The following is a 72,089-nucleotide window of genomic DNA, read 5'->3' on the forward strand; positions in this document are numbered from 1 at the left end:
AGCTCTTCCGGAGTTCCAATAAGATTTATGTCACCAACATAAACAGCAAGTGTAACAAATTTTGATGACATTTTCTTTATAAAAATACATGGACAAATAACATAATTTATGTAACTTTCTTTCAGCAAATATTTACTGAGGCGATTATACCACACGCGCACAGATTGCTTTAAACCGTACAAAGATCTTTATAATTTGATCGAGTACATTTCTCAAGACTTTGAATTATATGCTTCGGGCATTTTCAATCCTTCAAGGATCTTCATATAGATTTAGCCAAATAAGTCATATAGGTTAAGACTTGTATCTAAATGGTATGACATCTTCAAGTGTCTGGACTGCTAGTCCGATCCTCACAATCTTTTACAATATTGTGCACTATATTGTATTAAATATATCGTCGACGATCATTTTGTGTCAGTTCCGAAGCGACATAACTTGTGGAGATCTCATCACTTTCTTTATTTTCAGGTACCTGAACTTTTTCGGGAGTTTCATGAAATGTTATGTCGTGGGCTCTTCTAGAGCTTATTTCCTCCTCATTTTGATCATTAGCTCCTACTATTTTTCAAGGATTGTTACCTTTGGAACCGATTGGTCTACCACGCTTCATGCGTACAGTAAACTCTATCCTTCAGGGACTTTAATTTTAATAGGAGCATTTGCAGCTGAAATATGATATTTAATTTTGGATCAGCAAATGCTTCTGGCATTCGACTTGAATTATCTTCTAAGTGAGGATCATGATAATTCGATTCATATAGCATATTTTTCAACTGTTTATTCCATCCCCCAAATGTTAGAAAAACTAACATATATCCCCAATCATCTTTGGGAAACATATCTTTGTGTATTATGGTAGAGAAATTAATCATATACCACACAACAAAAGATAGTAAAAATATTTGGTTTCTGATCCTAAACCAATTGTGAAGGGAGGACTTATCATATATTGTTGATCTGATGCATACAAGTGCTGTTATATGCAATTTAGAAAATCTTAGACCAACACATGAAGCTTTGTTCTCATAAGCAATGGTTTAGCCATTAATAGGAGGTATTCAATGCTAAACCAGCTTGGATATAAACCAGCATTATCAAGATGAACTGTCTTGATTTCATAATCTGAAAATTATGCTCTTAATCGAGAAAAGCAATTCCAAATGCCAAACTGCAGGTTGACAATAATTACACATGTAACCATCTCATATATGCACCTATAAGTGGTTCACATGATAGGTGAACGAGCCCATATTCACCTTTTATATTTCAGAATCAGGGGTCTTAGTCCCAACTTTAGCTGGTATAATCAATTCATTATGAGAACAAGCAACACATGAGAATTCCTGAAAAATCTTCTAGTTCTTTAGTATATGCTTATCTGAATTCTCAAATAGCTCATTTAAAAAGGGCAAATGAAAACTTCAAGTTTATCATGTCATGTGCTATCCCTTAATAAACTTCTGGTTTACTATGGCGTAAACCTTTGCATTAGTAAACTTCTGAGTTACTATGACTGCTTTTGCATTAGTAAACTTCTGGTTTACTCTGATACATGATATAGTACAAAATTGAAGAATAAGGCGGGTAACTTCGCACATACATATTATTTTACCCCCTATGATTGTGGAAACATGAAGATTTTTAATCTTCCAATCATTTGTAGTCTCAATATGATAGTCATTTGTATTAATAAACTTCAGGTTTACTACAACATATGTTTTGACCATAATCATATAATATGAATGACATATTTGTATATAAACTCTTTGATAGCCTTCATTTATTATCCAAAATTTAATATTTATCAGACACTACTGGTGTCATATGTCTTCTAGACAAACAGTTAGCTCTTCAGGAGTCGTTGATATATTTTGTACCATCAAATATTGCTCAGACACTTCTGGTATCATGAGAGAAATTCTTAATAAAATGAACATTATAAAGACATTATAAATTTATAAATGTAAGAAATTAAAAATTTCAGTATTTTTACCACCAACTTTGTGACAAATATCTCCTTTAGGGAGAAACGCTATTAACATCTGAATATTTTATATCAAAGCGGCAACCACATAATCAGTACATCCTTCAGGGAAAGATACATGAGTTGTTATTTCCTTCGGGGAACTCGATAACTAACCATAAAATATTAATGTAGTTGTAGTACAAAGCATTCTACAAGAATGCTTTTTTCCTTAGAATGATATTTAATAAAATTATTCAAGATATTTTACATACAACGGGTACGTGCGGTAATGATCTTTATGCCACAAAAACAAAATTTATATCCTTTGTTATTCTACCTCTTCAGGAGGTGAGTTGTGGTATTTCTTCATTCACTCCATGTAATGAAAATGTGCTTCAAAAATAACTTTGAATAGCTTATTATTTTTTAAGCACAGAAAGACACAGTTTCATAATATTTTCCTGCTTCAGGAGAAAATTTCAATTGTGTTACTTCTTCAGGAGCAAATTTAAAATACGAAATATTGAGTATATATTCCTTCAATCATATTACCTCTTCTGGAGGTGAATTGTAATATATCCACATCAAAAACGTGTTCCTATTTACGCCCTTTATTAATATTGTCACATTTACTTCAGGAATGGGCTAATATTTATCAAAAGTTCTCATCCTTCAGGGAACGGAACATAATTATTTGAACGTGCATTAATCACACCAAATTGTGTGATGTCTTAGAAGTTATTTTACGATAATGCTACTTCAGGAGCAAATCGAGGCATGCATGTACTATAGAGAATATTTCTCTAGTTTATCTTCAATTGTAACCACAGAAAGCCTAAATTATCACTTCTAGTGGCCATAGGCATATACCACTTCTGCTGGTTAACAAAAATTTAGTTACAACGAGATATGTGAAACATAACCACTTCTGGTGGTTGTATATTTCTTGCAAACTCTGCTGGAGTATAAGTGGATCTAACAATGTCATCCACTTTATAGTTTCCTATGAAATATTAAACTTCTGGAGTAAAATTAAAATCTTAATTCGAAACGAGTAAGTGAAAAACGAAACATAAGGATATACAAATTATAGTGTTTTAAAATTCATAAAATGCTCCAGAATCTCGTCCAATGATTATGGCTCACTTACTAGGTTCCTAAGTACCTTTTTATTTTATTTTAATGGCAATAGCACACATAGCAAGTAAAACGCATAACTTATATTTGATGGTGTCTGCTAGACCCATCATATCAAGATGACTTTCAGCATCAAGCACCCAAGACACGTAACTTTTGCCCGATATATCCAATACTACAAATTCACGTTTAGAAATATTTGGCATTATTTACAAAAAGAAAGTTCGTACCTTTGATACTTTCAAAGTATTTGCTCGAGATGGCAGAGTCTCGTGCTGATAACGTGTTATAAAATAAAGACTGTAAAGTAAAGACAAGTATAGAGAGAAACTGATATATTATTCGAATTCAAACTGATGTACATAATGAACTGAAATCTCTTCTATTTATAGAAGAAAGGAAGCTGCTGTGTAAGCTACTACGCAAGCTGCTGTGTAAGCTGCTACTGCAAGCTGCGGTGGAAGTTGCTACTGCAAGCTGCTGTGTAAGCTGCTACTGCAAACTGATGTGTAAGCTACTACTATACCAGATATGGATAATCTTCTACTGAGAGCAATGTTTATCCATAACGGAGTACTGAATGGATAAGCTTATTATACTCGGTATGAATAATCTTCTACCTAGGGTAATGTTTATCCATAACCGGTACCGAAGTGATAAGCTTCTTCAGGAAGCTTATTTCCAATAGAGTACTAAATAGATAAACATATTTACGGTGGAGTCCCATATGGATAAGCTTCTTCAGGAAGATAATTTACAACGGAGTACTAAATGAACATCCATAATATAATATATTTATAACACTTTCGATTTAGACAAAAACATAGTTGTTGATTTCTCTTATGTCAGCATTGTCGACTTTTAAAGACAATAAAATAATTATTAAATAGTCCTTGCTTTTTTGGGCTAATGTACCACATCGACAAGCAACTAAGCGAAGGAAGTATTTATATATCAGTGAAGCAACTTAGATGGATACGACCTTACTTGAACAGGATCTGTTCTGTAGGCTGTATTTTTGCTATATTTTTGTTTGTTATGGGACGAGACTTGGCATAACTGATATAGTTGATGCCATGTAATAGCAAGTCACGGGTTCGAAAAATACATGGGACCAGAGCGTGATTAACAGCCCCTAAGGCCCTCGGGTCATGGTGCCGTAGATGATCATTCTCGGCTCCATCATTGGTGCTGGGATGGTCTAATGGCTGTCTGACAGAGTCTTAATTTTTTTTTTGCTATAGTTTTGTTTGTTATGGGACGAGACTTGGCATAACTGGTAAAGTTGCTTCCATGTAATTAGAAAGTCATGGGTTCGAAATATACATGGGACCAGAGCATGATAACAGCCCCCAAGGCCTTCGGATCATGGTGCCGTAAATGATAGTTCTCAGCTCCATCATTGATGCTGAATGGTCTAATGACTATCTGACAGACTCTTAAATTTGTTTTTGCTATACTTTTGTTTGTAATAGGAACAGACTTGACGTAACTGGTAAAGTTGCTGCCATGTAATTAGGAAGTCATGGGTTCGAAATATACATGGGACCAGAGCATGATAACAGCCCCCAAGGCCTTCGGATCATGGTGTCGTAGATGGTTCCATATATATATATATATATATATATGCATATGAGTGGGTTATAAGTCGATAAATCAATTTACAAGTGTATCAATACCTAAAAGAACCCGTCCCTGTGTTCCGAGTGCTTCATGTTCTTATATATATATATATATATATATATATAGAGAGAGAGAGAGAGAGAGAGAGAGAGAGAGAGAGAGAGCTTATATACTATATACTATATTATACTATATATATCGAATATACCTTGATGTATAATAAACTATACTATATATATAGTATAGTGTATTATATAATACACTTAGCATATATATACTATACTATACTATGCACTAAGTATTAGTGCATTAGCTAATATTATATCGAATATTGCTTATATATATATATAGTATATAGTATATAAGCTATATGTATATATATATATATATATATATATATATATATATATATATATATATATATATACATATATTAATTGATATAAGTTGAGACGTTTTAATTCATTGTTAATATATATATATATATATATATATATATATATATATATATGTATGTATGTATGTATATGAGTGAGTTATAAGTCGATAAATCAATTTACAAGTGTATCAATACCTAAAAGAACCCATCACTGTGTTCCGAGCACTTCATGTTCTTATATATATATATATAGAGAGAGAGAGAGAGAGAGAGAGCTTATATACTATATATTATATTATACTATATATATCGAATATACCTTGATGTATATTAAACTATACTATATATATAGTATAGTGTATTATATAATACACTTAGTATATATAATGCACTTAGTATATATATACTATACAATACTATGCACTAATTATTAGTGCATTAGCTAATATTATATCGAATATAGCTTATATATATATATATATATATATATATATATATATATATATATATATATATATATATATATATATATATATATATATATATATATATATTAATTGATATAAGTCGAGACGTTTTAATTTATTGTTAATATGTATATATGCATATGAGTAGGTTATAAGTCGATGAATCAATTTACAAGTGTATCAATACCTAAAAGAACCCATCCCTGTGTTCGGAGCGCTTCATGTTCTTATATATATATATATATATATATATATATACACACGCTTCGTAGTACTGCATAACTGCATATATAGCATGTTAGAGTATATTTTAGTCTATTCATCCTTTGTATTACAAAAGTATTAACGGGTTACATTTATATTATTTAGATAGTAAATACAAAAGTGATTTTTAATTTTGACCATTGTTGACCTAAAAAGAGACCAACTTTGGTCGCCAAATATACATAAATTTAAATTAGCGACCAAAGTTGGTCGCTAAATTTAAATCAGATTTATTTATATTTTATATAATATTTAAAATAATAATATAATTGTTAAACAGTAGAACTGGGTCCCAGATTAGAGACCAAAGTTGGTCTCTATTTTTGTAAGCGACCAACTTTGGTCGCTAATTTTAAATTATATGTTTTTATATTTTATATATTTTTTAAAAATAATATTATAATTATTATAATTTTATAAGTGGGTTCCTCTGTATCGACCAACGTTGGTCGCTAATCTCAGTATACCTTTGACCAAACAAGACTGACAAGTTCGGTCAATATTTTGACGAAATTAGCGACCAAGTAGCGACCAACCTTGGTCGCTAATGTATATCAAATAATTATTTTATTATTTTCACCAATTTAGCGACAAACTTTGATCGCTTTTCTTGACAGACCAACGTTGGTCGCTAAAGTTTGGTCGCTTTTTTCCGGAATTCTAGTAGTGGAAATTATTGCTATGTTTTTGGAATGCATCAGAAATTCCATAAATATGTGAAGCAGCAGGAATAGGTATGCTATGTATCTAAAGGATGTTATCTCAGGATATAGTATAATACATGGTTTTAAAGAAAACCCTACGTTTATACATGCCTAATCATTTATTTAACAATTTATATAGTAATCTTCAAAATAAAGTTATATGTAGAAACCTGTAATATGTATATATTCCATGAATATATATTCACAAGGAAGCTGCATAGTCTGGACAAGTGTTTGTGAAAGGTTGAATTACCTATCAGATGTGATAACTGTTCTGTTGGAAGTCTCTGAAACATTGAAATCCAATATTGATACGCAAATCGAAGAATGATCACTCAGTCCCACATCGTTAAGTGGAGAAGATAGAAGAGTGGTAAGGAGACACGATAAAATAAGGCCAAGGACAACTGAGAAACATACTTACCTGGAAGGAGTTAATGAGTGATCAAGAAGATCCATGGCCTAGGTTGGTGACCTCCATTGCACTTCGGAGGGGCGCCCGCCTAAGATCGGCCCAAGTGGTCGAGCCTACGTCATAATTTGTGGCAGCTGGGGCTTGCGTTCGCGCGGCCTCTACCCAATTCAGAGTATAATTCTTTTTTTGAGATTCATTTATAAGCTTCTGATTTATGAATTGCTTGAGCATACATTCTCAATAGTTTATGTTTTCAGCATTTCCAGTCACCTTGTACTTCTCAATGAATCTTTAAAGAAAAAACTTTCGAATTCAAATCCTTGAATTTTTCAGATATCACAGGAGTTAAATTGTGAATGATTACTCGCAATATGCGGTTAGCCACAAACGTAAGGGAGGGGGGGGGGGGAGGGAATAGAAAAGAAGCATTGTTCAAAATACGAAGTTGTGGAGACGATAGAAGAAGCATTATGTTTTCTCCTTATGTACCACATTGACAAGCTACCCAAGCAGGGAAGTATTTATATTTCATTGCTGCAATTTGGGTGGATACGGCCTTACTTGAACATGATTTGTGCAGGATTTACTTCAATACCCCTCTTAGAAATAAGAAAACCGAAAAACTTACCTGAAGTCACGCCAAAATCACATTTTTCTTGATTTAGCTTCATATTATACTTGCGGAAAATTTTAAAGGTGTCCGACAAGTGTTGAAAATGATCTCCCGCTTGTGTTGACTTGACTAACATATCGTTTATGTAGATTTCCATCGTTTATGTAGATTTCCATGGTTTCCCCCAGATGTTCTTGAAACATTTTAGTCACCAATCTTTGATATGTGGCTCCAGCATTTTTCAGGCCAAATGGCATGACTTTATAACAATAAATCCCCTAGTCTGTGATAAAAGGAAGTTTTTTCTTCATCTAGAGGGTCCATTTTCATTTGGTTATATCCCAAGTACGCATCTAAAAAGCTTAAAAGTTCATGACCTGCGGTAGAATCAATTAGTTGATCTATATGTGGTAAAGGAAATAAATCTTTAGGACAAGCCTTGTTTACATCAGTATAGTCTACACAAACTCACCATTTTCCGTTCTTTTTTGGAACCACAACGGTATTAGCTAACCGGTCAGGGTATTTTACCTCTCGTATTAAACCAATTTTAAAAATCTTTTGTACCTCATCTTGGATCACTTGATTTTTTAAGGATCATTGCTTCCTTTTCTTTTGCTTGACAAGCAGGTATAATGGATCCTCATTTAGTTTATGAGTCATCACCTCCGGTGATATACTGTCATATTTGAGTGCGACCAAGAAAAGCAATCAGTGTTAGCACGTCAAAATTCAATTAATTTACCTTTCATTTTGGGGCTCATATTTGCTCCGACGTAAACTTTCTTGTCTGGCCAGTGGTTAAATAACATTACGGCTTCGAGCTCCTTGGTGGTTGTTTTAATGCTCTCATTTTCCTCAGGATCTTGAATCACATCAGGTCTCGAGTCGACATCGGTTTTCCCTAGCGTGTCTTCAGTTGAGACTTTAACAGCACCATCCTTTACTGAATTCTGTAATTGCCATTTCGCTTTTGAATCGTTGGCTCCTGTACTTGCAAATACCACCAAGTTGATATTTTGTGAAGCTTGCTGGTCTCCACGGATTTGACGGATTCTCCATTGTGAAGGAAATTTAATGACTTGATGCAAAGTGGATGGGACAACATCCATATCATGAATATATGGCCTTCCCATAATCGTATTACAGGCCATATCCGCATCTATTACCTGGAATTTCGTATCCTTGATAACCCCTTCTGCAAATGTGGTAAGTACAACTTCCCCTTTCGTAACTACGCTTGAATTATCAAACCCAAACAAGGTTCGTATTTTTGGTATGACCTTATCATTAGCTTGCATTTCATTCACCACCCTTAGTAAAATGATGTTTACTGAGCTATCTGGAACAATCAGAACTCATTTTACATTAGTATCATATACAAACAAAGATATTACCAGTGCATCGTTGTGAGGAATCATCAAGTCATGCGCATCTTCATCGTCGAATGTTATACTGTCACCATCCAAGACTTGGCAAACTCGCTTCCCGTGGGTAAAAGTGACCGTTGAAGTCTTTTTTGCGGTTGTATATGTCACTCTGTTAACCTCATCTCATCCAGTTATGACATTGATTGTTCTTTTTGGTCATGGAGGTTTTGGGGTTTCCTCTCTGTTCTTCATGTATGATTGTCTTCCTTTCTCACTAAATAGATTAGTAAGATAACCTTGCTTTAATAAATGTTCAACCTCCCCTTGCAAAAGCCTATAATCTGCTGTTCTATGGCCATGATCATTATGAAATTCGCATCAGAAATCTGGGTTTCTTTTGTTCGGATTCGACCTCATCTCTTTTGGCTATCACACCTTACCTCCCACACCTCTTAAAACAACCACTAATTCAGAGGTACTAACGTTAAATCTGCAATCCCCTATCCTTGCTTGTGTATCGGAATCATTATTTCAAGCATCCTGCTTCTTTTTGAATATAGATGAAGATCCCACATCTTTTTGCCTTAACCTTGGATCAAATCTTGGATTCTCCCCTTTTGGCCGAGAATCTCATCCCGTAGGTCCCATGTATGGCTCGTACCTATTCTTACTGTACCACCTTTCTGATTCTGAGCATCTCGAACTTGATCTTTCTTCGGCCCTTGAAGGTACGACTGTATCCTCTTCTATCCACAGCTTCGTACTGTATCTATTGTATACATCATTCCAAGTTGTTACAAGAAATTCTCATAAACTTTCCTTCAATCTCCTCGTGGCTTCTGAACTTTTCTCGTTCAAGTTGCTCGCGAATGCCATAGCCATCTAATTATCAGGTACTCGAGGTAATATATCCTTTCCCACTGGAATCTATTTACAAACTCCCTGAGCAATTCAGTACTCCCTTATTTAACCTTAATGATGTCTTCCATCCTCTTTTCAACTTTTTGAGCTCCCGAATGTGCTTTTATAAATGAATATGCAAGATCAGCAAAAGAGTCAATAGAATTTTCAGCTTAAAGAGAATACCACATTAATGCTCCCTTTGTGAGTGTTTCACCAAATATTTTAACCAAAACTGATTCCATTTCTTGTTTGGTTAAATCGTTGCCTTTCACGCCAGTAGTGAACGCAGTCACGTGATCTCGAGGGTCAGTTGTTTCATCATATTTGGGAATATAAGGCATTTTAAACTTTTTAAGAATTGGTAAAGGTGTTGCACTTGGCTTCCAAGGTGGTTGTGAATACTTGTCAATATCTACACCTTTGATCATGGGTGGTACGCCAGGTATTTGCTCTATACAATCATTTTGTTCCTCTAACTGTTTCTGTAAAGTTAGCACTAAACTTTGTAAATTAGAATTATTTGGTATACCTGACCCTCTACCACGAGATTCATTAGGAATTTCTCCACTTCCAGAGTTATCATGCTCTGAACGCGAGTTCTCAAAGTTGTCATGTTAACTGGCAGAGGAGTTTGCGCCGCATTGGGTAATCCTCCAACAAAAGCTTGCAGTACATTGTTTACGTGTTCTGTAATCAACTGCTTTAGAGCATCCTGCTCTATGGTTTGGTCGTCTCCCTGTTGATCATCAGCACGCGAAGTAGACCTTTCTGGTGAATTCTCACGGGATTGCCGAGGGGATCTTGTAGGTGTGTGGTGTGGTGGAGTTCCACCTTGTTGGTTAAGCTGATCGTTCTCGTTAACGATTGACATATTTAGTTGTTAAAAAAAAGTTTAGAAAGTGAATACGTTGTCAGATTTCCGGTAACAGAATTAATTTGTTTAACCAAAAATAGAATTCTCAGTCAAAGTCAATATCTAGAAGAAATTGGGTTACTGATAACCACGATTTACTTCACATTCCCAATGATTTTTGAAGAAATGGGCCGAAGAATGAAAATAATTAACTGAGAAAATAAAATGTGGATTAATCACTCCCAAAATTTAAGGCTTAAAGCTTGGAGAAGAAAGCAAAGAATAACAGTATGGATTTCAATAATAATCGTTGTCCTTTTAAATATGAAATGTCAGCCCTTATATAGGAGCGTACAATTGTAACAGTTCCCTTACTTAATTTGGGCTCATTAATGTGATTAATTGTATTGATTGCCCGTTACCTTATGTAACCTAACAAAAATATTTATGACTACAGATTCCTTGTAACTGTATCGATTTCCTTTCCTTGTTTACTCCAGGTTCGTGTATCTTCCCATCTTTGCAGCCTTTATTCATTTCGCTCTTATTTCCCTTTTCACAACTGTCAGGTCCGGTTCTCTCCTCAATATAACCACGTGGGTATTTCTCCCGTGCCTTTTTCTGCACTCTTTAATTCATCTAATTAAGAATGCCACTCGTCCTAACATCAACGTTCTACGTATCATGCCCCGTCAGCTTGCTGACAGCCCACGCAGAGGCGGATCCAGGATTTGGAGGTTGCGGGTGCCACATTATTTTGAATGGTAATGTATAGGATTTTGCATAAGCGGCATCAATATTTACAGAAGAAATGCAATAAATAAGTTTATCATCAGTTATGTATTGAGTCTTAAGTTAGAAGAAGTCTACGGTTTAGTCTACCTAATATTTTTTTTTTTTTTTAACAATAGAAGCTCGCTTAATTTTTTTTTTAAACAATAGAAGGTCGTTTTTTTTTTTAACAATAGAAGCTCGCTTAAATATTTGTCAAAAAGATCATCTAAGTGGTCGTTTGAACCTTTGACCAATAGAAGAGAAATTAATATTGGAATCAGCCTTTAATAGGATGGATTGGTGCAGCATGCTAAAAGGGTGTAAAAAAGAGTATAAGATTGGAATCAAACCCACGCCCCTTGGGAGCTAAAACTGAGTCTTCACCACTGGCACCTTCTGCTATTTAGTTACTCCGGGTGGCACAACTAGTATTTAACCTATTTCTTGTACATATATACATAAATATACAAAGTTTAATGGAGGCGTCCGGGTGGCGTGACACCCCAATCCACCTACATAAATCCGCCCCTGAGCCCACGTGTTATATCTTTTTTTCCACCAATACATTGAGGTAAATATCTTCAAAATAAAGTTACATCTTGAAACCTATAATATGTATATATTCATTGAATATATTAAAAAGAAACTTCGGGTTATTGATAAATCCCTTAAATTTGCAACTAAGAATTCACATGAGTTAATTGGAAACTGAATACCCGGAAGTTGTAGAATTCTGCAGCCACAAACGTCAGTATTAAAACTTCTTTCGATGTAGACAAAAACATAGGTGTTGATTTTTCTTATGACAGCATTGTCGACTTGTAAAGACAATAAAATAATTATTAAATAGTCCTTGCTTTTTTGGGCTAATGTACCACATCGACAAGCAACTAAGCGAAGGAAGTATTTATATATCAGTGAAGCAACTTAGATGGATACGACCTTACTTGAACAGGATCTGTTCTGTAGGCTGTCTGACAGACACTTTTTTTTGCTATATTTTTGTTTGTTATGGGACGAGACTTGGCATAACTGATAAAGTTGATGCCATGTAATTAGCAAGTCACGGGTTCGAAAAATATATGGGACCAGAGCGTGATTAACAGCCCCCAAGGCCCTCGGGTCATGGTGTCGTAGATGATCGTTCTCGGCTCCATCATTGGTGCTGGGATGGTCTAATGGCTGTCTGACAGACTCTTAAATTTTTTTTTGCTATAATTTTGTTTGTAATAGAAACAGACTTGACATAACTGGTAAAGTTGCTGCCATGTAATTAGGAGGCCACGAGTTCGAAAAATATATGGTAAGGTTGCGTACAATAGGCTCTTGTGGTCCGGTCTTACCCCAAATCTCACGCATAATGAGAATTTAGTGCATCAGGCTGGGTTTTTTTTTAATTATTATGGAGAATCAAAATGTAGGTACACACTGATAGGACCAAACCTATTGTTGTATGTGAAAGTAGACAAAACAAAAGAAAGAAAAATAAAAAAGAGATGAAAATATGATGTAAGTGCTTACATCGACATTCTTGTGATGTAAGCGCTTACCTCAACGTTCTTATGATGTAAGCGCTTAGATCGACATTCTTATGATTTAAGCGCTTACCTCGGCAGGACATTCAAATGCCTATAAATAGAGGTCTATATTTTCATTTGTAGAACATCCCAAAACTTCTTCTTTCTCTCTTCAATTAATAAAGAGTTATTCTTTGTGTGGCTGTGGAGTAGGCAAAAATTGCCGAACCACGTAAATTTTGTCTTGTCTTGTCTTGTGCAATTTATTGTTTCTCTCCTAAATATCCTTTTCCTTCTATTATCTTGACACGCTTCCTCAACAACTAGTATCAGAGCACAGACACTGTAATTCTGGTATAAAAGTACAGTATTGGTGCAGGTACTATTCACAAGAATAGTGCGACACTATTGATCATCGTTACTATTCACAAGCACTATTCACATAAATTGTTTTTGTGAAAAATGGCATCGGAAGAAGGAAAGGTTAAGATTGACAAGTTCAATGGCAAAGATTTTGGATTCTGGAAAATGCAAATAGAGGACTATTTGTACCAGAAAAAATTACACTTACCTCTGACCGAGGTGAAACCGGAGACTATGTCCAAAGCGGATTGGGATCTATTAGATCGCCAAGCTCTTGGTGTGATTCGTTTGACGCTAACACGAAATGTGGCGTTTAACATCATTAACGAGAAGACCACTGCAGGCCTGATGAAGGCGTTATCAAATATGTATGAGAAGCCATCTGCTTCAAATAAAGTCTATTTGATGCGTCGATTGTTCAACTTAAAAATGACAGAAGGTGGATCAGCCACAGAACATATCAATGAGTTTAATACAATATTAACTCAGTTGAGTTCTATTAATATAACAATTGATGACGAAATCAGGGCGTGGAATCTACTATCATCTCTACCGAAGAGTTGGTCTGCAACAGTAACTGCAGTTAGCAGTTCATCATGAAGTACCAAACTCAAATTGAGTGATATCAGAGACTTGGTTCTAAGCAAAGATATTCGCCGAAGAGAATCAAGTGATTCCCCAGGATCTGCTTTTAATACCGAAAGCAGGGGAGAATCAACCAAAGAGGACAGATTTATGGTCGTGGCAGATCAAAGTCAAGGAGAAGAGGACAATCCAAAAATCGCAAGGACATTACTTGTTGGAATTGCGATAAAAAGGGTCACTACAGTAGTCAATGTAGAGAACCAAAGAAGAAGAAGGAAGAAAATTCAGCAAATGTAATTGCTGAACAAGTCGGTGATGCACTAATTTGTTGTGCAGACAGTCCAGTCGAATCTTGGATTCTGGACTCAGGTGCATCCTTTCACTCTACATCATGCAAAGAATTATTGCATAATTATATTGCTGGAAAATTTGGGAAAGTTTATCTAGCAGACGGCGAACCTCTCGACATTGCCGGAAAAGGTGAAGTTCATATAAAGACTTCACAAGGCACGCTATGGAAATTGTAAAATGTACGACATGTTCCTGGCCTCAAGAAAAATATGATATTGATGGGTCAGATTAACGATGAAGGATATACAACAACATTCGGCAACGGATCGTGGAAAATAACCAAAGGGAATTTGGTTGTGGCACGAGGCTTCAAAAGGGGAACACTGTATGCAACTGCAATAGAAAGAGATACTATAGCAACAGTTGATCATGGTCGTGATACAACATTGTGGCACCGGAGGCTCGGGCATATGAGTGAGAAGGGAATGAAGCTTTTGGCATCCAAAAAGAAGTTGTCAAACCTAAAACATGTTGAATTAGGTTTGTGCGAAGATTGCATTTACGGGAAACAAAAGAGAGTTAGTTTCTCAAAGGTGGGAAGGACGCCAAAGAAAGAGAAGCTGGAACTAGTGCATACAGATGTGTGAGGACCAACTCCTGTAACTTCTCTAGGAGGCTCACGCTATTATGTCACCTTCATTGATGATTCCACAAGAAAGGTATGGGTTTATTTTCTGAAAAATAAATCTGATGTGTTTGTTACCTTTAAAAGATGGAAAGCTGAAGTTGAAAATCAGACAAGTCTAAAGTTAAAATGTCTGAAGTCTGACAATGGAGGAGAGTATGATAGCCAAGAGTTCAAAGCATTTTGCTCGGAGAATGGGATCAGAATGATCAAGACAGTTCCTGGAACACCGGAACAAAATGGTGTTGCTGAGAGGATGAACAGAACCCTAAATGAACGAGCCAGAAGTATGAGAATACATTCTGGATTGCCGAAGTATTTTTGGGCTGAGGCTGTTAACACGACAGCTTACCTCATAAATAGGGGACCCTCTGTACCACTGAATTTTGAAATTCCTGAGAAGGTATGGACAGGAAAGGAGGTAACTCTCTCACATCTGAAAATTTTTGGTTGTGTTGCTTATGTGCATGTAAGCTCTAATGATAGAGATAAGCTTGATCCTAAAGTAAAGAAATGTTTCTTTATTGGCTATGGTGATGATAATTTTGGTTATTGGTTTTGGGATGATCAGAATAGAAAGATCCTAAGACGCAGGAATGCCACATTTAATGAAAATGTGATGTACAAGGACAAGTTTGAAGTAGAACCAACCAACACTAGCAAACAGACAATGTCTGAAACAGTTGAGTTAGAAGAAATCTCAGAAAATGAAGTGGATAGAGGGATTACAACTGATTCTGAAATTAAAGATGAAGAATCAGAAGCCGAATTTGAAGAAGAACTAGAAGCCGAACCTGAATCAGAACCAGAACCGGAACCAGAGATAGAATCAAATGCAGAACCAAATCTGGAATCAGGACCTGAATCAAATTCGGATTCTGTTACTCATGAACCTACATTGAGGAGATCTAAAAGAGTCACGAATGCTCCAGATAGATTAGCTCTCTCTCTTCACTATTTACTTCTTACTGATGCTGGAGAACCAAAGCATTTTGTTGAAGAAATGCAGGTGATAGACTCTGATAAGTGGAAGCTATCCATGAAAGAAGAGATGAATTCTCTTCAAAAGAATAAAACATGGGTACTTACGGAGTTACCAAAAAAAAAGAAGGCATTGCAGAACAAGTGGGTGTACAGAGTCAAGGAAGAGCATGATGGTAATAAGAGATACAAAGCACTATTAGTAGTAAAAGGCTTTCAGCAGAAGGAAGGAATTGACTACACCGAGATCTTCTCTCCTGTAGTCAAATTAACTACTATCAGGTTGGTGCTAAGTATCGTAGCTGCAGAAAATTTGCATTTGGAGCAGCTAGATGTTAAAACTGCTTTCTTGCATGGTGATCTTGAAGAAGACATCTACATGAAGCAACCTGAAGGTTTTCAAGTTTCTGGTAAAGAAAACCTTGTGTGTAAGTTGAAGAAGAGTTTGTATGGTTTGAAACAAGCTCCCGACAATGGTACAAGAATTTTGATGGATTCATGCATAAAAATGGTTTCACACGATGTGAGATGGACCATTGCTGTTATATCAAAAATCTTGATGAATCCTATATCATTTTATTGTTGTACGTTGATGATATGCTAATTGCAGGATCTAGCATAAATGAGATCAACTTGGTTAAGCAACAACTGGCGGAGGAGTTTGAAATGAAAGACTTAGGACCAGCTAAGCAAATGCTTGGGATGAGGATTAGCAAAAACAGGTCGGAAGGAACCTTAAAGTTGTCTCAAGAAAAGTACATACAGAAGGTACTAAGCAGGTTCAGTATTCATGATGCAAAGACCAGAAGCACTCCACTTGGAAGCCTTCTAAATCTGTCAAAGGACCAATCACCTAAGACAGATGAAGAAAGAAGGTGCATGTCCAAAGTTCCATATGCTTCAGCAGTAGGAAGTTTGATGTATGCTATGGTTTGCACTAGACCTGGCATAGCCCATGCAGTTGGAGTTGTCAGTAGATACATGTTAGATCCAGGAAAGGAGCATTGGGAAAGTGTAAAATGGATATTGCGGTATCTCAAAGGCACCTCAGGTATGACATTTTGTTTTAAAAAGAGCAATATTATCTTACAAGGTTTTGCTGATGCAAATTTAGGCGGCGATCTGGATAGTCGAAAAAGTACCACGGGCTACGTGTTCACCTTGGGTGGTACTGCTGTTAGTTGGATGTCCAGACTTCAGAAAAGTGTTTCTCTATCTGCCACTGAAGCAGAGTACATGGCAATCTCAGAAGCTGGAAAAGAGATGATTTGGCTCAAGAATTTTCTTAAAGAGCTAGGTAAAGAGCAGGACAATTGTGAGCTTTTAAGCGATAGCCAGAGTGCAATTCATCTTGCCAAGAATCCAGTGTTTCATGCAAGATCGAAGCATATCTAGTTGAGGTATCATCATATCCGAGAGTTGATAAATGAAGGAACTCTTTCCCTACAGAAGATACCAGGTTCAAAGAACCCGTCAGACATGTTGACCAAAGTTGTCGGTGTTGACAAACTGAGGCTGTGCACTGCCTCAGTTAGCCTTCAAAACTGATAGAGTGAAGGTGCCACCAGAGAATAGGACCAAACCTATTGTTGTATGTGAAAGTAGACAAAACAAAAGAAAGAAAAATAAAAAAGAGATGAAAATATGATGTAAGAGCTTACATCGACATTCTTGTGATGTAAGCGCTTACCTCAGCATTCTTATGATGTAAGCGCTTACATCGGCATTCTTATGATGTAAGCGCTTACCTCGGCAGGACATTCAAATGCCTATAAATAGGGGTCTACATTTTCATTTGTAGAACATCCCAAAACTTCTTCTTTCTCTCTTCAATTAATAAAGAGTTATTCTTTGTGTGACCGTGGAGTAGGCAAAAACTGTCGAACCATGTAAATCTTGTCTTGTCTTGTCTTGTGCAATTTATTATTTCTCTCCTAAATATCCTTTTCCTTCTATTATCTTGACACGCTTCCTCAACACACACTTCACTCAGAATCAGTGTTGACAAATGTTTCTTCTTGGAATAAAGATGAGCTCTTGGTATATTTGTTGTTCAGAAACCGGATTAAGGATAACTTGAAAATGACTGTGGAAAGATTCAATATTTTAGAGATATATTATCCTTCATGATTTTGTTATTAATTTATTCATTTAATACAACTAAAAGATTCACAAGGGAGATGCATAGTCTGTAGTCTGGCATAATATTTGTGAAAAGGTCGAATAACGCAGTAATTACAGAAAGTCTCGGAACAAACTGAAGAAGATTAAAGTACTTTGTCACACATCATTTAGTGAAGAAGATAAAATAATAGTGAGGATATACTATAACAGAGGACCAAGGACCACAGAAAAACGAACTTACCTGAGCGGGATCAATGGGTGATTAGGAAGGCCCATGGCCTAGGCTGGTGACCTCCGTTGCACTTGGGAAGGGTGTGGTCGAGCCTACTTCATAATTTGTGACAGTGCGGACCTGTGTTCGCGCAACTCCTAACCAAATCCAAAGCCCAATTAGTTTTTAAGTGTGTCATTAACTAGCCTATCAATTGGCTCGAGCACACATTCTCAACACCACTCTTACGGCGATGTACTGTTTTTTGAGTTTTGGAAGGGCTTTAGGGACTTCTTCTTCCCTTACCCCCTAATCCATCGGATACCCCTGATGTTAATGAACAACTCCCACAGCTTTCTTGTCAAATCTACAATGTAGAAACAGATGTCTAATTATCTCTGCATCTTGGCCACACAAATAACATTTAGAACAGATTGGTAACCCTCTTTTCATGAGGTTTTCTTGAGTGAGTACTGCTTGGTTAGCCACCAACCAAGTAAAGCATGCTACTTTATATGGTATTTTGACTTTCCAGATATGCTTCGATGGCCATAGGCTGAGTTGAGATCCTACCTGATTCAGATCTTTATAAGTTGATCCTAGTGTAAACCTCTTGATGCTATGTTTCTGCCATACGAGAGTGTCTTTTCCCTCTTGTAATCATCTGTATTGTTCCAAAATATTGTAAAATTTTGTTATTGTAGTTAGTTCCCAATCTTGTAACAGTCTTTCGAATGTCAAGTTCCATCCTTCAGTACCCTATAACTCCTTAACTGTTGCCCCTATTGCTGATTCAGAACAAAAATACCAGGGAACAAGTTCTTCAAACTTCCAATTCCTAGCTATTTGTCCTCTCAAAATAATGTTTTCCTTCCATCTTTCACATTAAGATTTAAGTTATGAAAAATGTTTTGCCTCAAGTTCTTGATTGATCTCCATAGACTAATTTCATAAGGGTTCTTCACCTTGTTGGTCATCCAAAACCCTTCTTTTGCGTATTTTGCCTTTATCACCCTGACCCATAGTGTTTATTCTTCCTTAGGAAACATCCATAACCACGTTATTAATATACTTTTGTTCTGCTTTCTAAGGTTTCTGATTCCCAATCCCCCTCTCGTTTACTAATAGTCAGCTTCTTCCGTTTAACTAGGTGAAATCCTTTTTTTTTCTTTGTTTCCATGGCATAAAAAGTTCCTTCTCATAGCCTCTAATCTATTTTTTACCCTTTCGGGTAAAGGAAATAAAGACATCATGTAGGTATGAATAGAATCTAGCACAATATTAATAAGTACTAGTCTACCTCGCAAAGAGATATATTGTGTTTTCCATCTAGCTAGCTTTTTCTCATATCTTTCTAAAATTCCATTCCAAATTTTTTTGGATTTACTTTTTGCTCCTAAAGGAATTCCCAGATAGATAGTTGGAATTGTGCCGATTTCTCCTCCCAGTATATTTGTTAGCATCTTAATATTAGGCACCTCATTAATCGAGAAAATTTGACATTTTCTCCGGTTAATGTGAAAATTATAGATAGCTTAAAAGTGAATGAAGATAATCTTGAGGTACTTTACTTGACTCTCCTCTGTTTCACAAAAAATAAGGGCATCCGCATATTATAAGTGAGTTATTTCTAACCTCTCATCTTGATTATTTGCAACATTGAATCCTTAATCAACCCATTACTCCTAGAACTTTTCTAAAAAAGAATAAGGCCTCATTTATTTTTATTAAGATTAAGACGTCTGAATTTGAATACAGAGCTGAATATGAAAATATGTATTAAGATTAAGGCATCTGAATCTGAATATACAACTAATTAATATGATGTCTCTAGATCTAAGCACTGAATGATTAAGATGTTTGTGTTCAGTATCTGGATGTGTATAATTTATCTTTATTTAAACATAATAAATATAGAATTCAAATAAAATAGTAATTAAACATTAGGTCACTAAATTATTTAAGAACCTCTCATTTAAAAAATATATTTTTTTCATTTCCAGGACTCACACTTGAGAGTTCTGGTTAATGGTGGATGAATTCTATCCATCTCACCACAATCCTTAGTGGTAAATATGTTACACTAAACCATTCAGCATTTTATTAGGAGTTTGGGCCAGTACCAGTTTTTGACCAGAAAATTTTTGCTAAGTTTTTAAAATGAATCAGAAATTCCATAAATCTGTGAAGAAGCAGGCATAGGTAGACATTGTATCTAAAAGGTGTTATCTCAAAATATAGTATAATACATGTTTTTAAAGAAAAAGCTACGTTTATTACATGCCTAATCATTTATTTAACGATTTAAATAGTTGATGGAAGGTACATTGTAGTTTTTTGGAGTAAAAAGATTTATTGAGGGAAATATCTTCACAATAAAGTTATATCTTGCAACCTGTAATATGTATATATTACCATGAATACATTAAAAAGAAACTTCGGATTATTAATAAATACCTCAAATTTTCAACTAAGAATTGACATGAACTATTTGGAAACTGAATACCCAAAGTTGCGGTTTCCTTTTTATTCAGCATATTCGACTTGTAAAGACAATTAAATGATAATTAAATAGTCTTTACTTTTTTGGGCTGTTGTACCCCATCGACAAGCAACATAGCTAAGGAAGTATTCATATATCAGTGAAGCAACATGGATGGATACTACCTTACTTGAACAGGACCTGTTCTATAGGCTCGTACCATTGTATCCTTGAGTCCTAAGGAGATAGGAAACCAGGTCTGGTGGTTGAATCCCCAACATCGGTGTGCTGGGATGGTCTAATAGTTGTCTATCAACTCTTCAATCTTTTTTCGCTATGGTTTTATTTGCTAGAGAGAATCAAAATGTAGGTAGACTTCACTTAGAATCAGTGTTAGACGTATATTCTTTTGTAGGTAGACTTCGAATTAGGACAACCCGAAAATGACTATGGAAAGATTCAATATAAAAAAATATTACCCTTCATGATTTTGTTATTAATTTCTTCATTTAATACAACTAAAAGATTCACAAAGAAGATGCATAGTATGCAGTCTGGAATAATGTTTGTGAAAAGGTCGAATAACGTAGTAATTGCAGAAAGTATCGGAACAACTGAAGTGATAATGTTATGAAGATTAAATTGTCTTCGGATTGTGGTTGAATCGTGGCCACTGGATAAGAGCCTGATTAATAGCCTCCATTGCCTTCGGGTTGTGGAGCCATAGATGATTATTCTCAGCCCCAACATCGGTGTGCTGAGATGGTCTAATAGTTGTCTAACAACTCTTCAATCTTTTTTCGCTATGGTTTTATTTGCTAGAGAGAATCAAAATGTAGGTAGACTTCACTTAGAATCAGTGTTAGACGTATATTCTTTTCTTGGAATAAAGATGAGCTCTTGGTACATTTGTTGTTCAGAAACAGAATAAGGACAACCCGAAAATGACTATGGAAAGATTCAATATAAAGAAATATTACCCTTCATGATTTTGTTATTAATTTCTTCGTTTAATACAACTAAAAGATTCACAAGGAAGATGCATAATATGCAGTCTGGAATAATGTTTGTGAAAAGGTCAAATAACGTAGTAATTGCAGAAAGTCTCGGAACAACTGAAGTGACAATGTTATGAAGATTAAATTACTTTGTCACACATCGTTTAGTGGAGGAGATAAAAGCACATAACCTAGGCTGGTGACCTTCATTGCACTTGAGAGGGTTATCTGCCTAAGATCGACCCAAGTGGTCGAGCTTAAATCATAATTGCGCTAGTTCATTCCCTACCCAACTGGGGTTTTAAGTGTGTCATATAACAATTCTATCAATTGGCTTGAGCACACATTCTCAACTCCACTCTTATAGTGATGTCATGTTTTCTGAGTTTTGGAAGGGCTTTAGGGATTTCTTCTCTATTTGCTTTTAGGAAAAATTGTGTCTTTCTTTTCTATAAAAACAAAAATTCTCTATAACCTCGTTAAAGGTTTCATTCTCCACCTTGTAATTCCATCCCTGTTTCCCCTTCCTTTACCCCTATATAAAAACAACAACAACAATAACAACAACAACAACTACTACTACTACAATAAATACAATGAAATCCCACAAGTGGGGTCCGGGGAGGGTAGTGTGTATGTAGACCTTAACCCTACCTTATGAAGGTAGAGAGGTTGTTTCTGAAAGACCCCCGGCTCAAGAATAGTAAAAATGAAGCAATAGAGAAACAATAACAACAATAAGGTAATAAGACAATGGAAGCAAATAATACAACGAGTAATAACAAAGATCCAGGGATACGATAATAACACACTGTATAAAAATAAGGGACTAGAAATAGGAAAATACTCAACTAGTACTACTACTACTACTGGTAAGACAAGGCGAAACTCTAGACTATCTATCAACCGACCATCCTAATTCTCGACCTCCACACCTTTCTATCGAGGGTTTTATGTCCTCTGTAAGCTGGAGCAGAGCCATATCCTATCTAATCACCTCACCCAGTTCTTCTTAGGCATCTATCTACCGCTCATCTGACTCGCCATGGACAACCTCTCACACCTCCTAACCAGGGCATCAGAGTCTCTCCTCTTCACATGATCGAATCATATCAACCTCGATTCCCATAACTCATCTTCCACAGGAGCCACACCCCCTTTGCCCCTAATAAATTCTTTTCTAATCTTGTCTTTTCTGGTATTCCCACATATCCATCTCAACATCCTCATTTCTGCTACTTTCATCTTCTAGGCATGAGATTTCTTGACTGTCCAACACTCGGCTAAATACAACATGGATGATCTAACTACCGAATTTTAGAACTTGCCCTTAAGTCTAGGTGGCATATTCCTGTCACACAAAATAGCAGAAGCGAGCCTCAATTTCAACCACCCGGCTCCTATATGATGTGCGACATACTCGTCAATCTCCCCTTTTGTAATGATCTGGCTGGTCATTTTGAGAGTTGTAGCCTTGTTCCCTCATTTCCTGCTTTTTTGTGTTCCACAGCTATATTATGACTTACTGAGTTAGTAGGTTCGGGTCCAGAGTGGTTTCAGAGTGAATTGAGACACTTAGTCTCTTAATTAGAAGTTTAAGTTGGAAAAGTTGACCGGCTATTGACTTATGTGTAAATGACCTCATATTGAATTTTGATAATTCTGTTAGCTCCATTAGGTAATTGTAGACTTAGGAGCGCGTTCGAAATATGATTTGGAGGTTCATAGTAGAATCAGGCTTGAATTGGTGAAAGTTGGAATTTTGGCAAATTTGAGCGGTAGCAGAAATTTTGATATAGGGGTCGGATTTGATTTTGTAAAGTTGTAGTAGGTTTGTGGTGTCATTTATGACTTGTGTACAAAATTTGAGGTCAATCGGGCGTGATTTGATAGGTTTCGGCGTCGTTTGTAGAATTTGGAAATTTCAAAGTTCATTAGGCTTGAATCCGGGTCTAATTCGTATTTTTTATATTTTTTGAGGTGATTTGATGATTCGACTAAGTTCGTATGATGTTATAGGATGTGTTGGTAGGTTTGGTTGAGGTCACGTGGTCGTCGAGTGAGTTTCGGGTTGTTAGCGGATGATATTTGGCCTTGGTGAGATAGTTGATAGCTGCTCCTGCATTTTTCTGGTTTCCTCTTACGCGTTCGCGAGAGGAGCCTCGCGTTTGCGAAGAGTGTTTCTGAGCTGGTGAGATTTTGTTCTACGCATTCACGATGGAGAAGACGCGTACGCGAATGGTGGGGCAGTGTGTTCATCGCAAACACGTGAGTGGTATCGCGTTCGTGAAGAGGAGTGGGGCAACTGGAGACCCCAGACCTTTGGTCTACGCGTTCGCGAGTTGTTGGCCACGTTCATAATGGCTTGAGCTGGTAAAGCTTCGTGTTGTACTTAGTCATGACTTTAATTGCTTATGATACCTCTATCTCTTCTTGTTACTTATTGATACATGTTATTATCTATGTTTGGGCTGATTTATATGATTTCTGAGAGCTCGATAAACTAGGGAGGTTGATGACAAAGTGAGGCCGAGTGCCTGGAAGTGAGGTAGTGATATTGTAGCACGCGAGTTGTTTGTGCAAATCTTGATTTGATACTGTAGCATATGAGTGTCCGTGTAGATTATAACGCTTGGGTTGTAGGAGCCCCTCCGGAGTTTGTACATTTCTAGTGAGTGCAGGTACCTATTGAGAGTGAGTATTGAGGGTTGAGAGCCGAGGGATTGAGCTGTTGAGATGAGTTGAATGACTGTTGCCCTGAGAGGCTATACTTGTTTTCACTTGTTGTTGCACTTAGTTGAGATATGTCATTGTTGTGAGATTTCTGGATAATTTATATCTGGTTTGCTTGAACTTGAAATTGTATAAAAACTAATTTGACTTAAACTACCGTATTTGTTAGCATGTCTATTTTTTGCTGAAATTACTGAAATGAATTGTACTTGTATAGCTCGTGACTGCATTCTCAGTTCCTTATTTGTTTATGTTACTTACTGTGTTGGAAGTACTAACGTTACTCCCTGCACCATGTGTGTAGATCCAGGTTTGACCGGTTTCGGAGGTTAGTGAGCTCGTGCGTGGTCGATTACCCGAAGATTTACGAGGTAGCTGTCGGTGTTCGTAGACCTAGTTCTCCGTCCTGGCTATTTTCTTTTCTGTATTAACATTTAGACTCAGACTATTGTAAACTTTTCTTGGACTGGAGGTCTAGTTGCTTATGACTTGGTGACACCCTGATGTTTGGGGCTATCTTTTCGCATTGTATTTGAGTTTAACTCATGTTTTTATGAAAACTCTGTTATGCACGAGTTTTGATTTATCTTTTATCAAATATCGAAGTGTTTTAAAACTATCGACTTGCCTAGTACCACGATAGGCACCATCACGATAGGTTAGGATTTTGGGTTCTGACAAGTTGGTATCAGAGCCTATGTTACATACGTCTCACGAGTCATTAGCAGGTTTAGTAGAATCTTGTGGATTGGTACAAAGACGTTTGTACTTATCTTCAAGAGGCTGGAGAACCCTTAGGAAACTTCACATTCTTGAATTCTTATCATGCGAACCTGTTGATTTTGGTAACTAAACTTTTGTTATTCTATTCTCTCACCGATGGTGAGGACACGTTCTACTGGGCAGGACGGACAGCCACCAGTGCCACTAGTCGGGGCCACAAGAGGCCGAGATTGCGGTAGAGGTCGTGGTAGGGGCAGGGGTACAGCTCGCACAGCAGCTAGGGCAACACTTACAGATCTACCCGTTGCCCAGTTCAGGATCAGTTCCTAGTTGTGGATGCGCCAATAGAACCAGCCTAGGCATCAGTTGTGCCCATTGTTATTCCAGGCTTTCAGGAGGCCTTCACTCAGATCTTGACCGTGTGCACTAGACTTGCTCAGACGATCTCTATTTCAGCCACAACAGCCACTTCTCAGGCTGGGGGAGGTGCTCAGACTCCCGTCGCCCGCACACTAGAACGGGTGATGCAGGGACTTCAGAAACCGGGGGTACCACCAACCCAGCCGGTTGCAGTTGCTCTAGACTATGTAGTTCCTGTCATGCCTAATGATGAGCAGCATAGATTAAAGAGGTTTGGAGGCTCCAGCCTCCATCTTTCAGCGGTGTACAGGGAGAGGATGCCCAGGTTTTCTTGATAGATGTCAGAGGATCCCCGTACAACAGATATTTTGGAGACCAGTGGGGTCTCGTTCACTACTTTTCAGTTCACTGGAGCTGCCTCCACTTGGTGGGAGGCTTATGAGAGGCGTAGGCCAGTTGGTGCAGTGCCACTTACATGGCAGCCGTTCTCCGTTCTTTTCTTGGAGAAGTATGTGCCGTAGTCTAGTAGAGAGGAGCAGTCTCACAGAGAAGAGTTGTGCAGATAGTTCGAGCAGTTGTGCCAGATAGGGAGAGGATCAGGAGATTTGTTAATGGCTTTACATTTCAGTTGCGGGTGCTTATGACTAGAGAGAGGGTGACTGGTTCTACTTTTGAGGAGGTGGTTGACATTGCTCGGTAGATCGAGTCTGTTCGCCACCAAGAGCGGGTTGAGATGGAGGCCAAGAGGCCTCAGGGATCAGGTAGTTTTGGTGGTGTTCCTTCTGGAGGTCAGTTCCAACACGGCAAAGGTTGTCCCTATAGACATGCTCAGATGACCCGACCAGTTAATCGTGGAGCATTAGTCATCCATATTTCTCACAATGTTCGCTCGGGCCAGCCTTCATTCAGTGCACTAGCGCAAAGTTCCCATGCCTCGTCCTCTCAGGTTTCTACGGGTTGTTCCTCGGGGTATTAAGAGCAATAGGTTCGTCAGAGGAGGGGTTGTTTTGAGTGTGGGAATCTTGGTCATATCAAGAGTGATTGCCCTAGGTTATTGGGCGGTACTCCACAATAGAGTTCTCGATCGATGATACCAGCACCAAAAGCTACACCACCCGCTCAGGCAGCTCAGGGTAGGTCCTAGTCAGCTAGAGGTTGCCCTAGGGGAAGGTCGAGCAGGTGGTGGTTAGGCCTATTTTTATGCACTCCCTGCCAGACCATATGCCATTGCTTCAAACACAATGATTACAAGTATTATCTCAGTATGTCATTGAGATGCTTCTGTATTATTTGACCCTGGTTCCACCTATTCGTATATGTCGTCATATTTTGCTCATTATCTGGACATGCCTTGTGAGTCTCTAGTTTCATCTATTTGTGTATCTATGCCGGTGGGCGATACTATTATTGTGGAGCACGTATACCGATTGTGTGTAGTGACTATTAGGGGATTAGAGACTAGGTTGATCTGTTACTACTTAGTATGGTTGATTTTGATGTGATATTGGGTATAGATTGGCTATCTCTATGTCATGCTATTCTGGACTGTCACACTAAGACCGTGATGTTAGCAATGCCGGGGCTGCCAAGGATTGAGTGGTGAGGTTCTTTAGACTATGTTCCCAGTAGAGTGATTTCATACTTGAAGGCCCAGCGGATGGTTGGGAAGCATTTTCTTTCTTATTTGGCCTTTGTGAGGGATGTCAGTGCAGAGACCCCTACTATTGATTCTATTCTAGTGGTGTGAGATTTTCGGGATGTGTTTCTTGCAGGCCTACCGGGCATGCCGTCGGACAGGGATTTTGACTTCGGTATTGATTTGGTGCGGGGCACTCAGCCCATTTCTATTTCACCGTATCGTATGGAATTGGTAGAGTTGAAGGTATTGAAGGAGAAGCTTCAGGAACTCCTTGATAAGAGGTTTATTCGGCCTAGTGTGTTACCTTAGGGTGCGCCAGTTCTATTTGTTAAGAAGAAGGATGGCACCATGAGAATGTGCATTGATTACATGCAATTGAACAAAGTCACAATCAAAAACAAGTATCATTTGCCTCGTATTGATGATCTATTTAACTAGCTTCAGGGAGCGAAGGTGTTATCCAAGATTGATTTGAGATTAGGATATCACAGTTGAAGATTCGAGACTCGAACATACTTAAGATAGCTTTCAGGACCCGTTAAGGTCATTATGAGTTCCTCATGATGTATTTTGGGCTGACCAACGCCCCAGCAACATTCATGCATTTGATGAACAGTGTGTTCCGGCCTTATCTCAACTCATTTGTTATTGTTCATGATGATATCCTAGTGTACTCTTAGTCAGGAGGAGCACGCCCAGCATTTGAGGGTTGTATTGCGCCGATTGAGGGAGGAGAAGCTTGATACTAACTTCTCCAAGTGTGAGTTTTGGTCCATTTCATTGGCGTTCTTGGGGCACATGGTGTCCAGTGAGGGTATTCAGGTTGACCCAAAGAAGATAGAGGCAGTTCAGAGTTGGCCTAGACCATCCTCAGCTATAGAGATTCAGAGCTTTCTTGGTTTGGATGGTTATTACCGTTGGTTCGTGCAGGGCTTCTTGTCTATTGCATTGCCCTTGACCAAATTGACCCAAAAGAGTGCTCCCTTCAGTTAGTCGGATGAGTGTGAGGTGAACTTTCAGAAGTGCAAGACTGCCTTGACCACAACTCCAGTTCTAGTTCTACCATCAGCTTCTGGTTCTTATACAATATATTGTGATGCTTCTCAGATCAGTTGAAGCCCCATGAGAAGAACTACCCCTTCCATGATTTGGAGTTGTCTACCATTGTTCACCATTGAAGATTTGGAGGCACTATCTCTATAGTGTGTCTTGTGAGGTATTTAATGATCATCGTAGCCTCCATCACTTGTTCAAATAGAATGATCTCAATTGAGGCAGCAGAGATGGTTGGAGCTACTAAAGGACTATGATATTACTATTCTGTATCACTCGGAAAAGGCCAACGTGGTGGCCGATGCCTTGAGTAGGAAGACAGTAAGTATGGGCAGTCTTGCATTCATTCCTGTTAGGGAGAGACCTCTTGTAGTTGATGTTCAAGCTCTGGCCAACCTGTTCGTGAGATTGGATATTTTGGAGCCTAGTTGGGTTCTAGCTTGTGTGGTTTCTCGGTATTCCTTATTTGAGCGCATCAGAGAGCGCCAGTATGATGATTCTCATTTGCTCGTCCTTAAGGACATAGTTTAGTAGGGTGATGCCATTGATGTGACTATTGGAGATAATGGGGTGTTGAGGATGTGGAGCCGGATATGTGTGCCCAATGTAGATGGGCTATAGGAGTTGATTCTTGAGGAGGCCCACAACTCGTGGTATTCCATCTATCTGGGTGCCGCAAAGATGTATCATGATTTGAAACAACACTACTGGTGGAGAAGGATGAAGAAAGATATAGTTTGATTGTAGCTCGGTGTATCAACTGTCTGCAGGTCAAGTATGAGCATAAGAGATCGGGTGGCTTGCTTCAGAGGTTAGAGATCACAGAGTGGAAGTGGGAACGAATCACCATGGATTTCGTAGTTGGGCTCCCACGAACTTTGAGGAAGTTCGATGCTATTTGGGTGACTGTAGATCGGCTGACCAAGTCCGCGTACTTCATTGCAGTTGGTACTACTTATTCTTTAGAGCGGTTGGCTGATATTTACATCCGAGAGATTGTTCGCCTTCATGGGATTCTAGTTTCCATCATTTTGGATAGAGGCACGCAGTTTACATCGCAGTTTTGGAGAGCCGTGCAGCAAGAGTTGGGCACTTAAGTTGAGTTGAGCACAACATTTCACCCACAGAAGGACAAGCAGTCTGAGCGCACTATTCAGATATTGATGGACATGCTACGTGCTTGTGTCATTGATTTTGGTGGTTCATGGGACCAATTTCTGCCGCTCGCAGAGTTTGCTTACAACAACAGTTATCAGTCGAGTATTCAGATGGCTCCGTATGAGGTCTTATATGGGAGGCAATGTAGATCTCCGGTGGTTGGTTTGAGCTGGGAGAGAATAGGCTATTGGGTACTGACTTGGTTCAGGATGCATTGGACAAAGTGAAATTGATTAATGAGCGGCTTCGCACAATGCAGTCGACACTTAAGAGTTATGCTGACAGATGTGTCTTACATGGTTTGAGAGAAGGTTCTACTGAAGGTTTCACCCATGGAGGGTGTTATGAGATTTGGGAAGAAGGGAAAGTTGAGCCCTCGGTTTATTGGGCCGTTTGAGGTGCTTTGGATGATTGGGGAGGTGACCTACGAGTTTGCTTTGCCACCCAGACTATCGAGTGTGCATCCAGTATTTCATGTTTCTATGATTCAGAAGTATATCGGTGATCCGTCCCATATTTTGGATTTCAGCACGGTCCATTTGGATGGTGATTTGACTTATGATACGGAGCCGGTGGCCATTTTGGGGCGGCATGTTTGAAATTTGAGGTCAAAGGATATAACATCAGTGAAAGTGCAGTGGAGAGGTCAGCCCGTGGATGAGGCTACTTAGGAGACCGAGCAGGAGATACAGAGCAGGTACCCACACCTATTTGAGGCTCCAAGTATGTTTATAGACCCGTTCGAGGATGAACGTTTCATTTAAGAGGGGGAGGATGTAACGACTTGGTCGGTCATTTTGAGAATTGTAGCTCGTTCCCCTATTTCCTGCTTCTTTTGTGTTCCACAGTTTTATTATGATTTACCGGGTTAGTTGGTTTGGGTCCAGAGTGATTTCGGAGTGAATTGAGACACTTAGTCTCTTATTTGGAAGTTTAAGTTGGAAAAGTTGACCGGATGTTGACTTATGTGTAAACGACCTTGGATTTAAATTTTGATAGTTCTGTTAGCTCCGTTAGGCGATTTTGGACTTAGGATCACATCCGGAATATGATTTGGAGGTCTGTAGTAGAATCAGGCTTGAATTGGCGAAAGTTGGAATTTTGGCGAATTTGGCCGGCAATAGAAATTATGATATTGGGGTCGGATTTGATTTCCAAAAGTTGGAGTAGGTTCTTGGTATCATTTATGACTTGTGTGAAAACTTTGAGGTCAATCGGACGTGATTTGATATGTTTCGACGTCATTTGTAGAATTTGGAAATTTCAAAGTTCATTAGGCTTGAATCCGGGCACAATTCGTATTTTTGATGTTGTTTGAGGTGATTTGAGGATTCAACTAAGTTTGTATGATGTTATGGGACATGTTGGTAGGTTTGGTTGAGGTCCTGAGGGCCTCAAGTGAGTTTCGGGCAGTTATCAGATCATTTTTGGCCTTGGTGAGATAGCTAATATATGTTGCTGCATTTTTCTGGTTTCCTCTTACGCGTTCGCGAGAGGAGCCTCGCATTCGTGAAGAGTGCTGGTGATATTTTGTTCTACGCGTTCGTGAAGGAAAGGACACGAACGCGAAGGGTAGGGCAGTGTGTGCATCGCGAATGCGTGAGTGGTGTCACGTTCGCGAAGAGGAGTAAGGCAACTGGGGACCCCACGTCATTGGTCTACACGTTCGTGAGGTGTTGCCCGTGTTCGCGATAGCTTGAGCTGGTGAAGCTTCGCATTCGCGAAGCATAGGTCGTGTTCGCAAAGAGTAAATCTGAGAGACAGTCTGAGTTGGTCTATGCGAACGCGAGAGGATGGTCGCGTTCGCGAAGAAGAAAATCTGAACAGACGGTATTAATTTCAAAATCGAGGGTTTGATCCCATTTTTCATATTTTGGGCTAGAAATCACGAATTTGGCCAATTTTTGAAGGGATCTTCGCGAATTTGATTGAGGTAAGTGTTTCTTAGTTGGTTTTGTTAAATCCCATGATTATATATTTGATTTTATCATCTAATTTGTGATTTGGAGTGAAAAATTGGGGAAGAAGATGAACTGTTCTTGAGTTAGATTTTCGGGATTTTGAATGGGATTTTTTATCGGATTTGAGTAAATTTAGTATGGTTAGACTCGTGAGTAAATTGGCTTTCAGATTTTGCAAGTTTTGTCATATTTCGAGACGTGGTCCTGGGCGGCAGGGTTCGGGCCAATTTCGGATTTTTGGCTATAATTTAGTACTTTTCTTGTGGAATTGATCCTTTTAACCTATACTGATTGTATTGTTCTACTTATTGCTAGATTCGGGACGTTTGGAGACCGATTTGAGAGGAAAAGGCATTTCGGAATAGAGATTTTCTCGGATTGAGGTAAGTAACAGTTATAAATCTGGTCCTGAGGGTATGAAACCTCGGATTTTGGTGTCATGTGACTATTTTGGAGGTGACGCACATGCTAGGTGATGGGTGTGTGGGCGTGCAATGAAGTAATTGTGACTTGGTCCGTCCCGTGAGACTGTAAAGTCGAAAATCTTACTGTTAACTACATGTTCCCTCTGTTTTATGGTGATTTGACTACAATTCATGCTAGAAATCATGCTTAAGCCATATGATATCACTGTTAGGACTCACAGAGGACTTACACTAGTTGACTTAGCTACTATTTACTGTCTTGTACTCAATCATGACTTTAATTGCTTATGATACCTCCATCTCCTCTTGTTATTTGTTGATACATGTTATAATCTCTATTTGGGCTGATTTATATGATTTCTTAGAGCCCGAAAGACTAGGGAGGTTGATGACTGAGTGAGGCCGAGGGCCTGAGAGTGAGGTATTGATATTGTAGCATGTGAGTTGCTCGTGCGAATCCTGATTTGATACTGTAGCACGAGAGTTGTCCATGCGAATCCTGATTTTATATTGTAGCACGTGAGTGTCCATGCAGATTATAGCACTTAGGCTGTAGGAGCCCCTCCGGAGTCTGTACATACCCAGTGAGAGCAGGTACCTATTAAGAGTGAGTATTGAGGCTTGAGAGCCGAGGGATTGAGCTGTTGAGATGAGTTGAGTGACTGTTGCCCTGAGAGGCTATACTTGTTTTCACTTGTTGTTGCACTTAGTTGATATATGTCATTGTTGTGAGATTTTTGGAAGATTTATATCCGGTTTACTTGAACTTGAAATTGTATAAAAACTGATTTGACTTAAACTACCAGATTTGATAGCATGTCTATTCTTTGTTAAAATTACTGAAATGAATGTACTTGCATAGCTTGTCACTGCTTCTCAGTTCCTTACTTGTTTCCGTTACTTACTGAGTTGGAAGTATGCACATTACTCCCTGCACCTTGTGTGTAGATCCATGTGTGACTGGTTTCGGAGGTCAGTGAGCTCGTGCGTGGTCGATTACCTGGAGATTTACGAGGTAGTTGACGACGTTCACAGACCTTGTTCTCCCTCCTGCCTATTTTCTTTTCTATATTGACATTTAGACTCAGACTATTGGAAACACTGTGTTCTTCTTGGACTGGAGGTCTAGTTGCTCATGACTTGGTGACACCCCGTTGTTTGGGGCTATCTTTCCGCATTGTATTTGAGTTTAACTCATGTTTTTATGAAAACTCTGTTATGCAAAAGTTTTGATTTATCTTTTATGAAATATTAAAGTGTTTTGAAAATGTCGGCTAGCCTAGTACCACGATAGGCGTCATCACGACAGGTTAGGGTTTTGGGCCATGACACCTGTACTCTGTATTATAGACCCAAGATATTTGAAACTATCTCTCTTAGGGATTAATTGTGCATCAAGATTTACGTTGAATTCTGCTTCATGCATCCCAACACTGAACATACACTCTAGGTATTCCATTTTTGTCCTGCTCAACTTGAAACCTTTAGACTCCAGGGTCAGTCGCCATACCTCCAGCCTAGAATTAACCCCGCAGCGCATCTCGTCAATCATATAACACCCCATAACTTTGGACTAGGTGGGGATGCGTTAAATGAGTATTAAGTTGATATTTTAAACATGTGAAATCTGATAGGGATGAGTATGGGTGAAATAGTTGTTTTGGAATCAATACGGAGAGTGAGATACAGAAGATTTGATAAAATTGACTAAGTTTATAGAATGTCTGTCTTCTATCAGGATTTCGTGAAAATATGTTGAGACTTTGGGAAAACATAAAACATAACAGTTGTATCCCTTTGAAATACTTTTCCAATGATATATTACACAGCCCGAACGGATCTCTTTGCAAAAAGTAATACCTATTTTATTGGAAAATTCGCAGTCAGCGTGCCCAGGTGTGCGCCCAGCTGGTCCCCTGTGCGGACACACACTTGCGGTAGTGCTAATACCCTTGCTACATATTCAGGTGCGTGTTTGGGCCTTCTTCTTCGTGGAAGCACACCTAGGGGTTGTTTTAAAATCCCTACCTCGTCCCTCACACCCCAAAACACAAAAACTTCCTTTAGAAAGGGAAGCTCTCAAGAACCTAACTTCACCCAAGGTCCGTCCATCATCTAAGGTAAGTTCTAATGATAAATCTATTTAATTTCAATTCTCCACAGCTTATTAACATGGGTAAACCCTTCAAATCATTAGATATTCAATTGAGACATCATTGTTGAGAAAAGAAACCCTAAAACTCTAATTCACGAGGATTGAACGTCAAAAGGTAATATTTTCACCCTCTAAATGATTATAGCATTGGATTCATGTTCATAGACTTTAAGTTCATGATATATGAGTTGATAGGTTTGATAGAAAAGCATGAACGGTATAGGTTTGGATTGTTGATTGTTGATTATTAATTAAGGGTGTTGTTTATCTTATGGGTGATGAAGAATGATCTTGATTATAGCAACTTGAGATTTTAGAATTATATAAGAGAAAGAGAATGGTTATTGGTGTAGAAACGCCATTAATAAGGACTATAAAGCTTTATGCCCACCAAGTATTTGATAAAATACGTAAATAACTAAAACATGAGCATTAGTGCTAATATTGGTTCCTCTTGATATATGTTGCCATAGATAACCGTTGAAAGAGGTGACGAACATTGTGAAACGCTTAAAAGGGGCAAAGCCAAGGTATGTGAGGCTAATTCTCTATGTTTGGGAACGTCAATGATTCTCCCTACACTATGTTTCTTTTATGAAGTTATTAATTGCCTCAAAAATATAGTTAAGTGTAGTTCCTTGTATAGGTAGAACTTCTATTCTCTAGCTTCATAACTCATTCATGACTTTCATTCTAAACGTTGTGAGCTTAATGTGTAATCAAAATAGACTTGGGTTTGATGCCCATAAGTCTCAGTCTACAGTACTCACCATGTCATAAACAATTGAAGTTTTAGTTTTCATAACCAGTTCAAGAATACATATCTCAGTGTAGTCCAATTTAGTATTCTAGTATCATGTAACTCAATATGATTCAATATTTCAGCATCACATATTGTAGTATGATTCTCAGTTTCTAAATTTAAATCCTTGAATGTTGAACACCTATATTTGGGTCTGACGCCATAGTTTATGCTTCATGCAATTTTGGTCCTGACGTCGTAGTTATGTATATGTATACTTGGGTATGAGGCCGTAGCTTGTGCATATATATATTGGGCCCGAGGTCGTAGTTTATTCAGATAAACAAGTGGTTCATCATTTCGAAGATGGAGTATTCATATCCATACTTCCTTTGTTCAATTATCATTTCAGTTTCAGTTTCAGCTGTTATCATTTCAGTTATCAGTTTTTAGTTATCAGCTCAGTTTCAGTTTCGGCATTTATAGTCCTTTCTTTCAATTGTTTCATTGACCTATGCAATTCAAATGTACGGACCAGCTATTTGATGAGCCCTGATGATAGGCTATAATTATGTATTTTAGTCGCTTATTACACTCAAATTTACTGCACTTTAGTTGAGTTTGCGCTTTGATCGCTAGTGTTTTGCACTAACGGTGTGTTTTATGCCTTGTAGGAGTGATTCCGATCTATAGAGATGTTATGAAATGAATTCAAGTAATTTTGAGCTTTGAAGTCTGAGTAAAAGCCCTAGGAATTAAGCCGAGATCGTATTCGGGGATCAACAGATGATAGAGCAACAAAACGATGAATCGAGTAGGCATATTGTGCACTGTCTAGTAAAATACACATAACGCTTTGTTGAGAACTCCATTTAGGCTCCACAATATATGGTTGGAAAGATAACTCAAAGTGCCACAACTTTCATGTTTTACGTTTTTCTAAAGTCCAAACAAAACAGGGTGAAACATGCGGTTGAAACCGCGACCGCGGACCTGAGGCGGGCTGTGGCAGTATACCGGCCATATACAGTGTTTGTACCGCGGTCGGACCGCGGCAGGCCAGACGTGAAATATTGTCCTTTTTCGCGTAGGAGAAGGTATAATTATTTGGTCCTGACCCTACTTGGTATATATACATGGAAAACGGTATTTTTAAGGGGGTTGGACATTCTTTTGACACAGATTCGACCTAAGGAGGCAGAGACACAATAGGAGCAAGGCGGGGAATTCTTCTACGAGTTTTTCCTTCCTCTTCCTATTTTTCATTGTTGGTTATGACTTGTAGTATTGTAGTTTTACATACTATTATGAATAGCTAATTTGTTATGTAGGGTTTTGATGGAACCTTTTGTAGGATAAATTCTTCTTATGTTTTTATATAATTGAGCTGTAGTATTTTCTCTATTTGTTCAACTATTTTATTCTTGTGGTTGATTGAAGGGCCCTCAATTAGTTGTGCCTATTTAGTATGTATTACTCGGGAGAGAGTGCATATTTAGGTAGTTGTTGAACAACATCACTCCCGATGTATGTGAGGAATCAATAACCAAGGGTTTAAAGGTGGGATTAGGGATAACGAAACCTTGGGTGCGATCTAAGTGAGTTGTAATTATAGCCAGCTAGCGTAACTCGGGAGAATATGTCTAGTAAATTGTCGTAATTACTCGGGAGAAAATTACAACACGCAGTGCGCTCATGATCGTTAGAGAATACTTAGACGAAATATAGAAGGCATCGCGGGAAGGATTCCGACAATTGGGGAAATCATAACTCTAGACCTCCTTAATCTTGTCTCTAACCCTTAGTATCGTTAGTTGTTAATTTACTATTTTAATTTGTTAGCTAATTAGTTAAACACAAGAATCTTAATATATATAGTTAGGAATTGTTCAAAATTGTCTTCTTAGTGATATTGAACAGTTGGAGCTAAGTCTTAGTTCTCTGTGGGATTCGACTCTGGACTTTTAGACCGGATTATATTTGCAGCGACCGCTTATCCTCTTTAGGACTAGAGTTGGGCGTGATAAAATTTTGGTGTCGTTGCCGGGGAACTAACAATGTAGTTGTAGGTGTACATATTTCTAAGTTGTAGGTTTGAACTGTTATTTTTGCTTTCTTGTAATTGCTTTTTATTTTTATTTTTTACTTGTTAATTTAAAAAAAAAGAACATGGAATCTTTGAATGATGAGAGTTTTGGTGTTGGTAATTCTACTTTTGATCCTCGTTATGCATATTGTGGAGGAAACCACGTAGGGAAAAATTATCAAAATATTCCCGAGTGCGAGTTATGTGCACCAACTCAATCTTACGTGTGGAATGTGTGTGATATGTGTAGTGGTCAACATGGTCACTTTCATGGTTGTGCTTATATTTCTTATCTTCCCCCAACCCCTTACTTTGATGGTTCTTCTTTTTCTTGTGAAGTTAATAGGAACTAAGAACCCAGGTATGAGGACCTGAAAGAAATCGAGGATATGCTAAAGTGCCTTATGAAATAATATGATGAGATACAACTGCGGGTACAAAGGCAAGGGGCAACTATTCACAACTTGGAGGCTCAAGCGAATAAATTAATTGAACCTTGTAAAGCGCAACAAGTTGATATTGTGGATAGTAGCCAATATGAGCATGAATTGGCTGCAGAAATTGCCATTATACTGGAGGATTTAAAAAAATACGAGGATGAGCTAGAGGAGAATGCCAGAGTAGAACACCAACAATCAATCAAACTAGATTTTGAGGATGTCGATATTGTAGAAGAGATACTAGAGTCAACCAAGGATATTGAGGATACATATTTAGTTGACTCTATTGTCATTAGTGTTGAGAATGTAGATACTCCCAATGTTTATGTAGTTGAGCGCATTGGTCCATACTCCAAACATTTTTCCACATTGTGCTTGGATGATGATATAGAAATAGAGTCATCCGAGCCACTTGAGAAGTCAAGGAATGAGGAACAAGGTGCTTACATTCTGGAGTTCTTCTTGCCAGAAAGTCGGAATTACACACCTCATCTAAAGGCCAAGAAGTGCAGAATACTAAATTATTTTATTGGGCCAGTCAGATTCGTTTCACCACCCCAGGAGCATGATCATAGAGCAGAATCAAAACTTGGGGTCCAATTTATAAGTTCAAAGTGGAGGCAAAAAATGATTCGCGTCATGCCACGACGTTAAATCAAGCGTTTGTTGGGAGGCAACCCAGCTTTACTGCTTTGTTTTAATTTTTTTGATAATTTTTTTTATTATTTTTTGTAGTGCCGATTTTTAATTTTCTAGGAGCATGGAAAGCAAAGCTATTGGAAGGATGTAACAGCGAAGCAGATGGTTGGAACTAAGTGTGAGGTACCCGCACGAAGGACCAAGCCTGAGAGAAGTTTGAGTACCCCATGAACTGCTAGTGCTTCGGCCTTTGGCCTACCAGGGAGTTTCTCTTACCCTCTTATGGTTATGTTGTGCATTGGGGACAATGCACAATTTTAAGTGTGGGGTGAGGAGATTGTCTGGGTGACTTTTCATGCTACTTTAGCTATGTTAGTTTAATTAAATAATATTTTTTTAAAGATTGGACTTTTCCCAACGATGGATCTATTAGACAATTTCTGGAGGGATTTAAGTCTAAAGAAAAAAGAAAAAGATTTTCTTTTGTTAGGTAGTGTAGTAATTACCCCTTGGGTTTTCTTTAAACCATGGTTTTTTTCCAAGGGTTTTGTTTGAACCGGGTGTAGTTAGTTTTTTTTTTGGGGGTAGGAGCCATTGTGTTGTGTTTTGAATTGAAGCAATATCTCTTGACTTTGTTATGCCTTGAGAATAGTGAGTACTTTGGTTGTGACGCTTAGGCTCAGTTTTTGACTCCTGGATAAGTAACTTAAATTTTATGATCTTAACTTTGCTTAACTGCTTTGACTAGAGTGTCTTGATGAAACCAATCCTGAGTGAGTAATGTGCCATGTGTGTGTAAGGATTTGTTTTATTCTGTACATTGCATTTGATGCCTAGAACTTGCCCTGTGTGTTTGCAAAGCAAAATAGTAGTGTTGTTCAGTCTTGGAAGTGATATAGGCATTTCTTTGTTGAGCCAGATATGTATATTTTACCCACCTAATTGTTATGTATCGTAGTTAACCCCATTGAGCATGTAATCTTGTTTCTTTGGCAACCACATTACAAGCCTTACCCATTTGCTTGAATTAATCATCTATTTGAACCTTTTAACCCCTCATTAGCACTTGAATTATTATGAACTATGTAAAAGTTAGAGTGTGGGGTGGTTGATTTGGATTTTGAGTGGAACTAATGAAATCAGGAGAAAGGTGCACGGTTTTGAACAAGTAAGAGCCACTTGAATTGAAAAAAAATAGTTGTATTGCTATGAAAAAAAAGTATTCCTTAATAAGTGGTTACTCTTGATGTAATTGTGCTTAAAGAAGTATGGGGTAATATACATTGATGTGAAGGTGGAGTTTGGTTTGACATAAGTATGGGGTTTGAATGTTAAAGTATATGTATTAAAGTGCTTAGGGAGGTGTAGTCACTCTTATATCTAAATGTATCCTACCCGTCTCGTAGCCTACATTACAACCAAATAAAGTCCTAATTGATCCTAGATTGAATGAGCTCAATTAGTGGAGTAGTACACTACGGGCAAGCTTATGGTGCATCTTTTGTGGCATATGAATGTTATTTCTGAGAGTGAGTAAATTCTTTCTATCTTGAGTTCCTAAGTGTTCTTCAATTTTATTGTATGGAACTACTCTCTTTTGTTGTGTGAGGGCACTTGATTCATGAAGAAAAGGTAATGTCAGTGACCTCTATGTTAGAGTAAGTGAGTGGGTTGTGAATAATGCGTGGTACTTGTGAGTCACATCTTGAAGTGAAGATGTTACGCTTTTGTACTTAGTCTATTTTAAATACTCTTGGTATAATGAGTTAGGAGAATTGTTTAAAAAGGTCGTGTCTATAAAAAAGTGTAGTTTGATTGCTCGAGGACGAGAAATGATTTAAGTGTGGGATGTTGATGATAGGATATAATTACGTATTTTAGTCACTTATTACACTCAAATTTACTGCACTTTAGTTGAGTTTGGGCTTTAATCGCTAGTGTTTTGCACTAACGGTGTGTTTTATGCCTTGTAGGAGTGATTCCAAGCTATATAGATGTTATAGAATGAATTCAAGTGATTTGGAGCTTTTAATTCTGAGCAAAAGCCCAAGGAATTAAACCGGGATCGTATTCGGGGATCATAAGAATCGAGTAGGCATATTGTGCACTGTCTAGTAAAATGCACATAACGTTTTGTTGAGAACTCTATTTGGGCTGCACAACATATGGTTGGAAAGCTAACTCAAAGCTCTACAACTTTTATTTTTTACGTTTTTCCAAATTCCAAACGGAACAGGGTGAACAACGTGGTCGAAACCGCAACCAGGACCTGAGGCGGGCTGAGGCAGTATACCTGCCATATACCGCGTTTCTACCGCGGTCGCGGTAGTCCAGACGTGAAATATTGTCCTTTTTAGCGTAGGAGAAGGTATAATTGTTTGGTAACGACCCTACTTGGTATATATACATAGAAAAATGGTATTTTTAAGGGGGTTGGACATACTTTTGACACAGATTCGACCTAAGGAGGCAGAGACACAATAGGAGCAAGGCGGGAAATTCTTCTACAAGTTTTTCCTTCCTCTTCCTATTTTTCATTGTTGGTTATTACTTGTAGTATTATAGTTTTACATACTATTATGAGTAGCTAATTTGTTATCTAGGGTTTTGATGGAACCTTTTGTAAGATAAATTCTTGTTATGTTTTTATATAATTGAGCCGTAGTATTTTCTCTATTTTATTCTTGTGGTTGATTGAAGGGCTCTCAATTAGCTGTGCCTATTTAGTATGTATTACTCGGGATAGAGTGCATATTTAGGTAGTTGTTGAACAACATCACTCCCGACGTATGTGAGGAATCAATAACCAAGGGTTTAAAGGTGGGATTAGGGATAACGATACTTTGGGTGCGATCTAAGTGAGCTGTAATTATAGCCAGCTAGCGTAACTCGGGAGAGTATATCTAGTAAATTGTCATAATTACTCAGGAGAGAATTACAGCACGCAGAGCGCTCATAATCGGTAGAGAATACTTAGGCAAAATTATAGAAGACATAGCGGGAAGGATTCCGACAATTGGGGAAATCATAACTCTAGACCTCCTTAATCTTGTCTCTAACTCTTAGTATCTTTAGTTGTTAATTTATTATTTTAATTTGTTAATCAATTAGTTAAACACAAGAATCTAAATATCTATAAGTTATGAATTGTTCAAACTTGTCTTCTCAGTGATATTGAACAGTTGGAGTTAAGCCTTAGTGGGATTCGACTCCGGAGTTTTAGACCGGATTATATTTGCAGCGACCGCTTATCCTTTTTAGGACTAGAGTTGGGCGTGATCAAGCCCCAGTTCTTTCGAGTGGAGGATTCAGAGTGTTAGGATTCTCGTACCAGCTATTTGGTGAGCCCAGTTCTTTCAGGGCATTATCATTACTTTATAGTCTTCAGTATTTTAGAGTCAGTATTTTCAGTACTTCACTAGAGGCTTCATAGACGGGATACCAGTTAGACAAAGTCACAAGCTTTTCATGTTAAGCAACAATTGCTACAAATATATTTCAGACTTATAATAGTGTTTTCGCACTTGATTTATATCATCCAAACTTTTAGTGTATCAACATGTGTTAGTTTATCTTCATCATTCAGTATGTTATGATATCACATGTTGATTCATCCAGCTATTTGGTTCGCTCGGTCATATGTAGTCAGGCACTGGGTGCCATGTTACATTCAGGCCCAGGTTTGGGGCGTGACAAAGCTTGGTATCAGACCACTAGGTTCAAGTGTCCTAGGGAGTTTATGAAGTCGTGCCCAATGGAGTTTCCTTTATACGTGTGTGACATCTATGCATATAAACAATTAACTATCAAGACATTCAGGATTGTCTCATTTCTTTCTACTTCAGATCATACCATGAAGCTTAGAGTAATAGGTAACTTTATCTTCCTATCGAATTCCAGACGTATCGAATGCCCAAGCGACGAGCAGGAAAAACCCATGGTTCTAGAGAGGATGATTGCCCACTGGGGTATAATTATGGAGTACAGGTTGGTAACAAATGAGACTTAAGCGGATGTTGAAAGTGTGATGGTACAAAACCAGTTATCATGTTTTATGGTTATCAGTTTGCCTCTGTTACCAACTATACAGTCTTTTAGTTAGCAGGTTTATGGTTATTCAATATGCCAGAATTCAGTTATTTAGTTACCAGATCTCCAATTTTTAGTGTATCCAAATTCTTGTGACTTGTGAGTATACAACGATGTTTATGGGTATTAAAACAAAATGAAGTGGTTTATCAGATGACGGTATACTCTGAAGGACAAGTTTATGTATGGTAGTGTATACATATGTGTTTTACCTTACAGAACAATTTTATTTTAATTCTTTGAAATGGAGCCACAAGTTGGATGATGATAGTTCAGATGTTAGACCCTGTAACAGGTTAGGAATTTAACCGCAGTGAGCATAAAATTGATCATTATAGTTTTGGAAAGAAAAGAGCCTAAGGGAAAAATACCTAGGAGTTAAAAATATTTATTATTACCAAAAATGTGCTTTCGTATAGCTCATGCATATGACTAAGAAGATATGATGTACAAAATGAGAATCAAGAGCAGCCGATATTGAATTTTAGGAAATGATTTTAAGTTGTTCATATTTACTCAAATGAGAATTGGAAAGTATCACGTTAGTAATGTACTATAAGAAGCAACTATTATTGTGAGATAAAAGATATGATAATTACCCTTAGGTTATGTGACTAAGTGTTTACTCAAAATATTTATAGTCTGAATGATTTTGAAGTGTATAGAAAGTTTGGGAATAGCTATTCCAATTTCGTGTAAGACATGTGAAATTTTCCTAAGTGTGATCCATGTACATAGTTCAAAAAAAAGAAAGATAGTATGCGACCGTAGAATAGGGTCGGATGGTGAGGGAAGTTAGAAATAACCTTATGCTTCACTTTAGTTATTCAAAGAAGAACAAGAAAACATGATGCTAGTAGGTGATTAGTAAAAGAATAGTAAGTAAGTTTTGAGTAGATACAATGAATTAGCAATTTCAGCAGAGCTAGTAGAGGTATGATTTGATTTACTTAGCTATGTTAATACTAGTCAGTAGGTAACAGTTTGAAATACGGAACATGTATTAGAACTCAAAGAGTTTAAATTAAACCCGAAGTACAGTGATAGCGGAAAAAAATTAACTAGCAGTAATTGTGCAAACCATAGAAGAATAGCCTTTAAGAGTTATCGAAAACAGGTTTACCCAAGAGTGATAGTGTGAGGAGAGTTAAATCATTAAGATTGTGTATGATAATTGTGAATATATCAGCTTTCCGTTTATGTGAATAATTTAGTTTTTCCTGGTAAGAAAGATGCTCAGAAGTAAGTTGGAAAATGAGTCATCATTGACATAAAATGCAAAGAATTGCAGAAGATAGGGAAAGTTATTCGGATCCCAACAGAAGAGAAGGATCCGCAAGTAAAAGACCTTAACCTTTGGTCTAAGGGGGAGATGAGAAAATAGTCAGTAAGTCCAGTTGGAGATTTTAAACCCACATAGCTAGCTCAGGATATAAAAACTATAAAATCATGCCCAGTTATGTGTCATGAGGGTAGTGCCATTGCACCAGACTCTAATCTTCGGAGTACTGGTCAAGAACTTAGCTCACAATAATACTATAAGTGTTTTCAATAAGTACCTTAAAAAGATAATCAAGTATGAGAAGTATAGCTCATAACTGGGGTAGACAAGAGAAATATGGTGAAACAAGTTCACCACTTAGCCAAGCTAGGAGTTCAACTTTTGGACTCCGAAGATGGTGGAGTTGTTGTCTAGAACATGACATGTTCCTCCTTAGTAGACGAAGTGAAGGAGAAAGAGTCTGATGATCTCTACTTGTTGCAGCTGAAAGAGGGGATTCACAAGCATAAGACGATGACTTTTTTACAAGGGGGAGATGATGGTACTTTGAGGTACCAAGACGAACTGTGAACTTATAGAGGAGGATCATATTTGAAACCCATAATTCCAGCTATTCTATCCACCCAAGTTCCCCAAAGATGTAACATGATCTCAAGGAGGTTTATTGGTGGAACGACATAAAAAAGAATATCGTAGACTTTGTGGCCAAGTGTCCAAATTATCAGTCAGTTAAAGTTGAGCATCAGAAAGCCTAGTGTTTCACCACAGAATACACATTCTTGAGTGGAAATGGTAAGTATGGAATTTATAACAGGATTATCTTGCTCAATTTGAAAGCATGATTTGATTTGGTGATTATAGATCGACTTACCAAGTCAGCGAACTTCTTTCCCGTAAAGACTATAGATTCAACAGAGATTATGCCAAGTTGTACATTCAGGAGATCGTCCGATTGCATGGGACTCCATTTTCCATCATTTATGATCACAGTGCTCAGTTTACAACAAACTTTTAGAAGACCTTTCATAAATAATTAGACATAAGAGTAAACCTCAGTATAGTTTTTTATCCTCAGAAAGATCGCCAGGCAAAGCAAACTATTTAGATACTTGAGGATATGTCCTTGATTTTAAAGGTATTAGGATGATCAAATACCTCTCATTGAGTTTTCTAATAATAACACCGATCATTCTAGTATCAAGATGGCACCGTACGAAGCTCATGGGTAAAGGTGTAAATAGCCAATTGGTTGATTTGAAGTTGGTGAAGCAGATTTGTCGAGACCAGATTTGGTCTTTTAGGCTTTGGAGAAATCCAAGTTGATTTAAGAATGTTTGAAGACGGCTTAAAGTCACCCAAAGTCCTATTCGAACATGCGACTTAGAGACCTATAGTTTCAAGCTGATGATTGAGTGTTTTTGAAAGTTTCACCTATGAAAGGTGTTATAAGATTTGGGAAGAAAGTAAAGCTCAGTCCCAGATACATCGGGCCATATAGGACCCTACGAAGATCGGTCAAGTAGCTTTTGAGTTAGAGTTGCCACCAGGATTGGCGGCTGCACACCTAGTATTTCACGTGTCATGCCATAACATTCAAGTTTTCAGTACTCAGACACTCATGTTTGTTCAGTACTTATATACTTATGTCAGTCCAGTACTCAGATATTCATCCCAGCTTAGTACTCAGATATTGAAGTCAGTTCAGTAGTCATTCAGTTCAGTATCTCGGCAGTTCAGTAATCATGTATTCATATACTTTAATATGCATGTGTTCGTGACAGTTCAGTCTTCACATGTTTCCATCAGATCCATAAAAGGTCCAGAGTTAGTCGTGGTTACAGAAAGGACGATCATTCGAGGACAAATGATCCCAATGGGAGATAATGAACTACCATATAAATTCGGACTAGGTGTGGATGTGCTAAATGAGTATTAATTTGATATTTTAGACATGTGAAATACTATCGAGATGAGTATGGGTGAAAATAGTTGTTTAAGAATTAAGACGGAGACTGGGGTGCATAAGATTCGATAAAATCGACTAAGTTTATAGAATTCATGTATTCTATCAGGTTTTTGTGAAAATATGTTAAGAATTTGGGAAAACGTAAAACATGAAATTATAATCCTTCGAAATACCTTTCCAATGATATACACTTATACACGGACGGATCTGTGTGAAACAAGTTATGCCCATTTTAATAGAAAATGCACAGTCAACGTGCCCAGCTGGTCCCGTGCGCGGCGACGCACTTGTGGCAGTGCTACTACCCTTGTTGCACGTTCAGGTGCGCGTTTTGACCTTCATCTGCATGGGAACGCACCCCGGGGGCATTTTAAAAGCCCTACCTCGTCCTCTACAACCCAAAACACAAAAACTTGTTCTAGAAAAGGAAGCTCTCAAGAACCTAACTTCCTCCAAGGTCCCTCAATCATCCAAAGTAAGTTCTAATTAATGATGATTCTAATTTAATTTCAATTCTCCAATACCTTATTAACATGGGTAAACCCTTCAAATCATTAGATATTTTATTGAGACATCATTGTTGAGAAAAGAAGCCCTAGAACTCGAATTCACGAGGATTGAACGTCAAAAGGTGATATCTTCACCCTCTAAATGATTATAGCATTCAGTTCATGATTATAGACTTTAATTTTATGAGATATGAGTTGATGGGTTTGAAATTAAAGCATGAAAGGTTATAGGTTTGAGTTGTTGATTGTTGATTATTGATTAAGCATGTTGTTTATCTTATAAATGATGAAGAATGATATTGATTATAGCAACTTGAGATTTTAGAATTATCTAGGAGCAAGAGAATGGGTTGTTGGGTGTAGAAACACTATTAGTAAGGACTATGAAGCTTTATGCCCACCAAGTATTTGATAAAATGCCTAAGTGACTAAAACATGAGTATTAGTGCTAATATTGGTTCCTCTCGATATATGTTGCCATACATTACCGTTGAAAGAGGTGACGAACATTGTGATACGCTTAAAAGGGACAAAGTCAAATTATGTGAGGCTAACTCTCTATGCTTAGGAATGTTAACGATTCTCCCTGCACTACATTTCTTTTATGACGTTACTAATTGCCTCAGAAATATAGTTAAGCGTAGTTCCTTGAATAGTTGCAGAACTTCTATAATCTAGCTTCATAACTCGTTCATGACTTTCATTTTGAACGTCGTGAGCTCAATTCGTAATCAATATAGATTTGGGTTTGATGCCCATGAGTGTCAGTCTAGATTACTCAGCATGTCATAAACAATTGAAGTTTTATTTTTCATAATCAGTTCAAGAATACATGTCTCAGCCTAGTCCTATTCAATATTCCAGTATCATGTAACTCAATATGATTTAGTATTTCAGCATCACATATTGTAGTATGATTCTCAGTTTCTGAATTTAAATTCCTGAATGTTGAACACTTGTATTTGGGCCTGAGGCTGTAGTATATGTTTTATGCATGTTTGGGCCCGATGTCGTAGTTTATGCTTATGCATGTTTGGGCCCGATATCGTAGTTTATGCTTTATGCATGTTTGGGCCTGAGGTCGTAGTTTGTGTAATATGCATTTTGGTCCTGAGGTTGTAGTTATGTATACGTATACATGGGCCTGAGGCCGTAGCTTGTGCACATATATGTTGGGCTCGAGGCTGTAGTTTGTTTAGATAAACAGGTGGTTCATCATTCAGAAGAGGGAGTATTCATAGCCTTACATCTTTTGTTCTGTTATCAGTTATCATTTTAGTTATCAGTTATCAATTATCATTTAGTTTCAGTTTTAGTTTCAGCTGTTATCAATTATCAGTTCTCAGCTCTCAGTTATCAGCTCAGTTTTAGTTTCAACATTTATAGTCCTTTCTTTCAGTTGTTTTACATATCAGTGCAATTCAAATGTACTGACGTCCCTTTCGCCCGAGGCGTACATCTCACGATGCAGGTAATGATTTATAGGTGGACGGTTCAGAGTGCTCGAATTCTCATACCAGCTATTTGGTGAGCCACAGTTCTTTCGGGGCATTATCATTACTCTATTATCTTCAGTACTTTAGAGTGAGTATTTATAATACTTCATTAGAGGCTTCATAGACTAGAGTACATAGCAGGCTTTTCATGTTAAGCAATGTTTGCTACAGATATGTTTCAGACTTATATTAGTGTTTCCGCACTTGATTTATATCATTCATACTTTTAGTGTATCAACATGTGTTAGTTTATCTTCCGCATTTAGTATGTTATAATATCACATGTTGATTCAGCCAGCTAGTTGGTTCGCTCGTTCATATGTAGTCAGGAACCGGGTGTCGTGTTACGTCCAGGCCCAGGTTCGGGGTGTGACAAATCAGCATTATATCATTTGCAAATAACATAAATCATGGCACCTCCCGTTGAATGTGTCGCGTCAGCATATCCATCGCAAGGGCAAATAAAAATGGGTTTAGAGTTGATCCCTGATGCAACCCCATCACCACTGGGAAATAATTCGAATCTCCTCTCACGGTCCTTACCTGAGTCTTAGCTACATCGTGCATGTCCTTAATCACCTCTAACGTACACTACCGGGATGCAGCTACCCTCCAGACATCTCCATAGAATCTCCCTAGTACTTTATCGTAGGCTTTTTCTAGGTTAATGAACACCACGTGCAAGTCCTTCTTCCTCTCCCTATACTGCTCCATCAACCTCCTCACAAGATGGATAGCTTCTGTAGTCGACTGCCCCGGTATGAATCCGAACTGATTCTCCGAAATAGACACATTCTTTCTCATCCTTCTCTCCACTACTCCTATGTAAAAAAAAAACAATGGTGAAAAAATTTGTAATTCTTACCTAGTTTGGAACAACTTTAAATTTTGTAATCCAAGAACTTTTAAGATTTTTGAGGAAATATCTTTAAATGTATTAAACAAGCTTACACATGAGGAAAATACATTATATCTTTGTCCAACTCCAATCAAACTCGTCTACTCAATGAAACTTTTAAGAAGAAACTTTAAAATATAGTTAAAATAAACAATAAGGTAGTTGTAGTTTATTTTGGTCATAGTTGTTGACTTATAAAGACGTTAGAAGAATTAAATACTGCTTCCTTTTTTTTGCCTTGCCTCCCACACCGACAAGCAACCGAGGCAAGGAAGTATTTATATTTCATTGCAGCAACAAAGATGGACACGACCTTACTTGAACAGGATCTGTTCTATAGGCTCGTACCACTGTATCCTTGAGTCCTAAGGAGACAGAAAACCAAGTCTGCTTGATGAGGCAGGTCCAATAGACCAGAGCGTGAGTAACAGCTCCCACAGCCCACGGGTTATGGTGTCGTACATGATCGTCTAATGGCTGGCTGACAGACTCTTTAATCTTTTTTGTTAGTACTCTTAGATGTGTAAAAACTTATCTAATTAACCTTTCATATTGTTAATTTCAAAATTTTTAAACATTTCAATTTTTCTCGGTTTTATTTGGCAGTGAACGACAACGAGCTAATTATGATTTCATATTCAGAATATAATCTGATACTTTTTGACTATTCTTTAGGTTATTATCCAAATAGAATGTCAGGACTATCGAAAAACAAATGCATCTTTATTTGTTGTTTTAGACTAGGCTAAATTGCATGAGACCTGCTTCAGAGTCAAACTAGCATTATTACTATTAGGCTAAATTAAGCTAAGATCTAAAGGACTTGGTGAAGAACTAGCATTAATTATTACGTCTTTAAATACAGTACAATAACAGCAATCTCCGTGTAATCTCACAAAGTGTAATTTTAAGAAAATAGAATATACACAAAACTTATAAAGGTAGAGAGGATGTTCCCAATAGAGCCCGACTCAAAGGGAAAAATGAATTATTTCTTCTTTTAATAAATACACAAAATGCAAGTTTGGATAAGTGTTTGTGCAAAGGTTGAACTACTTAGACCTACATCGTTAGTTGAATAAGATAGAAGATGAGAAAATATTATAAAATAGGGCCAAGGACAACTGAGAAACATACTTACCTGGACGGGGTCAATGGGTGATCAAAAAGACCCATGGCCTAGGTTGGCGACCTCCATTGCACTTTGGAGGGATGCCAGCCTAATGTCGGCCCAAGTGGCTGAGTCTACGTCATAATTTGTGGTAGCGGGGTTTGCATTCGCGCAGCCCCTAACCAATCCTAAGTCTAATTATTTCCCATTTTTTTCTCTCTGAACAAGACAACAATGACCTAGAATAAATCTTAAAACGGGCTTTGTGGATATGTATCTAGTTTAACTCCTCTCTTTGCGTCTGGGCAAATTGTGTCTTTTTCTCTATCGATGACAGCCTATATTGACAAACTTGGAATTTTTGTATAGTTTGGAAAAAGCTTAAAATGAGTAATCCTCGAATTATTTGAATATATTTTATATAAAGTTGTACAATAAAAAAAAGTAGCTTGTGTCACACCTCCTTTTTCCGCCCCGCGGGGGGTGTAGGGAGTTTTCTTCAATTAAAGGACAGTCGAAACGGGATTTGTTTATTTGTTTCAGAGTCGCCACCTGGGAATTTTATGGCGTCCCAAGTCACCGGTTTTAATCCCGAATCGAGGAGAATATGACTCTGTTTGTCATTCTGCGAACCAGAAATCCGGATAAGGAATTCTGTTAACCCGGGAGAAGGTGTTAGGCATTCCCGAATTCCGTGGTTCTATCACGGTCGCTTAACCATTTTTATACTTGGCTTAATTATCTCGATTTACTAAATATATTTTTTTTTGTTGCCTGATTTCGTTACCGCCTTAGATTGTTTATAATTATAGACCCTTCTTTGAAACGAATCACGCGTACGTATATTCGTATTATATATTTTTTATAAACGTAGAGAATCGTGTCACGCATACGTGTACACAATAAGATTGATAATATTTTTATATTTTTGTTATAAAAAAAATATGTTCGAAATAAAATTAAGAACATCATCACCCCTGTATTATTAAATAGTGAACTGCACATCTCGGGTTATATGAAATTATTTTAACATCCTCCGAGGAACCCCTTTTATTAAAAATTTGCTCGAAGTTGCGCGAACGCATAATCCGAATTGCCTTTAGAAGTATAATCAAGTCACGCGAACGCATCCCTAATTATGCAAATATTCTTGATGGTAATATAAATTCTCTACAAATGTTTATTGCATCCATCTATTTTTAAATGTGAGAGTCATGGAGAATCACCGATTGGGATGCCACCAAATTTCTTGAAAAAGAATTCAAAATTTATTAGGCGTTGACCGCGAGTTATATTTTACACGTATGGGTTATGTCTCTCAAAGATTATTCAAATTTAAGAAATTAATGATAAAGAATAAATAACGTGCGGCTACACTTACCATTTTATTAGTTAATATGGTATTAGTATAAAAAGTGAATTACACGCAAAATTCGGAAAGATTTAACGGATAAACAAACTAATATTTCTTCGAAGAATTTGCATTATTCTATTTGTAGCGAATGCTATTTATACATTCTTAAAATGTTGCAATTTATAAACCCAATCTTCTTCTACACCATTTTTTTTTAATCCAAAAGTTATAATTATTTAGTTAATTTTTGATTACGAAGATTGAGTTTGAGATAAATAAACCAATTCTTATTCTCTGCCTACGCGAATATTTGCAAACACTAACTCTATATTTTGTAAAAAATCATCGACATTATTTCATACATTAAAAGAAATGAGTTGATCGCGTTCCTAAAATAACTATGCCATTTGTTATTAAGAAAGAGAACTAATCTACCAATTGATTTAATAAGACGACATCACATATAACGTAAACATACATCATGACCTGTTCGCAATATTCCAACATTGTAATAGTAATGGATTATATTAATTCACCTTTCCACTATAGGTTATACACATAACCGTTATTACGCCATATACGAACAAAGTACGACTGACATCATCTAGCCTTAAACAAAATTGGATATTTGACAAAATAAGCTAGTAATGTAATTTCTGGGTATTTCTGTACTATTCTTTACTTAGCTAACAATATCACAAGATTTGATTAATGGCCAATTTTCTGCCATGTTCCCTATCTCAACAATTCAAACAGTAAATGTCATCACTAGTCCTCAAAACATATAAGATTATCGTGGAATTTACTACTCCAGAAGGTTAATTAGTTAACAGTTTATCATGTCAAGTATAATACTATATTAACCAACTAAAACAAAACTGAAACTTAAACTAATAAAATTTAAATGAGTAGAAGACATCCTTATAATTCCAAACTTCATTTACTTGCCATGTTGAAGCTTTTCATGACATGAATTTACAGATATGTACCTGATATTGGAAGCAAAAGAAAATGATGATGAGAATCAGCGACAGTAATAACAATACAGCAACAACAGTCCAGCAGCAGTAACAACCCAGGAACAGAGTTTGCAAACCAGTAGAACAGTAGTCCCAAAAACAAAAGCTTCAAGCATTGAATGAAACAGCAACCATTAATACTAATTTCAAACAAAGAAAGAAAGCAGAAGATTTTTTAGTTTTTATTTTTATTTTTGAAAGCTTAAATATTTTTCGGAATTTTTCTTTCTCTTAAATGTTCAGCCCTTTTTTCTCTCTTCTATTTTTCTTCCCAGATTCGTGTGTGTTTTTTCTCTACTTAAATCTGATTTCAAGACTTCCTATATATAACTCATCCCATAAATCTTTCAATCAATTAAAATCAATACTTTTTCTCTACCAAACTCATTATCTTCTCACTCATCCCCATTACATTAAATAAACATATCACACCACCCCATTATATTTTGTCCCGCATGCCTAACATAAATAAATACAAGATTCCCCCCACCAAATTTTGTCTTGTCCCCCCTTTATATTAAACAATTATATCACAACCCACCCCATTTCATTTTGTCCCTCATGCTTCACATAAAAAATTACAAAATGTACAATTCCTAAACTACCCCTCCGACCTTACTGAAATTACCAAACTACCCCTGAAGCTATAACACATCAATTAATCAAACTTAACCAAAATATAGACAATATGATTAATTTCTAACAATGTTCAAACAACAAATTTCATGAACATGATTTCTTCAATATTTCAACAACAAATCACATGAACATGATTTCTTCAACATTTCAACAACAAATCACATGAACACAAATTGAACAACAAAGAACAACTAAAATTTGATTGAACAATATTTTAGCAACAAACAATCCTATTTTCGGATTCAACAACAACAACAAACAAGTATATTTAGATTTCTAAATTCAATCATATTGAACTTAAAATCAATTCTAACAACATTACAACCAACAATTCCTATATTAAACTTTATGAGACAAATTCAAGAAATAATCACAAATGGTAAACAAGAAATCAAGCTATACAAATTTCGGATTCAAGAACAATCAAACAAAGTATGAACATGAATTAAATCTATTTTAAACAACAAACATGATGGATTTAAACGATTAAACCAACATATTTCTCTAACACAACTAAATTCTTTAAACAAATAACAAGATCGACGAAGAAACAATTATGAACTTAAACTTGAACTTAACAATATTAACAATTTCTAAAAATACATAAAACACATGAAACAAATTGAATAAACAATTAATTAAACTTCAATTTGTATCTCACCAACATTAAACTAACAACTTTTATCTAAACAATAAATAAGAACAATGAAACAAACATGAAACAAACTGAAAAATTAATTAATCAAAGTTTCATTTGATTTTGAAAATTAAATCAACAAAACATATGAACAAACTAGAAAATGATTTCAACGATGAACAACGAACAAAACAAGAATTGAATTGTTTAACGATTTTGGATCCGGAAAATATCAAACAAAAATATGGACAAAAATAAAACTCAAAAACAACTAACCGGAGATGAATCAACGACGAACTTTGATTGTAAACAAATCTATCCGAGCCTCGACCAAAGCTCTAACAAATGACGACGAAGACAAAGAAGAAGTAGAAGCAGCCCGCAGCTGGCCGAGCAGCGGCAGAAGAAGACGAAGTAGCTGCGGCAGAGTAGCAGCTGAAGACAGCGACGTGAGCAGCAGCAGTAGCACGGCTCAGTAGTGATGGTCGACGGACTGTGATGAAGCTGTTAGTGCGTCGTTCATGGCTTCGACGACGAGGGAGGGTTGTTTGCTCGATGATGGGGTGTTTGGCGATAATAGAAGCTTGGACGAAGCAGCAATAGCAACGTCCATGGCGGGCTGTGAAACTTGATGGACATCAACAGTAGCGTAAGGTGAAGGAAGGAAAGAAAACAACAATGTTTGGAGCTTTTGCAACCATGGGAGCTCGACGACCGGAGGAGCTTGGGCGTTCATGGCTTGAGGAGGCGGGCTGTGTGAAGTGAACTTGTGTTTCAGCAGAAGAAGGAGGAGGGAAACAGGTGGTCATGGGACTGTTGTGAAGGGGCAGCCATGGATGGAGCTTGCTTGAGGAAGAAGAAGAAGATAGGAGGGGGGGCGGATGGTGGATGGTTTAGCAATTTTTTAGGGTTTTCTTCATTTTTTCTTTTTGTTTTGTGTTGTTTGTAAGATAATAGGGGTGTTGGGTTATGGACTGGGTCGACCCAGTTCGAAATGGACTGGGTCGTAGGGAAGATTGGGCCATTTTTTGGGCCTATGGCTTGAAATCGAAGAAGAGGCCCAATTCCGACTTTCTTTATATTTTCGCTCTCTTTTCTTCTTTTATTTCTCTAAAACTAAATTATAAAAATACTTAAACTATTATTAAGAACTAAATTAAGTTATAAAAGCGCAAATTAACTCCCAATAACAATTAACGCATAATTAAGTAATAATTAAGCATAAAATTGTATATTTGGACATTAAATGCTAAAAATGCAAACGATGCCTATTTTTGTAATTTTTATTTTTTGTAAAACAAACTTAATTACTAACAATTGTAGAATTAAATCCTACATGCAAAATGCGACATATTTTTGTATTTTTAATAATTTAACAAATAAACATGCACATACAAACATACAAATAGTTACACAAAATATCACAAAATATCACAAAAATTGCACACCAAGGAAAATTATTTTATTTTTGAATTTTTTGGGAGTAATTCTCATATTGGGCAAAAATCACGTGCTTACAGCTGCCCCTCTTTTGCCCGAAGACACGAAGGGTTTTCGTGCAAAGATAAAGCGAGCGATTTTTTGCCCATCCGAGTACTCCGTGTGAAGCATTTTTTTGAAAAAGATTTGACCGAACCTTTGCTTCAAAGGTTTCCTACATATCCTGGGCTAAACAGGAATCAGGTCAATGTAGTTCGGGAAATTTTGGTAGCTGGGACTACCGTTGGACTGCAATGTTACTGTTGTTGCATGCTATTACTACTGCTTACCGATCTCCTTGTTACACCGTGCTTAAAAGAAAACAAGAAGCTAGGCTAGAGTACAATTTGTTTTTGTTGCCTTGCTTCCTTGTCTGCTTGCATTTCTTCCGGTGCTTTTCTTCTTTTGACACATGTACTTGAGTTTGTACTGTGACCTCTTGTTGCAACCTTCTGTTTCCCGGTGCCGGGGAATTTTATTGTTTCCTGCTGGGGATTCCTATTGTAACCCTCATGTTTTATTGTCCTCTGACTTGATCTTGAAATGTATGCCTCTGTTATCTGGGCGGGCTCCCAACTTCAATGCTTGAAATGTAAAGACTGAAATGTATGCCTCTGTTATCTGGGCGGGCTCCCAACTTCAATGCTTGAAATGTAAAGACTGAAATGTATGCCTCTGTTATCTGGGCGGGCTCCCAACTTCAATGCTTGAAATGTAAAGACTGAAATGTATGCCTCTGTTATCTGGGCGGGCTCCCAACTTCAACGCTTGAAATGTAAAGACTGAAATGTATGCCTCTGTTATCTGGGCGGGCTCCCAACATCAACAACAACTTTAAAAATAAACGCCATTCCTCTCTTCAGGCGGGCTCCTGACTTCAACAACAACTTTGAAAATAATTCGCCATTCCTCTCTTCAGGCGGGCTCCTGACTTCGAAAGATACTCTAAGGCTATTTCGGCAAGAACGGTTTAAGACGCGGTCGAAGCTGGCTCGGCTTATTTTGACCAAAAATCCAAACGGTATTCACCTGACCGCTGACTCTTTGTTTTTTTTTTCAAATTACAATGAAATCGTGGTGTTGCAAACACGGCCCTTCAGCGCCTTGGGGACGAAGATTTTTAAGGCTGTGTGGGTCAACTAGACCAAAAATCCTAAACATGACCCAAAAGGTGGCTGTTTATGCAAAGTCAGCCTTCCGGTGTCCCTTTCGGGAACATTCGGCTATGTCTTGATAAAACAGCGTCACCCGGCTTCTTTATGACTCTTTTTATCATTTTTCAAATTAGAAAACTCAATATTGCAAACACGGCCTTTCAACGCCTCGGGGACGAAGATTTTTAAGGCTGTGTGGGTCGACCGGACCAAATTTTAAAAAATGACCCAAAGGTGGCTGTTTATGCAAAGTCAGCCTTCCGGCGTCCCTTTCGGGAACATTCGGCTATGTCTTGATAAAACAGCGTCACCCAACTTTTTTATGACGGAATTAAAATTTTGACATGTTTTTTTATATATATTTATTTGTTTTTGGCTTTTTTAGCAAAAGGGGGGTTGGACCCGATGAGGGTTGCCTACGTATCTCACATCCGGTGAGAATCAAACCCGAGTAGTTCGGGCCGATCAAGAATAAGTAAATGAACTAACTTTTTTTTTTTTTTGAATTTGTGAAAGAACTACTTTAAAAGAAGAAAGGAAGTTTTTTTTTTTTGATTTTCTTTTTAAAAGAAAGACTTCTAAGATATTTTTTCTGAATTTTTATTTGTTTTTTTTTCTTATTCTAAAGAAAAAAAAAAGAAAATATTTTTCGGAATTTAACCTTTAATCAAAGAAATGCTTCTAAAAATATATTTTTTGAATTTTGAATTTTCTTTTCAATTTTGAAAGAAGAATCAAAATATTTTCGGATTTTTATTTTATTATATATTTTTTTAAATAATTTAAAAAAAACTTTCTAAAGAAGTCAATAATGGAAAATATTTTTGGATTTTTTGTTTTGAAAATTGGGGGTCTAAAAAAACTTTTCTAGACTTTTGGCAAGACAAATATTTTTTGCAACTAATAAAGATATACATATATATTTTGGAAATAAAGAAAAACTTTTTGGACTTATATGTATATATTTGTGACTTTCAACGCCCGACTCTTTTTATTTTATTATTTTTATTTTTATTTTGGCATCTAAACAAATAAATAAATAAAAACCCATTTTAAAAACAAGACTCTTTTTCATTTTCATTTTTATGGCAAGACAAACTATTTTTTTTTCTAATTTGTTTTTTTTTTTTGAAAAAACAAGACAGAACAACAACTTTTTTTTTCCTTTGCTTTTAATAAAACAAACTAATAAGACATTTTTTTTATTTTCTCAAAATCTCGGCAGAGTTTTGACAGTATTTGGGCATTGTTTTGTTTTTTCAAAAATAAACAATTAATTCCCTAACTGCTATTTCTTTTTTCTTTTTTTTTTTCAATTTCAAATTATTATTCCTGATATTCAAAAGTCAGTTAACACATAAGTCTGAATCAAATAAATGCGCAAGTAGGAGCAAGTAAGATGCATCAGGATGGTCATTTTCATTTTTGGTGCACCTGTCCTAGACAGACCCAACCCCTGTGTTGAGCCTCCAAAGTCAAATGCACGTGATGCAAACAAACGTTCCTACTAGGGATCCGGCATGAAGCTGAGTTATTCTAAGTGAAAAACCTGAGGCATATTGTTCTAGCCCTGGCTTACCCAAGTGGACAGCTTGAGCCGAAGTGGGGGCAACGTACCGGGAGCACGAAAGTCTGCCCGGCCTAGTTACTTGTCCCAACTTCGTCTTATTTGGTATGACTTCTAACAGAAAGGTGGGCCACGCGCACGTGTACACCATAAGTTCAGAAGACTCAGAAAGAAGAAGGGTTTCGTAGCAGTTGTATATACACAATTCAGATAATATTAAAGCGGTAAAAGCATCATTTAGCACATTAGGCATATATCATGTAAAAATCAGATAATAAATAAAGCCAACTATAACAGTTATTTTAAGCTCGAATTTCTAACCCTGAACCAATGGTTCTGGGTTGTTTGTCCCCAGCAGAGTCGCCAGAGCTGTCACACCTCCTTTTCCGCCCCGCGGGGGGTGTAGGGAGTTTTCTCCAATTAAAGGACAGTCGAAACGGGATTTGTTTATTTGTTTCAAAGTCGCCACCTGGGAATTTTATGGCGTCCCAAGTCACCGGTTTTAATCCCGAATCGAGGAGAATATGACTCTGTTTGTCATTCTGCGAACCAGAAATCCGGATAAGGAATTCTGTTAACCCGGGAGAAGGTGTTAGGCATTCCCGAATTCCGTGGTTCTATCACGGTCGCTTAACCATTTTTATACTTGGCTTAATTATCTCGATTTACTAAATATATTTTTTCTTGTTGCCTGATTTCGTTACCGCCTTAGATTGTTTATAATTATAGACCCTTCTTTGAAACGAATCACGCGTACGTATATTCGTATTATATATTTTTTATAAACGTAGAGAATCGTGTCACGCATACGTGTACACAATAAGATTGATAATATTTTTATATTTTTGTTATAAAAAAAATATGTTCGAAATAAAATTAAGAACATCATCACCCTTGTATTATTAAATAGTGAACTGCACATCTCGGGTTATATGAAATTATTTTAACATCCTCCGAGGAACCCCTTTTATTAAAAATTTGCTCGAAGTTGCGCGAACGCATAATCCGAATTGCCTTTAGAAGTATAATCAAGTCACGCGAACGCATCCCTAATTATGCAAATATTCTTGATGGTAATATAAATTCTCTACAAATGTTTATTGCATCCATCTATTTTTAAATGTGAGAGTCATGGAGAATCACCGATTGGGATGCCACCAAATTTCTTGAAAAAGAATTCAAAATTTATTAGGCGTTGACCGCGAGTTATATTTTACACGTATGGGTTATGTCTCTCAAAGATTATTCAAATTTAAGAAATTAATGATAAAGAATAAATAACGTGCGGCTACACTTACCATTTTATTAGTTAATATGGTATTAGTATAAAAAGTGAATTACACGCAAAATTCGGAAAGATTTAAACGGATAAACAAACTAATATTTCTTCGAAGAATTTGCATTATTCTATTTGTAGCGAATGCTATTTATACATTCTTAAAATGTTGCAATTTATAAATCCAATCTTCTTCTACACCACTTGTTTTTAATCCAAATGTATGATTATTTGGTTAATTTGCTCACGATGATTGAATTTAGGATAAATATAATCAAACCAATTCTTATTCTCGGCCTATGCGAATATTTGCAAACACTAACTCTATAATTTGTAAAATATTATTGACATTATTTCATACATTAAAAGAAATGAGTTGATCGCGTTCCTAAAATAACTATGCCATTTGTTATTAAGAAAGAGAACTAATCTACCAATTGATTTAATAAGACGACATCACATATAACGTAAACATACATCATGACCTGTTCGCAATATTCCAACATTGTAATAGTAATGGATTATATTAATTCACCTTTCCACTATAGGTTATACACATAACCGTTATTACGCCATATACGAACAAAGTACGACTGACATCATCTAGCCTTAAACAAAATTGGATATTTGACAAAATAAGCTAGTAATGTAATTTCTGGGTATTTCTGTACTATTCTTTACTTAGCTAACAATATCACAAGATTTGATTAATGGCCAATTTTCTGCCATGTTCCCTATCTCAACAATTCAAACAGTAAATGTCATCACTAGTCCTCAAAACATATAAGATTATCGTGGAATTTACTACTCCAGAAGGTTAATTAGTTAACAGTTTATCATGTCAAGTATAATACTATATTAACCAACTAAAACAAAACTGAAACTTAAACTAATAAAATTTAAATGAGTAGAAGACATCCTTATAATTCCAAACTTCATTTACTTGCCATGTTGAAGCTTTTCATGACATGAATTTACAGATATGTACCTGATATTGGAAGCAAAAGAAAATGATGATGAGAATCAGCGACAGTAATAACAATACAGCAACAACAGTCCAGCAACAGTAACAACCCAGGAACAGAGTTTGCAAACCAGTAGAACAGTAATCCCAAAAACAAAAGCTTCAAGCTTTGAATGAAACAACAACCATTAATACTAATTTCAAACAAAGAAAGAAAGCAGAAGATTTTTTAGTTTTTATTTTTATTTTTGAAAGCTTAAATATTTTTCGGAATTTTTCTTTCTCTTAAATGTTCAGCCCTTTTTTCTCTCTTCTATTTTTCTTCCCAGATTCGTGTGTGTTTTTTCTCTTCTTAAATCTGATTTCAAGACTTCCTATATATAACTCATCCCATAAATCTTTCAATCAATTAAAATCAATACTTTTTCTCTTCCAAACTCATTATCTTCCTACTCAACCCCATTACATTAAATAAACATATCACACCACCCCATTATATTTTGTCCCGCATGCCTAACATAAATAAATACAAGATTTCCCCCACCAAATTTTGTCTTGTCCCCCCTTTATATTAAACAACTATATCACAACCCACCCCATTTCATTTTGTCCCTCATGCTTCACATAAAAAATTACAAAATGTACAATTCCTAAACTACCCCTCCGACCTTACTGAAATTACCAAACTACCCCTGAAGCTATAACACATCAATTAATCAAACTTAACCAAAATATAGACAATATGATTAATTTCTAACAATGTTCAAACAACAAATTTCATGAACATGATTTCTTCAATATTTCAACAACAAATCACATGAACATGATTTCTTCAACATTTCAACAACAAATCACATGAACACAAATTGAACAACAAAGAACAACTAAAATTTGATTGAACAATATTTTAGCAACAAACAATCCTATTTTCGGATTCAACAACAACAACAAACAAGTATATTTAGATTTCTAAATTCAATCATATTGAACTTAAAATCAATTCTAACAACATTACAACCAACAATTCCTATATTAAACTTTATGAGACAAATTCAAGAAATAATCACAAATGGTAAACAAGAAATCAAGCTATACAAATTTCGGATTCAAGAACAATCAAACAAAGTATGAACATGAATTAAATCTATTTTAAACAACAAACATGATGGATTTAAACGATTAAACCAACATATTTCCCTAACACAACTAAATTCTTTTAGACAAATAACAAGATCGACGAAGAAACAATTATGAACTTAAACTTGAACTTAACAATATTAACAATTTCTAAAAATACATAAAACACATGAAACAAATTGAAGAAACAATTAATTAAACTTCAATTTGTATCTCACCAACATTAAACTAACAACTTTTATCTAAACAATAAATAAGAACAATGAAACAAACATGAAACAAACTGAAAAATTAATTAATCAAAGTTTCATTTGATTCTGAAAATTAAATCAACAAAACATATGAACAAACTAGAAAATGATTTCAACGATGAACAACGAACAAAACAAGGATTAAATCGTTTAACGATTTTGGATCCGGAAAATATCAAACAAAAATATGGACAAAAATAAAACTCAAAAACAACTAACCGGAGATGAATCAACGACGAACTTTGATTGTAAACAAATCTGTCCGAGCCTCGACCAAAGCTCGAACAAATGATGACGAAGATGAAGAAGAAGTAGAAGCAGCCCGCAGCTGGCCGAGCAGCGGCAGAAGAAGACGAAGTAGCTGCGGCACAGTAGCAGCTGAAGACAGCGACGTGAGCAGCAGCAGTAGCACGGCTCAGTAGTGATGGTCGACGGACTGTGATGAAGCTGTTAGTGCATCGTTCATGGCTTCGACGACGAGGGAGGGTTGTTTGCTCGATGATGGGGTGCTTGGCGATAATAGAAGCTTGGATGAAGCAGCAATAGCAACGTCCATGGCGGGCTGTGAAACTTGTTGGACATCAACAGTAGCGTAAGGTGAAGGAAGGAAAGAAAACAACAATGTTTGGAGCTTTTGCAACCATGGGAGCTCGACGACCGGAGGAGCTTGGGCGTTCATGGCTTGAGGAGGCGGGCTGTGTGAAGTGAACTTGTGTTTCAGCAGAAGAAGGAGGAGGGAAACAGGTGGTCATGGGACTGTTGTGAAGGGGCAGCCATGGATGGAGCTTGCTTGAGGAAGAAGAAGAAGATAGGAGGGGGAGGGGGGGGGGCGGATGGTTTAGCAATTTTTTAGGGTTTTCTTCATTTTTTCTTTTTGTTTTGTGTTGTTTGTAAGATAATAGGGGTGTTGGGTTATGGACTGGGTCCACCCAGTTCGAAATGGACTGGGTCGTTTGGGAAGATTGGGCCATTTTTTGGGCCTATGGCTTGAAATCGAAGAAGAGGCCCAATTCCGACTTTCTTTATATTTTCGCTCTCTTTTCTTCTTTTATTTCTCTAAAACTAAATTATAAAAAATACTTAAATTATTATTAAGAACTAAATTAAGTTATAAAGGCGCAAATTAACTCCCAATAACAATTAACGCATAATTAAGTAATAATTAAGCATAAAATTGTATATTTGGACATTAAATGCTAAAAATGCAAACAATGCCTTTTTTGTAATTTTATTTTTTGTAAAACAAACTTAATTACTAACAATTGTAGAATTAAATCCTACATGCAAAATGCGACATATTTTTGTATTTTTAATAATTTAACAAATAAACATGCACATACAAACATACAAATAGTTACACAAAATATCACAAAATATCACAAAAATTGCACACCAAGGAAAATTATTTTATTTTTGAATTTTTTGGGAGTAATTCTCATATTGGGCAAAAATCACGTGCTTACAGCTTGTCTGTGGGAAAATACATAAGTTCCACTTACGAGCGTTTATCTATCCCCTAAATATATTTGAAGTGAACTATGTATGCAACCAAGTTTTCGGGGATAAATAAACGTTCGTAAAGTTACAGTGTGCAACCGAGTTTAGAGTGGAACTTATGTATTTTCCCTTTGTCTTTTCTACGAATAGCTTGTCTTGTCTAAATCCCATGAATGAATTTTCTGAAAGAAACGTTGAAATATGAACTCTTTAATTTTCAAATAAGAATGCAATATTGGAAAAATAATTACTCAGAAATTGCATAATGCTTCATGCAGCTACTAACGTCAGAATTAGAACATCTTTCGATGTTGACAAAAACATAGCTTGTGGTTGTCCTTTTTTATATTGATTTATAAAGACAATAAAATAATAATTAAATACTCCTTACATTTTTTGGCCAAAGTACCACATCGACAAGCAACCCAGGCAATGAATTACTTCTTGCCATTTTGGACTATCGGATTAGAATTTGAACTATCAGATTGGATTGCTTCTTGCCATTTTGGACAATTATGTGTTTGTCGACATTTTCCAACAGATTGAGGTTCAAGATCCTCACTATCTTGCATAATGCTAGATGCAACATTATATGCAAAGACATAATCCACCATTATATTCACTCGATTCAAATTTGTCTCAATATCGATTGGGTTTATTGATAGTTCCTTATTTTATTTAGTCTGAGACTCATTAATTTCCTCATGAATCTCAGGATTGGTTAAATCGTGAATTTCTTCATTAGGCTCTTTCGTAGTGTCATATTGAGCATTTCTTTTTCTTTTTCTAGGATTTCGATCCTTAGAACCCAATGGTTTGCCACGCTTTAGGCATGATTTTGACTCATTAGCTATGACACTAGAAGATTGTCCAACAGGAAAAACAATACGAATTGGAACATTCTCTGTAGGAATATGTGATTTTGTTATCCTTTTCAGATCTATAAATGCGTCTGGCATTTGGTTTGCTATTTTCTGCAAATGGATAATATTTTGCACCTTTTTATTTACAAATAGAGACACGTGGATCAAGATGAGACAATGATGGGTTTTTCTACAAAATTTCCTGTTTGATTTCACCAATTTCTCCCCCTAGTTTTGGAAAAAGTATCACATCGAATCGACAGGCTGCAAAACGTGCAGTGAACAAATCCCCTGTTAATATTTCGAGGTAGCGAATAGTGGAGAGCGATTCAAACCCAACATATATTTCTGACCTTCTTTGAGGATCCATTTTGGTGCGATATGGCGGTGCTACAAGCACATATACTGCGCATCCAAATATTCTTAAATGGGATATATTAGGTTCATGACTCAAAACTAATTGCAACGGGGAATATTTATGATAATTTGCCAGTCTGAGACAAACTAGCATTGCTGCATGCAAAATGGCATGACCCCAAACAGAAGTGGGCAACCTCATTTTCATAAGTAATGGTCTTGCTATTATTTGTAAACGCTTAATCAGAGATTCTCCAAGGCCATTTTGAGTGTGAACATGAGCTACATGATGATCCACTTTTATCCCAATTGATAAGCAATAATCATTAAATGCTTGGGATGAAAATTCTGTAGCATTATCAAGTCTAATTGACTTAATTGGATTATCAGAAAATTGCGCCCGTAATCGAAATATTTGTGCCATTAATTTTGCAAATGCTGGGTTGCGAGATGACAATAGGCACATATGAGACCATCTAGAAGATGTATCTATTAAGACCATAAAATATCTAAATGACCCACTAGGTGGGTGAATAGGTCCACAAATGTCCCCTTGTATACATTCCAAAAACGCAGGGGACTCAAACCTAACCTTTGTTGGTGATGGTCTAATAATTAATTTGCCTTGATAACAAGAATGCAAGAAAATTCATTATTCAAAAGAATCTTTAGATTCTTTAATGGATGTCCATTTGAGTTTCTATAATACGTCTCATCATAATTGATCCAGGGTGTCCCAATCAATCATGCCAAAGTACAAAAGTATTGAAATCAATAACCTTTTGATTTACAATAGAATGTGTCTTAATTGCACTAATTTTTGTCTAATACAGGCCACAAGATAAAGATGAAAATTTCTATAACCCTTTTCTGGCTAGAGATATTCTTGGTAATAATGAGATGTCCAAGATTATTCTCATCTATTGTCTCAATATGATATCCATTTCGGCGGATATCTTTAAAACTCAACAAGTTCCTCTTAGACTTGGAGGAGAACATTGCATTATCTATGATAAGCATTGTTCCCTTAGACAGAGTTATAGTAGCTCTACCAGAGCCTTCAACTAAATTACTTCTACCAGAAATTGTAGTAACATCTGTCTTACACATAATTAAATGAGAGAAATATTTCTTCTCTTTGAATATTATATGTGTCGTACATGGATCAATTAAACAAATATATTTACAATTGAACTTTGATCCAAGTTTGTTTTGTGAGATATCCATATTTGCTTCTCATTGTTTGACATACAAAAGAAATATATGAATAAATATTAGTATTTTTAGAGAAAAGGAAAAATAAACAAAGTTAAATCAATGATTCAATAATGACCTTTTAATGTAATTTCGAGCAAACTCTGATTATGATAAAAATAATTTTTATAAATCAATAACGATTAAGTTGCTTAGATTACACCACTTTCTGGAGAATTAGATAAATACTGCTAAATTCCAATAAAATATACATGTATAAATGCAGAAACACATATAAATGTTTAACCAAAAAATAAAATTTCAGTCAAAGCTAGAATTTAGAAGAACACGGGTTACTGATAATCAAAAGAATATGCAAAAGAAAGTAATTTGGGGCAACCAGAGTATAATCAGGAAAAAAATAAGTAAACCAAAGTATATTCCAATAGTATCTCATGTCCCTACAATTGATCAGATACTTCCCTTTTATAGATATCTTGAAGATATGCGTTTTACCCAAATCATAATGAGGCTATTATGAATAATTAAAGACATTGAATGCTACGTTACATAATCATTATATTCAATACAAATTCTCTAACGTATTCAGCATTTAATGCCAGTCAAATTCTGTATCTGCACTTTTACTATGGTCAGATCCATTTGTTTTGATTCTTGGATATAAATGACTTAAATAGGTATGGGCACTGAATCCCTTGAATGGCCACTCGTGCCTCTTTCTTTGCCTTTGCTCGTTTCTATTGCTGCTCGTGCCACTTGACTAATTATAATTCATTGAATATTTGACCAGTCCACGTGTCTCGAAACGTCAACTTTATATATAAATGCAATTTTTCCAATACAGATAGTCCCCCACTTTCTATTTATTCATCAGTTGAATATTTGGGAAGTGGATTTCATTAAAACGAGAATTTTTGTCACCATTAATGCTATGACAAAATTGACGCTTCAATTGTCGCTTCCATTTAATACTCCGTACACGTATCAATTTTCCATTGGTTATGCAGTTTTTGCAGCCTTTTTCAAGGTTTTTTACGGTTCCACTTTTTACGAAGTGTCAGTTATCATAATTTTGATCCTTCCTTCACTGCACTTTTACCTTTGGCGGTCGATTATCGATATAAATATAACTTCTTTCCTTGTCTTTTACCTCATAAAGTTTTATTGAACACTTAATTTCCCAATTCTCTGTTTACTTCTTCCTTATATTATTCCTCTTCACTATGTCTTCACAAAACCCTCACCCTCGAGAAGTCTCCATTGTTGATTCTTTCCCCAATGCCCCCATTAGGCATAGATGGGGAGGTAGACTTCATAGCTTAGGATCTACTCGAGGTGGTTCGTTTATGCCTTCTTCTAGTTCTGGTCCTTCTTCTAAAACCAGAGGTTCCCTTTCTCACAAATCTTCTTCTAGGAGTAAAGAGTCTTCTGTACCATTACGTGAGCCTTTAGTAGAAGAGATAGTCCTTACAGAATTATCTTTTTACCATGATAGGGAATCTCTTAGAAACCAGATTTCCGCTTTAGATCATGTCGATGCTTACCCCACTCAAATTATAGAAGTTTTAACTCTTGTAGTTCGTAAAGACTGCCATTGGAGTAACGATTTTCCCATTATCCCTAATCCGAATTAGATAATTACTTCTTATTTAACTGGGTTCTCTTTTGTTTACACATACCCTTTTACTTTAGGGTTCAGACCAGCAATTGACCCAGTCATTCTTGAATTTTTCCATTTCTTCAATGTCTGTTTGGGTCAAATTGGTCCGATCATATGGAGGGTTGTTGCCTGTTTAAGGCATTTAGCCACTAAAGCCGAAGTTCCTTTTACTTTCCCTCACTTGATTCATCTTTACTCACATAGGCTTTTTCGCAATGGTGTTTTACGCTAGTAGCCAGGAGTAAGAGGGTTTTGGTGAGTCCTGAAGATGACAAGGACCGCGGCTAGTATGCCCGATTTGTTGCTGCCCCCACTATTGGTTTAGTGGGTGAGGATAATGTTCCCTTCCCTGAAAAGTGGAATTTTGCACATAAGTCTTTTAACCTTCTCGTACCTTTTTCCTTCAAGTTTACCAACTTCTCTAATTTTGGTTTTGTTTTTTTAGCTACCATGGGAGTTGTGGGGAATGTTCCCAATTTTCGTGGTTGGGTAGATAAATTGCTAAAGATCGCACCAATGGATGGTAGGTCTTGGAAAACACTTTCTAACCATTTTGGTTGGAAGGTAAAGGCTCATGGTAAGAGTTTATATTTTGTGCTTTTTGTGTCTATATTCTCTTTTATTGCTCTAATTTCTATCCTTCTTTTTATCAAAATTTGCTATTCGAGGAGTTACTGCTGAAGCAATTGCAGCCTCTCGTGTCTCCTCGGGAACCCGTATCTCTTTAGAAAGATATCGAGAAATAGTTTTGGGTTCTTCTTCTGCAAAAAGGAAAGCTGCAGAAGAAGAAGATTCTGAAGAAGAGGGAGATAAGGGCTCCCTGGTGAAGAGGCCACGAGTTAGGAGACGCATCGTCTCTGATGACGAAGCTGAAATGACGGTTTCTCTTACCGAACCTGTTGAAACCCCAATAACAATTCCTGACGATGACGTCACTCCCCACGATACTCGTGAGTCTATTGACCAACTTTTCATCAGCGAATTTGGCCGTGAAGATGTAGGGCTTGTTTTAGACGAAATACCCTTATCTTCTTTTTCAACTCCCGTGCATGTGGTTCCTTTTTTTACCGGCCCAGCTATTTCCGTTCCTTCTTCTACTGCTTTCACCTTTTCTCCGGCTCCTCATTTGACTATTCTCCCTACTATCGTTCATCATATAGAAGTGGGATCTTCAAGTAAAAGTGTCGCTATGAGGAGGGTAACTATTTAAGTTCCTGCCGAGAGCAGCCTTTTGAGAAAGTCAGGTCAGGCATATGTATGGTTGGAGCTTTTAATCGGCCCAATTGAAAAAGCCAAGTTGGAGAGTCATAGTTCCCTGACTTTAATGAATGATATCGTGCATGCTACTTTGAAGGTATTTTCCTTCTCTTCCTTTTTTGCTTTATAATTTGACTATCTTTGAGGATTCTTATTTCCTTTTCCCCTTTTTAGGATAACCTTATCAGCACATAAATGATGAAAAGAATCTCCCTCTTGGAGAAGATAGCACGTGACTCTCATTTGGAAGTAATTAATTGGAAGGAGCAATTTGAGAGTGCAGAGATTGATATAGAAGACTTACAAGAGAGCAAGAATACCTTAGAGTAGCAAGTGCAGGCTTTAACTTCAGAATTGGCGATTGCAAAAGCTTCTTCAAGCCAAGCAGAAAAAGAAAAAGAACGTCTCGAGTCCTCCTTCTCAGAGCAACTATCTAAAGCTAGTGAAGAGAATAGAGAGTTGAAAGCTCTTTTGGATCAAAAAGAAGTTTACGCTGGGGAGCTCGTGCAAAATTTGACTCAAGCACAAGAAGACCTCAGAATCTCTGCTGATAAGGTGCATGCTTTAGAATGCTCCCATGCCTCTCTTCAAACTTCTCACAACTCCGCCTTGGCTGAAAATGAAGAGCTAAAGAATGAGATCGTTGATTGGGAAAGGGATTATGAGATCCTTGAAGAAAAATCTGTTGTTGAGACAAGTTGGGCATTTTTGAATTCTCGTCGTGATACCCTACTTGAAGCTGGCCAAGAAAACTTCAACCTGGAGTTGGAGTTAGCTAAGATCAATGAAACCATTGAAAAGGCTCAACAAACTCAGGACTTCCCTTCTCCCGTGGCTGAAGCTCCCGTGAATGTTGAAGCTGATACAAGTATCCCAATTCTTTCAAGCCCAATCGAATCTGTTGCTACAAGCCAAATTGAAACCGCATCTGTTGATGCAGCTGCCCAAATTGAACCCGCTGTTGTTGATGCTCCTGCTTCAGTTCCACAAACTTCTCAATGACCGGTTTTAATCATTTGAATGATTTTGTTTTTGTTTTGGAAAACTATAATCAGACCCTTAACTTTATTTGAAGGTTGATTTTGAAATCGTAAGTCCCCAAGTATTTTATGGGCAATCTATATAAAAAATCTCATAGTTTTATGACTAAGTTTGTCCTTAGTCTTAGATTTTTACATATTAAGAAGTTCTTCATGTTACTATTATAAACTTCTGTTTTCTTTATTCTTGTCTTTATTTTTAAGGACTTATAGAATAATTTACATTTTTATTCTTCGAAAATGCTTCTGTTATCCTCATGACTAATTAATTTGAACATGAGTTTTATAAAAGAGGGCCCTTTTATATTTTGACACTTAATGAAGAAGACGTCTCAACCTCATAATGGTGTTAACATACGATAAAAGAAATAGGGAAACCCATGTTTCTTTGAAATAACTTTGACAAGTTGTTATTGGAACTTATAATACTTTACATGTATTTGAAGTACATCTATAACTTTCTCGTAACTGTTTTTCTTGTAACAGATTTTTACAAAAGAGGAATAATAGATACGGGGTTTTTTCTTATAACCCGTTTTAGTATATGGCCTTTACCCTAATTATAGTGAGGTTTTTTCTTTAGCCTTAGCTCGTGGCTCCATCTCGTGACTTTTACTCTACACTTGACTCTTTTATGCTTGATTTTCCCTAAATATTCTTTGCCTTCTTTATACACATGTCTATGTATATTATGTAGTCCCCCAAGTGTTTGAGTGTTGAAATATGAAGCCTCGAGCACTTAATAGTTCTTCTCATTTGGTCCTTTTCCTAAAAAGGAAAAACATATGGTACTCGGAGGGCCGATTATAGATGAAGACTGCATAACCCATTTTTATTTCTATCAGAACAATTGTAACTCTAGGCCAGGGATTTTAGGTTACTCCGTGTACCTTACAGGTCGTGACTCATCATTTAGTACGGGTTAGCTTTTTGCCTATCATCTAAAATCGTTAGTAAACTTTTAACAATTCAAAAATGAAATTTAAAATGGTTATACCTGACCGTGGGTTTTCCTTAGAAATAGTATCTCTTCAAATGAACAACATTCTAATGTGAAGGTAGTATCTTGTCATCTATTGTTTCCAGTTCATATGCTCCTTTTCCTGCAACATCACGAACTCTGTAGGGTCCTTCCCATGTTGGACTTAATTTTCCTGTGTTAGCTGCCTTTGTAGATTGAAAAACCTATTAAAGCACGAAGTCCCCAATTTTAAAGAACCTGAGGCGTGCTTTTCTATTGTAGTATCATTCTATGACCTACTTCTGTGCTGCCATTCTTATTAGTGCATCTTCTCTCCTTGCTTTGAGTAAATCTAGATTGACCCGCATCTCCTCGTCATCAGATTCTTGTGTCGCCTGTGTGAATCGTGTACTCAGTTCTCCTATCTCAACTGGAATTAAAGCTTCAGTTCCATAAACCAATGAAAACGGTGTTTCTCCCGTACTTATTTTTGTCGTTGTACGATATGACCATAAAACACCAGGTATCACTTCTGGCCAATTCCCTTTTAACTCTTCTAATCGTTTCTTTAAATTGCTGATAATGACTTTATTTGTTGATTCTGCTTGCCCATTACCCACCGGATGATAAGGCGTAGACGTAATCCTTTTAATTTTCCAACTTCGAAGGAATTCCGTGATTTGAGCTCCTATAAATTGAGGGTCATTATCACATACGATCTCCTTTGGTACGCCAAATCGACATATGATATTCCGCCAAATAAAATCTCTGACTTCCTTTTCTCGCACCTGTTTGAATGCTCCTGCCTCTACCCATTTAGTAAAATAATCAGTGAGAACGAGTAGAAACTTTACCTATCCTTTTGCTTGTGGTAATGGACCCACGATATCCATTCCCTATTTCATAAATGGCCACGGCGCAATGACCGGATGTAATAACTTCGCAGGTCTATGCATATTGTTACCGTACCTTTGACATTTATCACATTTGGCCACGAAACTTTCTGCTTCTTCTTCCATTTTAGGCTAGTAATAACCTGCCCTAATTAAGGTTCTTACCAGTAATCTTCCACCTGCGTGATTCCCGCAATGTCCCTCGTGTATTTCTCTCATTACATACTCCGTTTGTGAAGGTCCAAGGCATCTCGCTAAGGGACCACCGAACATTTTACGATATAAATTGCCTTGTTTTAAGCAGTACCGAGCAGCCTTTTTTCGAAGCGCATAAGCTTTTTTCTTGTCATCAGGGACGGTACCATACTGCAAAAAAGCAACAATTTCATTCCTCCTATCCCAGGTTAAATTATTAAAGTTTACCTCATTTACATCAGGATCAAGAACTGAATGAGATAAATGTATAACTGAGGCGTTTGTATCACTTGCCACGTTAGCCGCAAATGCGAGATTATCTAGGGTGTATGCTTCAAGATTTTCGTCCCTTGGTATTTGTCTAACTTTTCAATTTTGAAATTGTTTTATCAATTCCCGTAACTTTTCCAAGTACTGCTGCATCCTTGCTTCCCTGGCTGTATAAGTGCCCCGCATTTGATTAGCTACAAGTTGTGAATCACTCTTGATTATAATCTGATTTATGCCAAGTTCTCATGCCAGTTCTAAACTTGCAATCATAGCCTCATATTCTCCCTCATTGTTAGTTATGGGATGACATTTGATAGCTTGCCGAATGGTTTCACCCGTAGGTGGTACCAATACGATCCCTAAACCTGCACCTTTTACGTTAGATGAGCCATCAGTGAATAAAGTCCAAGTTCCTGGGTTAGCCCCATTGAACACCTGTAATTCTTTTTCTGCTTCTAACTGCATCCCCTGGCTAAAATCAGCCATGAAATCAGCTAATACTTATGATTTTATAGCAGTTCTAGGTTGGTATGTAATTTCGTATTCACTTAACTCTATTGTCCACTTAGCTAACCTACCTGATAACTCATGCTTATGTAATATATTACGTAAAGGGTAGGTAGTTACTACAACGATAGGATGACACTGAAAGTAAGGTCTTAACTTTCTAGATGCCATGATTAACGCAAGTGCAAGTTTTTCTAACTGAGGATACCTCGTCTCCGCATCCAACAAAGATTTACTAACATAATAGATAGGGGATTGTTTACCTTGTTCTTCTTAGACCAAAACAACGCTTACCGCAACTTCCGAAATAGCAAGGTAAATGAGTAGGTTTTCCCCAGCCTTTGGTTTTACCAGCAAAGGTGGATTTATAAGTACGTTTTCAAATTCCTGAGTGCCTGTTGACATTCCTCATTCCATTCAAAATGATCCTGCTTCTTAAGGGCTGAGAAGAATTTAAATCACTTCTCTGATGATCTAGAAATGAATCTTCTCAAGGCTGCAATTCTTCCTGTTAATCTTTGAACTTCTTTCTTGTTTGAAAGTATATCAGGAATTTCCTCAATGGCCTTAATCTGTGTAGGATTCACTTCAATACCACGTTTAGAAACAAGAAAACCCAAAAACTTACCTGAAGCAACACCAAATGCACATTTTTCAGGATTTAACTTCATATTAAATTTGCGCAAAATTAAAAATGTGTCAGATAAGTGTGATATGTGATCTT

At 36.9% G+C, this 72,089-nt stretch overlaps 1 protein-coding gene, 2 non-coding genes and 5 pseudogenes across 3 annotated transcripts; all 8 read left to right on the forward strand.

Annotated features, from left to right (window-relative positions):
• The first annotated feature begins 4,083 nt into the window (after window positions 1-4,083).
• LOC138869897 (small nucleolar RNA U3) lies at window positions 4,084-4,328 on the forward strand (annotated as a pseudogene).
• Window positions 4,329-6,959: 2,631 nt separating this feature from the next.
• Window positions 6,960-7,120, forward strand: LOC138869868 (U1 spliceosomal RNA). Its single transcript, XR_011400118.1, has one exon. It is a non-coding gene; the product is annotated as a U1 spliceosomal RNA (small nuclear RNA).
• Window positions 7,121-12,408: 5,288 nt separating this feature from the next.
• LOC138869899 (small nucleolar RNA U3) lies at window positions 12,409-12,667 on the forward strand (annotated as a pseudogene).
• A 1,838-nt stretch (window positions 12,668-14,505) lies between these two features.
• Window positions 14,506-14,874, forward strand: LOC138868399 (uncharacterized mitochondrial protein AtMg00300-like). Its single transcript, XM_070145952.1, has one exon. The coding sequence runs from the start codon at window positions 14,506-14,508 to the stop codon at window positions 14,872-14,874; it is 369 nt and encodes a 122-aa protein (XP_070002053.1).
• Window positions 14,875-18,250: 3,376 nt separating this feature from the next.
• On the forward strand, window positions 18,251-18,390 carry LOC138869905 (U1 spliceosomal RNA; annotated as a pseudogene).
• A 2,500-nt stretch (window positions 18,391-20,890) lies between these two features.
• LOC138869900 (small nucleolar RNA U3) lies at window positions 20,891-21,087 on the forward strand (annotated as a pseudogene).
• Window positions 21,088-48,370: 27,283 nt separating this feature from the next.
• LOC138869895 (small nucleolar RNA U3) lies at window positions 48,371-48,553 on the forward strand (annotated as a pseudogene).
• A 642-nt stretch (window positions 48,554-49,195) lies between these two features.
• Window positions 49,196-49,354, forward strand: LOC138869845 (U1 spliceosomal RNA). The gene has a single exon (XR_011400096.1). It is a non-coding gene; the product is annotated as a U1 spliceosomal RNA (small nuclear RNA).
• The last annotated feature ends 22,735 nt before the right edge of the window (window positions 49,355-72,089 follow it).

This window comes from Nicotiana sylvestris, chromosome 5 (genome assembly GCF_000393655.2).
Source record: "Nicotiana sylvestris chromosome 5, ASM39365v2, whole genome shotgun sequence".
Classification (NCBI taxonomy): Eukaryota; Viridiplantae; Streptophyta; class Magnoliopsida; order Solanales; family Solanaceae; genus Nicotiana; species Nicotiana sylvestris.

Coding starts and splice junctions, on each gene's coding strand:
- LOC138868399 (XM_070145952.1), top strand. CDS start 14,506: ATGGGTCAGATTAACGATGAAGGATATACAACAACATTCGGCAACGGA.